General features: G+C 39.4%; 1 protein-coding gene across 1 annotated transcript; it reads left to right on the top strand.

The window, feature by feature from the left end:
* The first annotated feature begins 43061 nt into the window (after positions 1-43061).
* Positions 43062-43829, top strand: LOC110933574. The gene is made up of 2 exons (XM_022176789.1): positions 43062-43380; positions 43507-43829. The coding sequence occupies exons 1-2, from the start codon at positions 43062-43064 to the stop codon at positions 43827-43829; spliced, it is 642 nt and encodes a 213-aa protein (XP_022032481.1).
* Positions 43830-72089: the final 28260 nt, after the last annotated feature.

The following is a 72089-nucleotide window of genomic DNA, read 5'->3' as shown; positions in this document are numbered from 1 at the left end:
CCCACGCTGTGTTCTCATGCAAAGGAACAAAGTCATAGCTTACGCATCGAGACAATTGAAGATACACGAGAAGAACTACACCACTCATGATCTTGAGTTAGGTGCAGTTGTATTCGCTCTCAAAATCTGGAGACACTATCCGTATGGTACAAAATGTGTGGTTTTCACTAAACACAAAAGTCTTCAGCATAACTTTAATCAGAAAGAACTCAACATGAGGCAACGATGTTGGGTTTAACTTCTAAATGACTATGACTGCGAAATTCGCTACCATCCTGGTAAGGCAAATGTCGTGGCTGATGCATTAAGTCGTAATGAGCTTGTCAAGTGTTGGGATTGAACCCTATCAGAGGAACAAATAATTAAAGCCAAAACTGGATCAGAACAGTGGATTCTGAATAAGCAGATGCTGATATACAAATCTCTCCCCTTGAAAGTGATTACAACTACTGATGACCTCCTATCTGCTGATCTTACCAAACTGCTGACTCATAACTGCTGCTCAACTAAAGATCTGATGGAAGACTAAAGTCCTGCTGATTCAATCTACTGCCTTGAGTCAAGCACTGCTGATCCGGACAAGTGCTGCTGGGTTCACAGCAGTAGAAGGTTGCAGCAGCTGTTCTAAAGTCTGTTTTGTAATAGAATGTATTAGCAGTAATTAACACAAGCAGTGTCTGTATAGATCAGAGGTTAGAGTTTGTTAGGAGGTTAGATGTCACTTTCATGGTGACGTCAGCAAAGATGCTCAGTAGTTTGCAAGTGCCTATAAATAGTTCAGTACTTTGTTGTTAGGATCGGAGGCTATCTGTGATTGTGTTTGTTTGCATAAAACAAATAAGTGCAGTGGAAATGAGTAGCAAACTTTGTAAACACAAACAAGGAAAGTGTAGATTGATAAACAATTGCTTTTAATTGAGTCAAAAGATTTACATAAAAGCAAAAGATTACAGTTCAGGCTTACAATCTAAACTCCCCATCAGCCTAATACACCAGAGTTGGTTGCACAAGATGAAAGGATGAATTGAGGAGAAAAAATCACTCAAAACGATCAAGTGTAACAGTACAGAGTACTGTCATACTTATAGGCAAACCAAACTACTGATATGCTTCAGCTGACGTCACCATGATAGTGACATCTAACGACCTAACAAACTATAAATACTGTTCTATATAAACTACTGTTATGTAACGTCTGATAATCACTAAAGTACAAAACATAAGGAAACTACTGCTTCACGTTCCACTGTTGTAGCCTTAGCACAGATGTTGAGTCTTCAGTGCTTTCTTCAAAGGTGATCAGTCTTTGAGAGGGCAGTGCTTGAGTCTTCAGCAGTACTTAAGATACAGCAGTAGATAGAGCAACAGAGTTTGTCTTCAGCAGTTGTTAGATAATCATCAGAGTTTGGTTTATCAGTTGTTGTAGTTGAGCATCACTTAACATCCATCAGCTGTTAGATAACCACTGTCAAGGGGAGAGATTAGAGTAAACTGCTGCTTATTAAGTGTCCACTAATGGGATCCGGTTTTGGCTTTACATTATCTGTTCCTCTGTTAGGGTTCAATCCCAACAATCTCCCCCTGGAACAGATAATGCCAAAACCCTTCCTTATTCAGGACCTTTATTACTCATCAAGAGTGCCTTAGCTTGTTCTTTGAATTCAGCTTCAAATTCTTTGGCACTCTGGTCATCTTCATCCCTGCACAGTGAGAGCTCAAGGAGATCCTGCAAATCTTGAACACTAAGGCCTAGTGCTTCTTTCCTTGATATATGCTTCACCTCACCATTGGCTCTGACCAGGGTCAATACGTGGGTCTTTTGATCAGACATCCACTTTAGTATTTTAAAGCCTAATGGGTTTCTTGGGAGAGATTTATCTTCTGATGAGCTAAGGGATAATGGCCTTGAAAACACATGCAAACTCTCAGACATTCTTTTGAAAGCTTCTTCTATGACTTTGTTTGCTGCAGCTATGTCTTCTGCAGTTTCTTGTCCAGTAAGCTCTTGTTTTTCATTGTCTATCATGCCTGTTGCAGTGTTAGAGGATGCAGGGCTGTTTAATAACTTCACAAAAAGGCTTTGAAGCTTTGATGAGCTATCTTCTTTCAGACCCATTTTCATGATGGTGTCTTTGAAGAACTCTGCTTCTTTTTCTTTGACCTCTTCTTCAGTCAGCTGTTTGCCTTCATCTTGTTTTGACCCAAGTGTAGGACTGTCTGCTGATTTTAGCATTGTCTTGAGGTTTTCGATTTGTTGTTCCATTATCACCAATTGTTCTTTCTTCTTCCTTTTCTTCAGCCTCTCATAGGCTTCATCAGTTTGCTGCCTAGACCATTTTGATATGGCTTCAGCAGTGTCTACTTTAGCATCCACCAACTCCTTCTTCTTTCCTTTATATTCAGCAGTGAGATCAACAATGAGTCTTTTGTATTTACTCCAGTTTGGAGCAATTTTCTTCTTTGAAGGATCATTTTTGATTCTTTGGATCCTTTTAGCCTCATGCTTCAAAGCTACTAAAGGCCATTCTTTAAACTGGGATTCTTCAGCAGGGTAGAACTTTTCTTTCATGATGAAGGCTAGAAGTTGTATTCTTAGCTTCTTCTTTTGATCAGCCTTTTCTTTTTCTAGCTCTTGTGCAAATTCTTCCATCTGCTTAACCTTTGCAAGGTAGAACTCCAGTCTATTAGCAATGCCTACTTCGCTTAGTCTTTCCTTTTCACTGTCAACCTTAGCTTTATCTTTAGCTTGCCTAGCCTTTAACTTGAGATAATCAGTTATATCTTCTGGAGCTATCTAGCCAATGAGTGAGGAGAATTTTCTTTTTGAAGGATCTGTTTCTGTATAAAACTGCCTCATCTCATTTTTTATGGCTTCAAGCTCTAGTGGATATTTTTCAGCATTTGGATCATGTATCCCTTCATCGGCGGTAATAGGCTTTCTTTTTCTGCTAAAGAGCCTTGGTTGAGATATAGGAAAGGATAGAGCAGTGGTGGATGGTTGACTAACAACTGTTGAAACAACTGGTGTCTCAACTGCTGCTGTCATTACAACTGCTGATGTGTCAGCAGATGTCTTCTGCATTTGAGTAGGAAATGAAGGATGTGATGGTGGTGATGGTGGTGGTGACTCATCATCAGGAATGAAAACCCTTCTCCTTTTTAGTGGAGCAGAGGCTGATGATGTTTTGGGTGAATCAGTGGTTTGTGATTGTGACTGACGTACAGTAGTTGAAACAACTGGTGTTTCAACCACTGTTGTCATTACAACAGATGTTATAACATCTGCTGTCTTTTGCTTTATGGCAGGAGGCAGTGGTGGTGATGTGATTGTAGATGATGATAGTGGTGGTTTTTGTGTTATAGACACAGATGATGATGGAGGTGGAACAGTAGTTGTGGTGGTGTGTGTTGAAACAGTAGTTGTGTGTGTTGAAGGTGTGTGTGTTGATGAGATGGCAGCTGTTTGGGTACTGACAGCAGTTTTTGTAACTACTGTTGTATCAGCTGTTGAAGTTTTTGTGGTTTTGGGTTTTTCTGGTTCAAAGTATATCCCATCTTCTATACCTTTCTTTTTCAGCTTGGTTTTCTCCCCCTTTTTGGCACTATCTGCCAGAGGTGTATCCATGAAGAAAATGGTAGATGGAGCTTTTTCACTCTGAGCAGTCTTTTGGATACTCGCTTTTATAGCTTTGATGTCTGCTTGAGTGTCTTTGAACCTTGATTCCACCATGTTTGTCAGCATTTTTACTTGATTTGCGTGCTGTTTAGCAGCCATTTGTTGCTGATGTTCAAGCAATGGTTGGAGAGTATTCCATAGCTCATTTGCAGCAAATGCTTGTGGAGCAGGTGCTTGAGCAGGAGGAGTAGAAGATTGGGCTATTTGAGCTTCTAACAGCTGCTGCACCATATCTTTTATTTCTGCAACTGTAGATTCCAGATTTTCAACTCTGGCCGTCAATTCATTGTATTTTGAATCATCACCTGAATTAACAGGATCATCTGAATCCCCACCAGTAGTGGTTGTATCAATTTGTGACTTAGGAGTTGTAGCCCAAAAGTCATCCATTGATGCCCCTTTTTCTTGGTACTGGGGACTTCTTTCTTCAGCAATCGATGAACCTTTGATGTTACCAGCAGCTAAAGATAACTTGCTGGTGGTTACCGATGTTGCCATAGAAGAAATTGCCTTCAAGGGAGTCTTAGTTATGTAACAACTGTCCAACTGAAGATCTGTTGATCCATCAGTTGTAGTTGCTGCTCCACTTGAACTACCACCGAGAGTTACTTGTAACTCAGGGGGTGTAACCTCCTCAGCTGTTGCTTGGATAACAGAGGTATTAACATCAGACCCAGTCACTTGTGGAGGTATGCTCTCAGAAATGGGTGATAGAGAGGAACTGGTTTGTGTCTGTGCCATATCAACTGCATGCAACAGGGGTATTATTGATTGTGGTAATGTGATTGGTGAGGGTATGGGTGTTGAAAGAGACATGTCCTTGGGATCAGGACTGTGGAAGATGGATCCGAGTGGATACAGAGCTTCATAATTTGGTGTCCCTGTGCTTACAACCTGATCCTTTTGTGAGGATGCAGGAGGAGTTTTAGGCTGGGGTTGAGATCTTTCTTCCATCTGCTGTGAGGAAGTAGCAGCAGTGGTTTCTTGTGACTTTTGTGTTATCACTAGCAGTTGCTCTCGGATCTCATCTTCCAGAGTTGCCTTTGTTTTGGGTTTGGTGGGTTTTCTGGATGGTTTTCTTTTGGTCTTTTTGGTGGTGGCTGGTGTGGGTTTCAGAGCAGTGGGTGTGCTACTCTGATCACCTGGAGCAGTGGGCTCAGCAGTGGTTTCTTGAGGGTCAGTGGCAGTTTCTAAGACCTGCTCACCCCCTTTTGTTTTTAATTTTATTGGTGCCATCATTCTTGAAAAAGTTTCTATTGTTAAACTGTTTATTTTGAATGAGACACCTTGTTTGGGCACTTCTGCCTCTTTCTCGACAAATTTTTGTTCAAAATAGTAACTTAGAAACCTCGGAAAGAGCAGAAATGCCTTATTATCAACGTTCTTTACCAAATCATCAAATATTTCCTGGGAGTAGTTATAGTTTTCATTGTTCAAAATTGCATACCCCAGGCATTGGATTTTTGTTGGTATCTCATTGAAGGACGTTGTTTTATTTGAAACACACATGAGCAGTGTGTGGAATAACAATCTGGGTGCAGAAGGGAAGTAACCCTTTTGTAGGGTGTCCCTGTTTGGTTGTTCTGCATAGCCCCTTTTCATGAAATCCTTTACCAACTCGTCTTTTGTAAAAGAGGTTTTTCCATTTAAATCATCGAGTTTAAAGGTTTCAGAGATGGATTTTGGTGAGATATTTACCTTCTTACCCTGTATCGAGGAGTTGATTGCGGCGATGATATCTCCTTGTTTTTCAAGGGTGGCATTTTTCCAGAACTCTCTCTGGGTGTCAAGGTAAATAGGAGCATCTGCTGTTATCAAAGTTTTGTACTTTGATGCAGAAAGGATGTCAAGGATGGAGTCGAAGGTGTGGTTATCGGTAAGTTTTTTGAGTATACCTACATAGTTGTGTGGAGATTTGTAGCGAATCTCAGGTGTTTCAGCAGCCATTTGAGTGGCATCTGCTGTTGTGGAAGAAGATGCTGGTTTTGATTTTGACTTTGATTTTGGTTTCGTCATTTTGGATGAAGAAGATCGAAGAAGTTTTTGGAGTTATGAGAGGGAAACTGTTATGAGAAGAGAACTTTTGGAATTCAATTCGACAGTAAAACCCTGTTTGGATTTAATCAGGGTTTTATTTAGGGAAAAAGTGATTGCTGATGTGGCAGCGGTTATTTTTGATCTGATGGCTAAAAACTGACCACGTGTCAAACATCTGATGGAATGGTAAATAATGGAGGACAGTTGTTTTGACAACTACTGATGAATCAAGCACCAGTAGTTACAACGGTAATAAAATGAAACAGTGGATGTAACAAAGATTTTAAACATCAGTGTTTTAGAGAACAGAGGTTGACACTTTAGCAGTGGACAGACTTTAGAGAACAGATGTTAAGGGACAACAGCATTTTAGAAACAACAGTGGTAGAAGATTGGTTCAACGACTGATAGTGCAGCAGTATTTCAACTTTTGACAAACAATGTTAGCATCTGCTTGTTCAGATGTAGAACTTGATTTTGCTTTGTGAAGGTACAGTATCTTATCTGACATTTGTTGAGCATTTGAGATGCTATTCTTAACAAAATACATTTTAGATGTAAATTATCAAGATTAAATTGTCAACAGTTATCTACACGGAATTTTGTTCAAGGATTTGCCAAATGTCTATTATTTAGACAATGGTTCAGCATCCCAGATGATGAAGGCATTTCTACTAGAGCTGCTCATTTTGTGTCTAATTACTAGAATTAGAGCATGAGTATCTCAGTAGTCTAAGTCAATTTGCAATCAATTTATGATCAGTGAAAGCCTAACTTGAGCTTAACATGACCTTGGTATGTATGTCATTTCCTTTTGACCAGTTTTAGGGATAGTAATTACACATAAAAACAAGGTAATTACATCCAGACCAGAGATGAACTTTTACTATTAAAAATGAGTAAAAGAACAAAATATATTTCATAAAAGAATAAAATATATCTGGTTTTTATTTCAGAAAAAATTCCTTAACAAAAATTAAAGGAAATTTTGAAAATAATCAAAAGGATCTGACAGTTTTCCAGTGAATTCACGATCATATTATTCTCAAGTTATCTTGACCATTGTTTGGGTCATTTTCTTGTCAATTGGTTGAAATTCATTTTAAGTACAATCACTGGAGATGCCATTGTTACTAGAACAATTCCTGTATTTATGAATGCACATAGTTGTATAATGACCACTGATGATCTGATTTTAATCTCAAGAGTGTTTTATACTTATACTCTTTTCTTTTGATTTCAAAAGTTTTGAGATAGCTACACTTTGAGATTTGTTCATTTTCCCTTTTTACCCTGTTTATTTACATGTTCAGAAATACTCACTTGGAGATTATATTCTGAACATGCTTTGTCCATAATCACTTTGAAGTAATGTTTTGAGAGATCTAACCATATTTGATTACAGATCTCACATTACCTATGATTAGGACTGTTTTGACACCTTATTTTCACAATGTGTTTAGACAAAGTCGATTTGGTCCTTTTGAAGGTACTCAACTTGCCTTTGAGCACATGAGAGACTTTGACCAAAGTTTTATTCCCTCTTTTCCTTTTCAGCAGTATTCTAGTGTTTTAGATTGTAGGATCGTTTTCGGCCCAAATTGAGTCGATCAGAGAAGTTCCTATCCAAATCAAGAGGCGGAAACTAATGATTTGGTGCTATTCAAGCTGGATTCACTTTAAACTTGCTGTATTATTGATCAATTGCACAATTACACGGTCAGACAGCACTTCGGCAGCATACCGGAACAAATACACCGTAAACTATATATTTAGGTTCGCTCATAGGACCATTATTTATAGATAAGCAGGGTCCGCTTATACGTACATGCACATATAAGCGGATCTACATCAATGACATAAAAGCGGACCTGACCACTACATGACATAAAAGCGAACCTGATCACTACATGACACAAAGCGGACCTAGGTGTGTTTACATAAGCGGACCTATTCCTAACTAGTATTTCTAGGTTTCTGTGCGATGTCTGATCTCTTCATCTCTAAGACTCGATGTAAGATGTAGTCGACAGACGTAAGTGCACCAATAGACTCCCCCTCGGATGTTGACGGAGTCTTCATAGAGTCTTCGCACAAGTCAAACTACAATCTTCATCAGTCGTCAATCTGCCTCTGAAATATCTGTCATTCCAAGAATCCTCGTTCTCTTTCTTCAACATCAATAAACTCCTCTCTCTCAAATGTTGACACGGTGTCTTCAGACTCCCCCTCTCAAACAGCTGGGATCGTAGTCTGGAATTCACATCTTCATTCTTCAAATCAAGATCATTAACAGGCTCCCATCAGGTTCCAGATCGATACCTGGCTCCATTCTCTCTTAGGATCAATATCTGGCTCAAGTCCTGCACAATCTCTACCCAACTATAAGTTTCTATTAAAAGATTAAACTTTCAAACTTTTTAGAAACTAGTACCAGAAACTATATTAATGATTTTACATTCAAGATTTTTTACTGGCACTTTTCAAACAAAAATTTAACATCATCATATACACTCTTCCCAAACCAGTTCTTCAAGTCTAGCACTTTGAATTTCAAAAATCAGTATCTCAACACCAGTTGTCGAAAATCTTTTTGATTTTTCAAAATTTTATGCTAAAACACACCAAAAATCTTTTTGGATTTTCTGAATAAAAGTAAATGCAGACACGAAATATTTACAGATAATATTTTTGTGAGTTCATGCAAGAGGATCATATCAGTTATGAAACATATCACTAACACCGTTAAGCTTTAAACATTTTAAGTTCTAAACAATTTACCTAGATTGTCAGTATGTTTGTCCACTTAAATTTTCACATAGACTTCAATTGATTCGAGATACGGTATTAATGTTTTAAAGACTTGAACTTAATTGAGTATCACTCCACTTGAATATACTCCTGTATCCAGATACCAAGTATTCAGTCTTACAGGTGAGTATACCACAGCTGATATCTGTAAAGGGGTAATGTGCGAGGGCCGTGAGAGCTCAGGTCGATACTTCCGTATACGCAGAGAGATGATGGCTTCGACTTTAGGTGGGTCCCCTTTAGAGGATCTTTTATTACAACAACAAAGATTATCAATTTTATTGTTTAATCAGATTGCTGAGGGCGAGCTTGTATTTCAAAGCTTTTTGCAGAAAGTATTATTCGGGGACTAGGTCAGTATTTCCATACAGCAGAAGTCCCGGAATAATACCCCAGATATCACTGAGTATAAAGACCTAATATCTCAGAATATGGGACCTTTCAAACAAGATTTCGGGGGTTACCCATATATTCAAGAATAGTTACCCACGAATTAAGCAAGTTCGAATTTAGGTTTATATCTCGTTTCAATTTACTAAATGTGCGAAAACCTACTGACACATCCACAGTAAGATTGTTTATCACATTTAGCTTTACAATTCTTTAGCATGTTGTGATAGTTCACTGATGTACTATCATTTCCTCTTTTATGCAGCAAAACTCATTTTTCAGTTTTATCATGTTTTTGTCTTTTTCAAATTTTCTGATGTTTTTGGATTTTCTAAATTTCTTACTCCCCCTAAAATTCAAATACATCTAGTAAAAATTGAAAACAAACTGTACAGAACATGATAACTAATATCGAAATACTTCAATTCTCCATCCGTTTAGCTTAAACAATCAGAACTCCCCCTCACAACAAAACTATTTTCCCATAATGATTTCAAAACACTTAAGTTTGTTTTAATCAGAATGGTTTTTCCGGAAAATAAGTTTTATTGACTTTACCTCTTGTAAAATTAGGGATCCAATCATCATATTGTTTTACCAATCTTCTGAATAATAGTTAACTCAAGTTCAAATTAATGACCTTGATTTAACCACATGTAAAATCAACTGGTTCTCATTCTGAACCACTTATAACAACCACAATCATACACCCACTTGCAGATTTAGCAATTAAGCTTTTCAAACCTGTTTTTCAACCAATTACCATCTTTTGGTTGAATTCTCAAGGTGCCGATTCCTACTCCTCGCTTACAAACCTGGGAGTTCCGGCAAGTCCTGCAAAACCTCAAACACAGATTAAGAAGGATGCCGATTCATGATCCACGATACCAACTTGGGATCTCCGACAAGTCAGGTTTTTATTCTTTGAAAATATATCCACCCAAGCCTAACCTTCCTTGGGTGTAACAACATCTTCTTTATCTTTACTTTTAACAGGCTTGTAAACACGTCCTTTGGAAGCATAAAAATCTTTGATTCTTTTGGCCTTACCATTGACCATTTGTCCAAAGATACGTTTCACATTTCCGTTGAAAGTTTTTTCAACATCAAATTTCTTCTTGTCAGAATAAAATTGATTTGAAATTTCAACTTTTCCGATTTTGGATTTGTAATTTTTAGCATTCAGTGGCGGAAAATTCACATCGTCCACTATCGGAACTTTCTTTTCAACCTTTTTCTCAACATGTGGCTCCTCTGATTTTATGGAATCAGATTCATCACCAGAACTATTACCTGAACCTTTCACAACCCATTTTTGATTTGGCATATTATCTTTCCTTTTTGAAGCACTCTTTGAACATTCTCCTTTCTCAAAAGTTGAATTTTCAAAGCTAGTAAACTTCCGGGTTGACAGTTCAGTCTTTTCAACAACTTTTTCTTTCATTTTCCCAGAGACTTCCTGTTTTGGCTTGAATGTCTTCGTACAATCCTTTGCCACATGACCAGCAATTTTGCATTGAAAACATGTTCTCTTTTCAATTTTCTTCGGAACTTCATTATTCTTTAGTTCTTCTTGCTTCTTGGCAAGGAATTCCTGATTTGTCTGTCTTCTGAATGATTGTTCTTTTTTAGCTTCTGACGTTTTCCCTGAAACAAACATAGTTTTTGGTTTATACATTTTTTCATTTTTATAGTTTTTCGGTGGGACAAAACCAAGACCTTTCTTTTTGAAATTACGATTATGGTTTGGTTTCTGTCGGAAACTATAACCACAATTGTAACCCATTTTCTTGTTGATTCTCTGTTGATCTCTTGAAGTGTATTGTTTGGGTTTTCCATTAAGATTTAAATCTTTTATTTCAGAAATATTAATTTCTGTTATTTTGAAAACCTTTTGAATCATTTCAAGTCTGACACTTCTTATTGGAAAACTTTCATCTGAATATAATTTGTCAGAACCTTTCAAAGTATATGCCACTTTGATCGATTCATCATTCAAATTAGATTTCGAAAGTAAAAACTCTTTATCATAAACCCGTTTGTCCTTTTTATTTGTCGGCTTTGACATATTTGACCCAGACTTTGACTCGGGTTTGGACTCTGGTTTTGACTCCTCATTGTCATCTTTGTCTAACACCTGATCTACCACACTTTTTATCAACTTTGACTCATGATCAGTGTCTGATGACGTATACGTAACATCAATACTTTCTGGCAAATTATCCGACGGCCCAGACTACCATTGTAAATTGATTGCTTTATTGACTCTTTCAGAATTTGGATTTCGAGGTGAATATCCATTTTCGACCGGGGGCGGACATCTGTTATAGACCACACTTGATTTCTTACCAGAAGTTTTCATTTTTCCTTCATCTTTTGTCACAGATTTCTCTTCTTCAGATGTCTTCACTTCCTTAAACGTCTTCAAATCTTTCAAAACTGGATAAATCCTGTCAACAACAAAAGAAGAACACGAGTAGCTGTCTAATAATTTCTTAATTTTTTCAGTTTCTATCTTTTGTGTTGCTTGCTCCAACTCTAGATCTGCACACTTCTTTATGTGAAAATTCGCATCATCAAGCTGTCTAAGGTACGCAATCTTCAGTGTATTCATTGCCTCAGCTTGTTCACCACTCGAATCTGTATACTTGTTGATCTCTCTGTTCATCGTATCATATGATTCTTTCAACTTGTGAATATTTTGCAACAATTCATTGTTTTGTTTGATTAACGAATCACAGTTCATACACTTTTCTGAAACTTCAACTTGTTCTGCATCAATTTTCACTTCAAATTCAGGAACCTCGTTGACGGTCCTGTATGGTTGTAAGAATTCAGCTCCTGACTAACAACACATGCCTTTTTATCAACCACATCTCTCCCATGAGCAGTTTGTGCCTGTTGCTGTGCTGGTGGTGTGATTTGATGATAGATGGCCTTCTTGTGATAGTCGTTGTTTCCGAAAGGATTCTGGGCTCCGGTAGCTTCACGGTTTTTGCACTCCCTGTTGAAATGCCCCTTCTCCCTGCAACGAAAACACGTAACTTTAGATTTATCAAAACCCAAAGCTGAAACGTTTGCATCACGAAAATCATCACGGCCTGTAATTTGTTTAAACTTTTCAGCACGTCTCATCACACTCGCCATACACCATTTGATATCCATCAATTCCATTTCTTCAGCATCGATTTGATCGTAATCCTCTTTCGTGAGCATTGGATTTCCGATCTTTCCTGCAACAAAACAACTATAGGACTCTAAAATCATCCCTAACAAAGACATTTGATTTTTTGCAATTTCTTCAGTGTAGTCTTGATCATTTTCAAGGCTTAACACGATGTTACACTGAAGTTTTCTACCATTCTTAGTTACAGAGATGTTAGGATCGTATGATGAAAATCTTGTGCTGTTTGATCCTTGAGATGCCTTCTTCTCAGGAGAATCTTTAACACTGTAAGCAGTCTCGATCTTTGGAGAATACTTTGTAGAATCAGCAGCACCACTCTTGTAGTACAAGCTGATATCCTGTTCTCCATCATAGTTCTTCATCCTAGCGATCTTCCTCTGCTCCATCTCCTGAGCTTCTAGATGCTTGATAAAATCTCCCAGTGTCATTTTCTTATAATCTGTTTTGTTTGACCGCAGCATCATCAGAAATGTTCCCCATGTTTCATATGGTAGCGCATCTGCAAGTTTTTCAACCAATTCATCAGTATCTTTCTTAACACCAAGTTTCGTCATATTTCTCACCAAGTTACAATATCTATCAATTATTTGCTTGGTACTTTCATTTTTCAATCCTCGAAATAATTCAAATTCCTTTTTCATGAGAGACATCTTATTCCTGAGCATATCGTCACTTCCAGTAAACTTTGCCTCCAATTCTGTCCAAATTGAATAAGCGGTTCCATCGTGTTGAACCAGTATCAAAATATCTTCCTTTATCGCTTGCTGAAGCAGACTCACCATCAATTTCTCATCTCGATATTTCTTTTTATCTGCAGTACTCATCTCTCTAAGTGTTAATGGAGTACCATTCACAACATCGTTCTTTGTGGGCTTAACATATGGCTCTTCAGTGTGTTCCCATGCATCTAGATGATAAGCCTCGACCCAATTACCAAAACATTCAGACCACACGTTATAGTCATCAATATCCATGAGTTTGGGTGGTTTCTGAGATGCTCCGGTTTCATTTTCAATCATAGCACTCTGAGTAATCGATGTCGGGGTTGCAAACGCGTTATAGAATTCAGTATCCATTGTTCACAACTTTCAAATTTAGGCACACTGTTCAAATAGGCAAACTGTCACAAAAGCGAATGTGTACTTTTTCCAAAAGCGAACCAAACAAGCTGACACTATAAGCGGACCAATAAGGTGTCTTAAAAGCGAACCACACTATCGTTACTTGGAGCGAACCAGACAAGTGTCGTAAAAGCGAACCAGACAAGTGTCATAAAAGCGAACCAGACAAGTGTCGTAAAAGCGAACCAGACAAGTGTCTTAAAAGCGAACCAGACAAGTGTCTTAAAAGCGAACCAGACAAGTAAATCTATATACTGTCCGTAAAAGCGGACCTATTTCGGACACAATTTTGACCCACTTTTAACTCGAATATTGACACCAAACTTTCCAGGGTTTGTCACTGTACTATCGTGCACAATCCTTGAAACTTTGAGACGTTTTTGACCGTTGAAAGTGTCTGTAATGAAGAATGAACGTGTAGATGAAAGAAAACTAGATGAAATTCAGCTCTATCCTGCAGAACTCCTCCTCCTGAAGCTCTGATACCAATTGTAGGATCGTTTTCGGCCCTAATTGAGTGGATCAGAGAAGTTCCTATCCAAATCAAGAGGCGGAAACTAATGATTTCGTGCTATTCAAGCTGGATTCACTTTAAACTTGCTGTAATATTGATCAATTGCACAATTACACGGTCAGACAGCACTTCGGCAGCATACCGGAACAAATACACCGTAAACTATATATTTAGGTTCGCTCATAGGACCACTATTTATAGATAAGCAGGGTCCGCTTATATGTACATGCACATATAAGCGGATCTACATCAATGACATAAAAGCGGACCTGACCACTACATGACATAAAAGCGAACCTGATCACTACATGACACAAAAGCGGACCTAGGCGTGTTTACATAAGCGGACCTATTCCTAACTAGTATTTCTAGGTTTCCGTGCTATGTCTGATCTCTTCATCTCTAAGACTCGATGTAAGACGTAGTCGACAGACGTAAGTGCACCAACATAGATGAACACAAGTTTTGCTGAACTGAGGTACATACTTTAGTTGTTTACTGAAAACATCACACATATCAAAACAACAATTGAAATCAATTTTGAAAGCATCGAACGATCCCATAATTCATCAGATATTTTACAGATCTGAAAACTATGAGTGACATATGCATGAAAACACTTGTTGTGTGAGATTTGTGTGTCGTATGACATCTTGGTTGATTTACAGAGTTTTTGAATAACCATTTTGACCATGATTCACTCGTTACTCTGTTTTTCAACTGGATACAACCAACCCTTTAGTATCAATAACTTTTGAGCTGAACTGTTATGTCAAATTGATTGTAAGATCGAATTTGACTGTCCAGGCTCTGATACCAATTGTTAGGATCGGAGGTTGTCTGTGATTGTGTTTGTTTGCATAAAACAAATAAGTGCAGTGGAAATGAGTAGCAAACTTTGTAAACACAAACAAAGGAAAGTGTAGATTGATAAACAATTGCTTTTCATTGAGTCAAAAGATTTACATAAAAGCAAAAGATTACAGTTCAGGCTTACAATCTAAACTCCCCATCAGCCTAATACACCAGAGTTGGTTGCACAAGATGAAAGGATGAATTGAGGAGAAAAACTCACTCAAAACGATCAAGTGTAACAGTACAGAGTACTGTCATACTTATAGGCAAACCAAACTACTAATATGCTTCAGCTGACGTCACCATGATAGTGACATCTAACGACCTAACAAACTATAAATACTGTTCTATACAAACTACTGTTATGTAACATCTGATAATCACTAAAGTACAAAACATAAGAAACTACTGCTTCACGTTCCACTGTTGTAGCCTAAGCACAGATGTTGAGTCTTCAGTGCTTTCTTCAAAGGTGATCAGTCTTTGAGAGGGCAGTGCTTGAGTCTTCAGCAGTACTTAAGATACAGCAGTAGATAGAGCAACAGAGTTTGTCTTCAGCAGTTGTTAGATAATCATCAGAGTTTGGTTTATCAGTTGTTGTAGTTGAGCAGCACTTAACATCCATCAGCTGTTAGATAACCACTGTCAAGGGGAGAGATTAGAGTAAACTGCTGCTTATTAAGTGTCCACTGATGGGATCCAGTTTTGGCTTTACATCATCTGTTCCTCTGTTAGGGTTCAATCCCAACATTTGTACTATTCTATTAGCTCTTTACATCATTCGTCTTCTTTGCACGAACAAACTACTGAGCTCGGGCTGAGGGGGAGTTTGCATTCATACATCTATCTTTGTAATCGTTGTTGAAATTAAATTCAATCATTCGGTTCATTGTGTAAAAGATGTTTGATTAAAGTATTACTCTCATTTGCTTGTATGCAAAGTTTGTTTTCATTTTAATTCCGCTGCACAACTCATCCATTTTCATCTTAACTTCAAACACAAAATACAATCAAAAAGAAACTCAGATCCAACAATTGGTATCAGAGCTTGGACAGTCAAATTTGATTTAACAATCATTTTGACGTAAATAGTTCAGCTCAAAACAGTTGATACTGATCGTTTGTTCGTCGTTGAAAAACAAAGTAAGGATTAATCACCACTAAAGTTGATTTCTCAGTACCTGTAAAACAACAAGAATGACGTCACAATCTCAGGACGATAAAAACAACATTGGTTCTCTCTTTAAACCACCTATGCTAAAAAGAAATGAGTACAACATCTGGCAGAGGAGGATGGGTCACATCCTCGCTCAACAAAGCACGGGTTGTTGGAAGTCTGTCAGCTTTGGTCCTCATGTTCCTACAGTGCCAAGCGCTGAAGATGCTAAAAAACAAGTTCCAAAACCTGTTGAAAATTATACTGAAACGGATTATCAAAAGTTTGAACTAGATGCTAAAGCATTTAGTATCATAGCATCAGCGCCGCCCAATGAAATATATGATGGATTGTTACATTGTGACAATGCCAAAGAGTTGTGGGACGCGCTTAAGGAACAGTTTGGAGGTACCGAAGAGGTCATAGAAAACAATAGGGAAATCCTGAACCAACAGTATGAAACATTTTGTCATGTTAAAGGTGAATCACTGACGCAACAATTTGAGCGGTTCAGTTGTCTCATCAGTGAACTGAGGCTTGTTAAAACCACTTTTACAAACTCAACTCAAAACAGCAGGTTCCTCAGGTCACTGCCAGATAAATGGGACACAATAGCGTTTGTCACCCGAAATTCACCTGAGTTCAAGGATCTGACCTTGACCCAACTCCATGGTCGACTCCTGACCTACGAAAGGGAGTTGAACCAGAAAAGGAAGTTACAAGAGTCAGGGAAAACCATTGATGATTATTCATTCGGTAACACTGCTCTTCTGGGTCAAGAATAATCTGGTGGTAGTGGTAAGGATCAGGGTTATGATCACTTCATTGACATAACTGCTGGTGCAAATTTTAACAACCCTGATCCTCGCTCTACAGGTTATGCATTCACTGCAAATGAAAACCAGATGTCAAACAATTTAAGCTTTGAACTAAATGATCTACTGCATTTGGACCCCACTAATCTAGAGGAAATGGACATCCTGCACCAACTGGCCTTGCTAAGTGTTAGAACTAGCAAGTTTTATAAAAGAACAGGGCGAAAATTCCCAGGGTTGCATGGGAGTCTAAGGGTTGGGTTGGATAAATCAAAAATCAAGTGTTATAAGTGTAACAGGTTAGGACATTTTGCTAGAGAGTGTAGGAGTCAAACAACTGGTCCCATAATCACTCAGCCTAGTTCAAATCCTAGACCTCAAAATCAAAACACTGTGCACTATGCCCAATATGCCCCAACAGCTCATGTGAACATGCTCACTATGCTGTTGCTCCTGTGCAAGTGCATTATGTCCAAACAGCTGCTCCATATATTCAATATGTTCAAACCCCTGCTCCCCAGGCACAAGTGCAACCTGCACCACAAACCACTGCTCCAGTAGCAACACAACCAGATCAACAAAGTTTCTTTACTCAAGAGTTTGTTGACTGGAGCAGTATGCCTGAAGACCTCAGTGATGAAAACTTAGCACTCTATGCTTCTAATGTTTCTTCTCATGATGAATTTTTTTTTATGGCATTAGAGTTAATACAGGAGGGTGTTGAATCTAAAGAGAAACAGCTGGTCTCTGAAACAGTGGATGAGGTGATTGAAGCAGTGGTTACTGTTGTGGCTAAGGAAGTACTGTTGGAAGAAAGTTCAGGTACCCTGATTGAACCACTGACAGATCTATGGTCTGAAGAAGATAAGAAAGAAGAAAAGGCAGGTGAAAAAGAAGAGAGAGCTGGTGATGAAGAGAATACTCAGTGTTATTGTGCAATGATGGCTGCTGCCAAGGTATCACCTCAAGTTCTAGAAAAACTATGTTCTGACTATTGCATTATTGCTTTTGCTAACATCAAAGAGGTGAATGAAAACCTTAGGAACAAAATCTTAACTGATGAAGTCAAATTTGAAAGATCTTTAAAAGAACTTAAAAGCAAATTGGCTGAAAAAGAGAAAGAGATTAGCAGCATGAAAGAAAAGCAAAGCATAACCAAAACCCAACTCCAAACTATTGTAGAAAAATACCAAGTTTGCAAAAAGGAGTTAGAATCCACCCAGATCACATGTGAGAAATGGGTGGAATCATGCAAAGGGTATGAGGTTATGCTTGAGAAACAGATAAAAAGCAATGTGAAATTTGGGGTTGGTTATAGAAAACATGATGATGAAAACACTGCTTTTGAAAAATCTGTTTCTACCACTGATGTAACTACTGAGTTCATCCCCACAAACAAGAATGGCCAAGAGGTGAAAATCACTGACAAACTTGGTAACAAAATCACACTTGACAGACCAATGGGCCCCTCTGCTTTTGAGGAGATTGAAAATCACCAATTTAAACCAAAATGGTCTGATGAGTGTGATATTCTTGAAAATTTCAAGCCAATGGACTTTACATCAACTGATGGTGTTAAAGCTCCAAAAGCTAAAGTCATTCCTCTTAAGGACATCCTAGCAGTGGTTAAAACCTCTGCCGCAAAGGAGTCTGAAAAAAGGAAGAAGAAAGAAAAAATTGATAACTTGTTTTGTGAATTTTGTGAGAAAAGGAACCATCTAACAAAAGACTGTTTCCACTTAAAAGCTTATGATATAAACAAAACAAGTGTCATAGTTTCAGCTGAAAGCTGCATTGTTTGTGGGAAAACAAACCACAAAACTCAAGCATGTTTGTATCTCAAAAACTTTGACATCAAAAAGAATGAGTACCTTGCTAAAACATCCATGAGTCCATCAGCATCACCATCTGTCAAATTCACAAAGAAACAACCACTGTTTGTGCCAGTTCAAACAGCTGTCACAAAACAGCTGAACCAAACATCTGTTAAAAGAGATGTTCAGGTTACTGATGCACCTCCTGCCAATCAGTTCAGAAAAGGCAAGGAAAAACAGTCTTACCAAAGGATTCCACACGTTTATGAGGTCTACAAAAAGCCCTCTAAACCCAGAGTGAATAGGCATCCTTTCGGTTACCAGCAGGTGATTGGGCAAGACCCTCAACAGTGGTTAGCAAGGAACAGTACTAAAACTGTCCAAACCCCTGACTTAACCACTGTCCATCACACTGCATCCATGCCAGACACTGTTGAGACTCCATCCAAAGCCCTGCTGGCTTTGGAGTCCTTAATGAACTAATCCTTTTACTTCATGTGTAGGGAGCTTCTGGATGCTTTGATAGTCTTTGGTATGTAGATAGTGGAGGCTCCAGGCACATGACAGGATGTAAAGCCTCCTCAAAGACTTTAAAATCCATGGTGGGGGTGATATATCCTTTGGAAATAATAGTAAAGGGAAGGTTTTGGGGTCTGGAACAGTGCAATCTGGCAATGTAAAATTTGAAAATGTCAATCTAATAGACAATCTAAAATTCAACCTTTAGAGTGTATCTCAAATGAGTGACAAAGGGTTTGGGTCATTCTTCACAAACGATTGTTGTAGGATTGTTGGACCAGAAATGGTCAAAAAGATTGAAGCAATAATCAAAAATGGTCAAACTAAACTTGTTGCTCAAAGAAGTGGCAATGTTTATGTTGTTGACATGTCAAAAGAGTGTCCCAGAGCTGATGCCTGTCTGTTCTCAGCTGCCTCTAACAAAGAGACAGAACTTTGGCACAAAAGACTGGGGCACACAAATCTTAAGACAATAACAGAAATTTCAAAAAATGGTTTGGTGAGAGGCCTACCACAAAAATTATTTTCATGTCCTGAACATTGCATTTCCTGTTTAAAAGGAAAACAGCATAAAAGTTCTTACAAGTCCATTGAAGAGTCCAAAACAACCCAGTGTTTGCAAATGCTACACATGGATTTGTTTGACCCAGTTCAAGTCATGAGCCTTAAAAAGAAAAGATATTGTTTGGTTATAGTTGATGACTTTTCTAGGTTTACATGGACTTTCTTTTTGCACTCTAAAGATGAAACTGCATGCATTTTGCAAGACTTTGTGACACAGGTTGAAAAGCAATTTGACCTTCTAGTGAAAAGCTTTAGGAGTGACAATGGCACATAATTTAAAAATAGGGAGTTGGATGCCTTCTGTGTGAAGAAAGGGATTGTAAGGCAGTACAGCCTCCCTAGAACACCAGAGCAAAATGGGGTTGTTGAAAGAAAGAACATAACTTTGATTGAGGTTGCCAGAACCATGCTTGCAGATTCAGGTTTGCCATTAACTTTCTGGGCAGAGGCAGTAAACACTGCTTGCTATGTCCAGAACAGAGTTTTAATAAACCCCAGGCACAAAAAGACTGCCTATGAAATTCTGTATAAAATCAAACCACTAATCTCATACTTTAAGGTATTTGGCTGCCCATGCTTTATTTTGAATTTAAAAGATTCCATCTCAAAATTTGCAGCCAAAATTGATTGTGGTTATTTTTTGGGATACTCAACCACTGCCAAGGCCTACAAAGTGTTCAATGCACGGACCAAGGTAGTGGAGGAGACTTTGGATGTAAAGTTCAATGAACTTTCATCAATGAAAATCCCAGCAAATCCTGCTGAACTGTTTGATCTTGAAAAATTCACTTTTGAAAATACTGCTGTCAAGACTAACAGTGCAGGTCCATCAGAGGATACAACACCAGACTATGGGTATGAAGTCATCATCCCTCAAAGGTCTGCCACAAAGGGAAAAGCATCAGTTGTTCAAAACATCTGTCAAAGCTCAACCACTGCTACATCAACAGTTGTTGACCAAAGTAGCCCATTCACCACTGCTTCCACATCCTCAAACACTGCTGACAAAAGTCCTCAAACAGTGGATAAAAGTCAGCAGTGGTCCACTCCATTACCACCCATTCCACCACCTTTTGAAGCCACTGCTGGGTCATCAAAGTCATCAGCAGTGGTTAGCTCAGATGATACACATTTGCAGCCTTCACCAACAAATGCCATCATACCATACCAAGGAGATTTAATCTTCTTGAGATCTCATCCACCTGATCAAATCATTGGCAACATCAATGAAGGGGTGCTCACAAGAAGCCAAACCCAAAACATTTGTCTTTTTGCTGGTTTTCTATCACTTCATCAGCCAGTCAAGTACCAAGAGGCACTAAAAGACAACAGCTGGGTAGAAGCCATGCAAGAGGAGCTCCAACAGTTTAAGAGACAACAAGTATGGGAGCTTGTACCATTGCCAAAAGAGGTTAGTCCCATTGGCACAAAGTGGGTCTTCAAGAACAAAACAGATGAAAGGGGCATTGTTGTCAAGAACAAAGCCAGGCTTGTGGTTCAAGGTTACAGACAGGAAAAGGGGATTGATTATGATGAAACATTCGCCCCTGTTGCAAGATTGGAAGCTATCAGACTGTTCCTGGCCTTTGCTGTCAATCACAACATGAAGGTGTTTCAGATGGATATCAAAAGTGCTTTCCTCTATGGTACATTGCAAGAAGAGGTATATGTATGTCAACCTCCAGGCTTTGAGGATCCATTTTATCCTGATCATGTCTACAGGCTAAACAAAGCCTTGTATGGCCTGAAACAAGCACCTAGAGCCTGGTATGAAACTCTTTCCAACTTTCTACTCTCAAATGGTTTCAAAAGAGGTACCATTGATAAAAAACTGTTTCTTAAATGGAGAGGGAAAGATTTAATGATTGTCCGAATTTATGTGGATGACATTATTTTTGGAAGCACATGTTGTCACGCCCCCAAAATCCCACCTGCGGAGTACTACCGCTTGTAGGCGTGACTGACCAGGATCCAGCCACCAATCATACTGAACAAGCATATGAATAATCATAAAAGTTTAACTAATACGATTGGTGTTCCAACAAAACCAAGTTTAAGTTGTAGGCGGAAGCATAAGTTTAAAGTTATAACATAAGTTCAAATGTTTTCAAATAAAACATGACACGCAGCAATCCGTGTCCCACAACGACTCTCCTCCATGCAAGCTCCAGTTGAGTACCTATGGTCCTGCAAAGCATGTAGTAACGAGTCAACAACTAGTTGAGTGAGTTCACAGTTGGGTGTTCGTTTTAATTGTTTCGAAAACAGTTTCCTTTAGCTGGCATCCTGCCGTGGGGGTTACCCCATAGTTTAAAAACGTGACATGTTCATTCCCAATTACTCCGGCACTCCAGCCGTGGGGGCTATCCCATGTAGTTATCAGGCATTTCGGCCGTGGGGGCTACCCCATGCGTACTCTAGACTCGTTACCATATCGACTGCTGACTGTAGTCATGTTTATGTGCCCTGAAAACATCAATGTCTATCATCATTGACGTGCCCCAGATCCATTAGTTCACGCCCGTCCTCTGCGGCACGGTGTGAGGTTTGTCAGACCTAAATAGCGCTATCTAACTAATGACCCGCTCGCCATTGGCCCGGCGATTAAGTCGATACAAAAAGGAGGGACTTCGTGATAGAGTTTTAGTCTAGTACGTGTTATCCGTCCATCCGGACGAGGAATCACATTCCTGAACCACTGCCGTCCTACCCAAGGAGGACGAGGAACCCACGTTCCTTAACCCCGTTCCCAACCCAGGGAATCCCATGCTTTGTAAGGGTGTGAACTCACCTTGGTTTGCTCGGCAGTTAATCACGGAAAGTCAATTAAGTTGCAGGTAATCAATTAGGTCCTATCACAGGTGTTATTCGTATCAGATTCAAGCCAAGCAGTGCACGTATGTTCAACACGTATTGTACACAGGTAATAATCATGGCAACACGTTTAACATAAACAGTTCACAGGTAACAGTCAAATACAAACCCAAAGTCCAAGTGTGAGGCCCAAACAGTTGGGCTCGTAGTAACAGGCCCAAAACAACACGTCAACAGTAATACAGAAGTCCTTAAGTCCGGCCCACTATCCAAGGCCCATAACTAAGCAAGCCCATTAGTGCGGTTTCGAGTCGCAACCGGACTCGCAAACATGGTTGCGGGTCATGCTGTTTATGTTGCCCGTTGGTGGTTGCGAGTCGCAACCTGTGTCGCAACCACGGTTTTGGCTTGTGCTGTTTTGGTCTCGAGTCGTAACCGGGCTCGAAACCATGATCTCGGCTTGTCATGTTATGGTTGCGAGTCGTAACCAGGGTTTCGACTCCCCAACATCTTCTGATTTCTGCACAGTTTGTACTATCCAATAGCATTTGAATATCATGCAACACAAACATTGTACTATCCACTAAAACATGTTTTATTGTCTAACCATTCATGAAATCAGATCAAACAAGCAGAATTCAAACATTTAACCCACATTCAAAGCATATTCAACAAGTTCTTCATGTTCTTCAAACATTCAAGCATATTCATAACACATTCAACCTTTGTTCAAGCATATTATGCATTCTTCCTAATTATACACGAACAACTATCAAACACTTGAACCAAAGACCACAATTCGGTCCTTTATTTACCCGATTTCATGACAAATGCAAACCGATTTCATGTTCCTTAAAACTAGTGGTTCAACCTCCTTTAAACACTAAAACATCATCAATCCGAAATCAAGCATGTTAACCGGTTCATTATTATCATACATGTAATATCATCATTTTGTCAACAATTACAATTTTCTATCAAACCAACACTTATCATAACAATTAGCAAGCAAACAAAATGTCAAGATCATCAATTCAAGCACAAAACATAACAAAGATCACTAACCGGTTAAGAGGTGTGAAAGGTGAACTTCGATTTCCAAGCTTTGACCGAGAATCCTAGTGTTGGCCGAGAATGGAGTGTGTGCTTGTGTTTCTTAGGGTTTTAGTGTGAGGGAATATAGGAGAGTGTGTGTGTTGTTCAAGAAAATGGCAAAGTTGCATAACCCCCAAGATTATATACTAGTTCTAAGGTGGTGTACCCTAATGGGCTTACAAGCCGGTTAAGGGGGTCACGGCCCAAAGGCCTAAGTCGGTTACTATACACTCGAGACCTCATGGTCTCGAGTCGGGTCCTTTGTTCTTGGGTTGGGTTCTCGGTTCACTTATAACACGTATATATATATATATATATATATATATGCACACAAACAAGACACATTTCACATAAAAGGTTCACGTTTATCATTAAGTTAATCGGTTGACCAGTCACATAACGTACAAGCATGTTACATCAAACGTAATGAAAGGTTCTAAATTTCGAGTTGTCACATCATCCCCAAGTTGAAAGAAATTTCGTCCCGAAATTTGATGGCACTCACTGAGGGAGCTAGTTAAGTTGCATGGTTTTCCCGGTTATCCTGGGGTGTCACACATGTACCAAAATGTGTGAAGAGTTTAGAGAACTCATGACAGCTGAGTTTGAAATGATTGCAATGGGTGAGCTGCAATGCTTTCTTAGTCTCCAAGTACAGCAATTGCAAAATGGAACTTTCATTCATCAAAGCAAATATGCTAAAGAACTTTTAACCAAATTTGATATAAATGATTGTAAACCATGCAGCACACCCATGGCCACAAATAAGCTGGTCATGTCTGATGAAAAGGATGAGCTGATTGACCAAACACTCTATAGAAGCATGATTGGGTCCTTATTGTACCTAACTGCATCTAGACCAGACATCATGTTTGCAATATGTGTCTATGCGAGAAGTCAATCAGCTCCCAGAAAATCAAATCTCATTGCTGTAAAAAGGATTCTCAGATACATAAAAGGTGCTCCCACACTTGGTATCTGGTATCCAGCTAATGGGAATATCAAGCTTTCAGGTTTTTCAGACAGTGACTTTGCTGGATGTCACACCACAAGGAAGTCCACTTCAGGAGGGTGCCAGTTTCTAGGTGATTGCTTAGTCTCTTGGCAAAGCAAAAAGCAAGCAGCAGTTTCAACATCCACTGCTGAGGCTGAATACATTGCTGCTGCAAGCTGTACAGCCCAACTCCTGTGGCTTCAAAATCAGTTACTGGATTTTGGTATCACTGCCTTAAAGACACCACTCATGTTGGACAGCCAGGCAGCAGAAAATATCATCAAAAAATCCAGTTTCCCATTCTACCACAAAGCACATCGACATCAGACATCACTTTGTGAGGGATTGCTATGAAAAAGGTTTGATTTATCTGCATCATGTCCCAACTAAAGACCAGCTGGCATATGTGCTCTCAAAAGCACTTGATACAACCACTTTTGAAAGCTTGGTCTCTAGGATTGGGATGCTAAACATGGAATAACAAGCAACATCTTGTTTTTCTATGAATAAAAGCAACAAAATGTTTTTAGAAAATCAAAAATCCATCCTTAAAAATAGCTTAAAAATGAAAATTTCATTAAAATCCTTAAAAGTCTGCCATAACCACTGATTGTTCAAAAGTCTGATCTACTTCAAAAAGTCTGCCCACTGCTGAAAGGCAACCTCTGTTCTCTCATTCCTTGATATCCACTGTTGTTCAAAAGCAGTGTCTTATCCACTGATATGCTATCCACTGATAGTGAAAATCATCCACTGTCCCCTTTCCACTGCTTTCATCAGTTGCTTTCACCAAAAGTACTATCCTTCATTTTCACCAGTGGTTGTCACGTGGGCAGTACATAGCAGTCAGACCTTTTGTAACGGCTGCCACGTCAGCATTCATTCTCTTTCCTATAACATCCCCACTCACCATCAAAACAGGGTTTTACTGTCGAATTGAATTCTTAAAAATTCTCTTCTCAAAGCAGTTTTTCTTCTCATTTCTCACAAATTTCTTCGATCGTTTCGTTTCAAAAATGACAAAATCGAAGCTCTCTGCAAAACCCACATCAAAATCATCGAAAACAGCCTCTCAAAAGGCAACTACCACTGAAATTCCATTCAAAAAATCTCACAATCTCCTGGGTCTTCTCACAAAACCAGGAACCACAGATGTTTTCGATTCCATTATCACCATCATGGCAAAATCAAAGTACAAAACTTTGCTCACCGCCGACGCACCCATCTACGTGGCGACCCAAAGGTAATTTTGGAAGAATGCAACCCTTGAAAAACAAGGAGACATTGCAACTGCAATCCAATCTTCCATAAAAGGTAAAGCTGTCCACATTACACCACAATCCATCTCCGAAGTCTTTCAACTCGATGACCAGGCAGGTAAAACTTCCTTCACTAAAAACGAGTTGCACATTGACCTCATTGAAAGAGGGTATGAAGCCACAATGATGAAGAAACTAACCTTAGAAAAAGGTTATTTTCCTCCTGCACCAAGATTTCTATTTCATACCCTCCTCCTATGTGTTTCAAACAAAACCACTTCTTTTAATGAGATCCCTATAAAGATTCAAAATCTGGGATATGCAATTCTTCAAGAAGAAAATTATAATTATTCTCGGGAAATCTTTAAAGATTTGGTTAATAATGTTGAAAGCAAATCATTCTTACTATTCCCAAGGTTTTTAAGCTACTATTTTGAAAAGAAATTCAGTAAGGATGATTTAGCTTTAATAAACCAAGGTGAAATAACTGCAATAAACTGCCTAACATCTGAAACTTTTTCACGAATGTTAGCACCTTGCAAAACACAAGAAGGGGTACCTGAGCAGAATTTAGCAGCAACCACTGCTCCTCAGGTATCTGCTGCTGAGCCTACTGCTCTAGGTGATCAAAGCAGCAAACCAACTATTTTGAAACCCACACCTACAAAACCCAAAAAGCTTTTCAAAAAGAAAAATCAAAAACCCCCCAAACCAATCAAAATGGCAACTCTGGAGGATGAGATACCAGAGTTAATGCCTGTGACAACACAAATGTCACAAGAAACCACTGCTGCTTCTTCCTCACAGCAGTTGGTACAGATATCTCAACCCATAACCATAACTCCTCCTGCTTCTTCACAAAAAGAACAGGTTGTACACAAAGGGCCACCACATCATGATGCTCTGGATACACTCGTCTCCATCATCCACAGCTCAATGCCCGGAGCAAATCTGATTTCTACACCTACCATCACATCCTCAATTCCACAAAAAACACAACTACTGTTGGATGCAATTGATTTGAACCAGGCATTACTCAGTCCTTCTCAATCACCTGTCAATGAGAATATACCTCAACAAATGACTGAGCCTGCTGTATCATTCATTGCTAACCCACCAACACAACCTGAGGAGGCTACACCCATTGAGTTACAAGTAACTCTTTGTGGTAATCCAAGTGAAGCAGCCACTACAACTGTTGAACCTACAGGTTTACAGTTGGACAGTGGTTACATCAATAAGACTTCCTTGGAGGCAATTCCTTTTATAGCACCTCTGCCAACCACCAGTGGATTTATTTATCCTACTGGTAACATCAAAAGGTTGTCAAGTGTTGAAGGAAGAAGACCCCAGTACCAAGAAAAAGGGGCATCAGTGGTTAAGGTTTGGAGTAAACTCCCTACTTCTACCACTGATAAAACCACTGTTAGTGGGAAATCAGATGATCCCATTAAATTGGGTGATGGTTTAAAGTACCAAAAATTGACGGCTCGTGTTGAAAAACTTGATAACTCTGTTGCAAAACTCAAAGATGCTACAACAGTTGTTACAAGTACAAAAGGTACAATCCACTGCTGTTCCACCTCAAGCACCTGCTCTCCAACAGGCACCTGCTACAAATGAGCTCTGGAATCTATTTCAACCTTTTCTCCATCATCAAGCACAAATAGCAGATCAGCAACATGAAAAAACATGTTCAACAATTGAGAAATGCTATGGAGTCTAGGTACAAAGACACTCAGGCTGATCTAAAGGCTCTCAAAACTCAGATCTTGCACTCCACTGGCACTGCTCCTCCACCAGTGTTCTTCATTGATCAACTCCCCGAAGATAATGCCAAAAAGGGGGAGAAAATTCAGGAATGGAGAAGGAAAGGAATAACAGATGGTCTCTACCTCGCACCAGAAAATTCCAATATGACCAAACAGATTCCTTTGCCAGATGGGAGTAAGAAAATTGATGTGACCACAAATGCACTTGCAGAAGCACTTGCATGTGTAAAAAGGGATAGAGAGGCCAAAAAGAAAGCCAGGGTGGATTATCCGGATCAGGGTACTTCAGGGTCAAGAGATGATGAAAATCTCATTGATGAAAAGAAGAAGCCTACTAGAAAAGTAAGGCTACCCAAATCCATTCCGGTCAGACGTTCAAAGTCTGCTCAAAAACCACCACCTAAAACAGCAGTTGTAACTCCTGGTGTATCAGCTGCTGTTAGTACTTCAGTAGTTTCAACATCTGTTCCCACTTCAACACACACTACATCCAATTCTTTACCTCCATCACCACCAAAATCACAATCACCTCCTGTCAAAAGGCAGAAGACAGCAGTTGTTATAACTTCTCCTGTAAAGACAACAGTAGTTGGAACACCAGTTGTTTCAACAACTGTTAGTCTATCACAAACCACTGCCACTACAACCACCTTTCCATCCAAAACATCATCAGTCCCTCCTCAGATAAAGAGGAGAAGGCTAATTCCTAAAGATGATGTCACTTCACCATCCCCAACATCTTCAAAACCTTTAGCTCTTGTCAATATACCAAAACCAGTTCCACTCTCTTCTATTCCAATGCACAAGCTTTTACCTCCTGCAGGTGTTCAATTTCCTCTTGAACTGGAAGCTGTTAGAGAAGAAATAAAATCCTTTTATACTGAGGATGACCCTGCCAAAAGGAGTTTGCCTTCAATCAAAGGATATCCCTGGCCCAAAAACATTGAAGAATATTTGAGGATAAAGACCAAGCAAGCAGAGGATATCTCGAAAAGAAACACACAAGGGAAATCTGACAAAGAAGTATCAAGATACTACCAATATCTGCTCACACAAGTCAGTTCCCTAGAACGTTTTGCAAAGAATGTCAGTCAACAAATTTCAGAAAGAGCAGCTGAAACTTTGAAGAAAGACTACATTGAAAGCACTATGTTTTACAAGAAATACAAAGGAGAGAGACACATGTACAAAGAGTGGACTGTTCCAGAGCTTGAAGCTGAAGCAGCCAGAATTCAAGATATGATAAAAAGGAAAGTCACTCACACTCCTCCGGATTGGGCAAAGTTCAAAAGGAATGTACCTGAAAAGCAGTTGGAACTAAAGAGAATGAAAGAAGAACTGGTTGTTGCTGAATTTGGCACTAAAAGACAAGTTGCTAGATGGAAAGAAGATTTGGTCAGGTCAACATACAAAAGGTTGGAGGAATTAAGAAAGAAAGATCCAAAAATTCCTCAAAAACCTGACTACCCTGAAGCAGCGGTTTCAAAAGGACCATCAAAGCTGCAAATCAGGAGAGCCACTGCTCCAGCTGGTAATGCCATCTACAAAAGAAGGACACAAAGCCAGTTAGGAGCTGAAACTGTTCAAGAAATTCTTGCTGGAAATGCTGTTTTAAAAGAAGGCTTGTTAAGAACGTTAAAAGAAGAACTTGAACAGGAAAACTCTGCTACCACTGCTCAGCCAGTGATGAACAGGCCAGCCTCACCAAATACTTCTGCAAATAAACATCTCCTAAGAAACTCACCAGGCTCAAAAATACAAAAGTGGGCAACTGACAAACAGACCTGCGTATTGACTTTGCTCAGGTCTGGTGGAGAAGTGGAGAAAATATCAAGGGAACAAGCTCTTGGCCTGAGTCTTGAAGATTTGCAGGATCTCCTTGATCTTCCACTTAGCAGGGATGATGAAGATACAGATGCCCTTGACCTTGAATTACAATTTAAAGGTCAGATAAGGGAGCTGTTAATGAGGCAATAAAATATCCACAAATAATGAAGGGTTTTGGCATTATCTGTTCCAGGGGGAGATTGTTGGGATTGAACCCTATCAGAGGAACAGATAATTAAAGCCAAAACTGGATCAGAACAGTGGATTCTGAATAAGCAGATGCTGATATACAAATCTCTCCCCTTGAAAGTGATTACAACTACTGATGACCTCCTATCTGCTGATCTTACCAAACTGCTGACTCATAACTGCTGCTCAACTAAAGATCTGATGGAAGACTAAAGTCCTGCTGATTCAATCTACTGCCTTGAGTCAAGCACTACTGATCCGAACAAGTGCTGCTGGGTTCACAGCAGTAGAAGGTTGCAGCAGCTGTTCTAAAGTCTGTTTTGTAATAGAATGTATTAGCAGTAGTTAACACAAGCAGTGTCTGTATAGATCAGAGGTTAGAGTTTGTTAGGAGGTTAGATGTCACTTTCATGGTGACGTCAGCAAAGATGCTCAGTAGTTTGCAAGTGCCTATAAATAGTTCAGTACTTTGTACTGTTCTATTAGCTCTTTACATCATTCGTCTTCTTTGCACGAACAAACTACTGAGCTCGGGCTGAGGGGGAGTTTGCATTCATACATCTATCTTTGTAATCGTTGTTGAAATTAAATTCAATCATTCGGTACATTGTGTAAAAGATGTTTGATTAAAGTATTACTCTCATTTGATTGTATGCAAAGTTTGTTTTCATTTTAATTCCGCTGCACAACTCGTCCATTTTCATCTTAACTTCAAACACAAAATACAATAAAAAAGAAACTCAGATCCAACATCAAGCTTCATTGTGTTCAAGTTGGATCTGATATTCAAACCCTCATTTCTTAGGCTCAACATACTTGTGTCTCACAAGACTTGATGGGTAAGGAATTACCATGGCACATTAAGCCTAATCTTGAACTGAAGGATAATGGATCGTATTATTTCATGGACCGTTTGTGGGTCCCAAGTCAAGACAATCTCCACACCTTGCTAATGGATGAAGCTCATAAGTCTCGATATTCTATTCATCCTGGAGCAGACAAAATGTATAAGGATCTTCGAACCCAGTATTGGTGGCCTGGTATGAAGAAAGACATTACCTTGTACGTATCCAAATGCCTTACTTGTCTTAAGATTAAGGTTGAACATCAACATCCCTCTGGATTATTGGAGCAACCAGAGATACCAGTTTGGAAATGGGAAAACATTGCTATGGATCTTATTACCAAACTTACACGCACTAAGAAAGGTCATGACGCCATTTGGGTAGTTGTTGATCGTCTTACCAAATCAACGCATTTCTTACCAATCCGTGAGGATCTATCTGTTGACAAGCTTTCCAAAATCTATGTGGATGAGATTGTATCTCGTCATGGCGTTCCCTTGAACATTATATCTGATAGAGATGCTCGATTCTCGTGTCGTTTTTGGAGAACCATGCAATCTGCAATGGGAACCCAATTTAATTTGAGCACAGCATATCATTGTGACAATCCGAGATTTCAAGGTCTTTTTCCTTTGAATCACTTGTTTTGCAATCTTGTTTGACTATTTGTTTTATGTTATATCATGTGTGATTTAAATGATTAGAATATTCTGATGTTTGATTGTTAGATGTGTAATGTTTAGACATAATATGGCACCACACTTGATTCACGAGAAACCTATGTCAGCGAAGAACTAGGGTTCTTTACCCAAGCATGTCGACGAAAAACTAGAGTTCTTCGTCTCTATCACCTCACGACGAAGAAGGTTCTTCGCAAGGAGGTCTTTCGCCGAAAAAGGGCCTCGGCCCATAACCATTTGTGGCCCATGATGGGCCGACAGTTGTTTTGTTTGTATAATCTCTAGGGATCGTCAATCAAAAACTCAAAAACCCTTAAACTCTCTCTCGTTCTCTTCTTCCTGTGCGACGACGGCTTCGGGTTCTCGAAGCCCTTCATCTCGAATAACCTAATCACTTTGGTATCACGGTTAGTACGTACCATCGTTAATTTCTAAAATATGGATGATATGACCATATGTGTGATTAGGGTTCATTGATAAGGTTGTAAATCTAGCACTTGCATGTTGAGGATTCGATGATCTGTATACGTTCATATTCATGTTAAGATTGATAAGTCTGCTTGATGAAATTATCTCATGATAAAATAATAACCTGATTGTGTGTGGGGTCATTGGGTGATTAAGGTAATGATTGTTCGATCGGTTAGAATTATTGATATTGTTCAATGGTTAAATGAATTGTATGATGGGTGCGAACTGTTACGTTTTGAATCAGTGATTGTTCATAACTAGGCTGCATGATCATCGTTTAAAAAGTGTTGTTTGATCTGTTTGGGAAACTGATGAACTTATTAGCATATGTTACGACTGAAATAAAGGATGTGTAACTGTCTGTGAAGATAGCGACGAAGGACTGCCCGACGAAGTACATGACTCAACGAAAACTTGGTTCTTCGTTGGATGGTTTTGACGAACCATCAGGGTCTTTCGTTACAATCGTTCTCGATGAAGGATAAGTCCTTCGCCAGAGGGTACTTCGTCACATCCATGGTCGACGAATAATTGTTCTTTGCCATAGGGTTCTTCGTCAAGGAGGCACTCTATGACATCTATGTCACTTCAACCAACAAACAAATACCAAACCAATGAAATATTGTATTTCATACTTGGGATTTGTATAAACATGTGTATCAGTTGCACATATCAACTCTTGTTCGATTTCGGGCTCTAAATCGCTTTTCTGGAAGGTTATACGCGCACTGATGCGTAAATATAACCAGTTTAACGCAACAAACACTCCGGAATAGTGACATAGGCTTAACATACCTTAAATAACCTTTACATAACTTAGAAATAAGTTTTGGAAGGTTTGGTGTGCCGAAATCAAGTTTATTCGTTTACAGGGACTAAATATGACAAACTACAAAAGTATGCCAATTTGAACTGTAACGAACATTCCGGAACATGATGATAAGTTAAACACACCCTAAATATCCTTTACATAGATTAGAAATAGGCTTTGAGGTGTTCGGTGTGCTAAAATAAACTTTATGCTCATTCAGGGACTAAAAGCGTCAAAAAGTGCATAAGTTTGCATTTTCGCGCATAACTTATGTTCTGAATACATCTGAACATTCAAAAATTTATGTAAGCATTAAAATATTTTATTTTAGTGTTTGGCATAAGAAAAATCCATTCGTCGCGCAATTTGGATCGTTTTTCGCGCTTATGCGCATTCCGTCGTAATTAAGCAAGCATCGCGATCGTACGACCAAACGAACCGACATCCGACATATTTTTGAGCATGTTTCATGTCCCCTATACTTAGGCAACGTTGTAGAGCCTTGAAAATGGCCTAACGGGCCTTGAACGCATCAAAAAATGGCCTTAAAAACATGCAGGGACCAAAACTGCAATTTCTGAAACTTATGTGCAGATCAGAAGGCTCAGGCGGCCCGCGTAAGCACCCATAAAACCTTACGCGGCCCGCGAGAGCATGTCAGATATGCAACAATCAGTTTTTCCAGCTGTTAACAGCTATTATACTCTTGTAACCCACTTGCAAATGGCTTTGGGGCATTTCTATGGGCTCTAATGGTTTAGTAAAACTATGGGCACATGTGTAAGGTTGAGATCAAAGCTCGGGTATCGACAAACGATCTTAACGGCTCTCCGAAAACAATAAATACCCCATCCCATTCACTTGCAAAACCCACTTGATTTCTGAGATTTCTCTAAGTTGGGGTGTTTCATCACCTCATACCTGAGAATACTTGGAAGATCAATCTTGCGGGGACCCTTTATAAGTATTCTTTCGCGTTTTTCATTCGTTTTTGTGTTAAAGTCAAACTGCGTTTGACTTTTTGCATTGACCAGTTTATGGTCAACGCGAAGTTCGTTTGAACTTCATAACGTGAGCGTAATCACGATGGTTATAGTCCCTAGTGACTATACCTACTTATTACCACGTTATCTAGGCTCAGTGACCAGTCGTAGTTTCGGCCAAAATGCGTTTTCTCACGTATTTTGTAACCAAACTACTCTAGGGTATTAAAACCGTTTGTTTTAATACCAAACCTATTTTCTAACTTTACTAAACATGTTCTAGCATGTTTAGCTCGTCACTTTTAGATTTGTGCTTGTTTAGGGTCGTAAAGGTAAGCGATCTAAACAATCGCTTATGCTTTCGAACCCGACCCATTTGGTCGATCATTAGGATCCGACCAAATAGTTTAGGTGACCATAGTTATATAGGGAATAACCTTCCGAGGTTATACCTTATGGTCACGTCGTTTAAGTAGTTATTTGATAAGTAGTTTATATGCCTTAGGTAAATTACCAAAATACCCTTTTTATGCATAAATTCATTTTAAGCATATGTAACCTAAATTTTGACATCTAAACTGATTAGGCAATTATACTAGACATGTTGAGGCATATTTTACTTATCATAGGACTAGTTAAGCGGTCCGAACGCGTTTTACGCAATTGACGCGTTAAAGTAGCATAAGCTACCTAAACGGGTCGTAATGGGTCGTAAGCACTTAGGTTAGGTTTCATTTTAGTATGTAGGCTTTATTAAACCATATCATATGAGTTCCAATACTCATTTGGTTTACGAAACCTCATACTATCCAATCCCCAGATTTAGGTCCGGTTATTTATGTAGTTATCTATACAGGGTGCCGTTTGATTCCGTGATCCCTCTAGCTTTGCTTGGTTGTTGTTCAAGACTTCTAAGCACCCTCAAGTGAGTACATAGTACCCCTCTTTTACTGTTTTTCAAACATTTTGGGGTGAAACACATGTGCCCACTTGTTACTTTCATGCTTTCCATGTTTTCATAACTTATACTTGCTATGTTCATTAGTACACTATTAGTACATGATTTCATTATGTTTTGCTATGTATGTTTACTTAACATTCTAGCACATTGTTTTACATTACATTTCTTTTGCTATGTATGTTTACTTAACATGCTAGCACATTGTTTTACATTAAATTTCTCTTGCTATGTATGTTTACTTAACATGCTAGCACATTGTTTTACATTACATTTCATTTGCTATGTATGTTTACTTAACATGCTAGCACATTGTTTTACATGACTTTTCTGCTTTGTATGTTAACTTAGCATACTTAGTACATTTGATTTACATTTACCTTTTCATGCTATGTATGTTCATTTAGTCCATACTTAGTACATTCACATCACATCACATGCTTACATTCGGTATAACATTTGGTTTGTTTAACGGTTCTTTATTACATTCATTAACATTAGCTACGCCGCTCGGTAGTAAGTAATGGTACCATAGGACTTGACAAATCCCGTTCCTGACATCTTAGGTTTGTTTGGGTGTAAGGAATGACTGAATCCGAAAACATTTCACTTTGATAACCTTTACTCTAAGGTTATCCTGCTGTCTCAAGGCTTGAATGTATGCGTTTAACACACCGCATAAATGTTTGTATCAGTATAGCATGCATTTCCACAAAACGTAACTTTGATCTAAACCAAGTTTTAATTCAATACTTTGTTTTGTGCATTTTCACCTATGGTTTAGTTGATACATTTCACTAGCCATACCTATCACTTTGGTTATACATTACATGATTTACATTTTGACATAAACATTTGACATATTATTCAATACATTTGGCAATTGGTTTAAACATAGGCATTTTACTTTGGTAGTTTGTTTGGGTAAAGTGATTAAGTAACGAGGCGTGTGTAATATGATACAAGCATGGTGGATACGCCGCTGGTACTTCCTATATATAAGTGTTTGTATGATATTACATATCGCAGCATTGTTTAAATCATTTCAGTTTAGACATATAACATATTTTTCACCAGACATTGTTTTACAAACAACTTATTTTATACAAACTCATTTTTACTTTGTTATTCATTTAACCTTACATTACTCTTTTACATATCATCTACCTTATTATCGTTTTTCAAACGTTTTATAAAAGCAAACACTTAAACTGGATTCATGACAAGTTTTCATTAAACATTTTTTTTAAACCTAAGTCATGAATCCTATTTTCACAAAACCTATGTACCCGCCGGCATTTTTATGCTGATATATTTTCACATGTGTTTCAGGTACAATAGTTGACGATATTTGATGATGATATTGATGCATGTTCACATAGGATTGGACGAGGCCTTAGTGACAATAAAAGATGCAAGACTAGTTAAATTTTGTTTTACTCCTTTGTTTGTTAAGACATTGTAACACTTTTAATCAATAAAACAACATTTCAATTTTCCATGTGTCTGTTACAACACCCCCCGACGTTTTCGCCACGTTTTGTTGTTTTACGTGGTTGGGGTGTGACAGAAAAGTTGGTATCAGAGCTCATGGTTATAGGGAATTAGGTTATTAGTAATGCTTTGACCTAGTCTATAACCTTCCTAGGACCCTAACACAAGATCCTCGTGTTTAGATCATAAAACAATACCGTCGCCTATCCTTAGGCGACAACCACAACAAGAACATAAATTTCAAAACCGCTTTGAAAACTAATCATCTGTTTTAGGATGATTGATTACTAGGTTTTGAACCCCTTAAGTTTTCAAATCTCGTCAAAGTTTGGGTCTTATAATGTGAACACGTGCAAACTGGAAGGGTGAATGCCTGTACTCTGAGTTTTCTGTCTAAGGCTAGAGTGTTCGTACAAATCCGCAGTATCGGACCAGTCACTCTTACCTGGGAACTCTTGGGGTGAGTGTTCACTTATAGGCAAGCATGTCTTCAGCGATACATTATTATGACCCGCTTACTTTGATTTGTCACCGTCTCATTTGTTTGCCTTAGGTAACAAACAAATGATCGCAATTTTTATGCATTACCGTTCTATCCGATAACATTTCACTTGTTTCTTCCTATGTCTTTCATTTCTTCTAGAATGTCTCTTCATCACATCAACACCCAGATGTCCGAGCAAACAGCCAAATTTGCCCAGTAAATAGGCGAAGTGATTCTGAAGTCTGTGGATCTAGGCATTGCCATGTCTCGTCTCAAAAAATAGAGCTACTCAAGAGTCACCGAAGGAAGCAGAAGTTGAGCCTGCACCAAAATCAAGGAAGCGTAAGGCTTCAAGGAAACCCGCAGCAAGTGCACTAAATCAAGCAGGACCTAGCCAAGTGGTAACGCCACTAGCTAAGAAGCCCTACAACGGAACCGCACCCTTGTGCAACCGATGTACCCTTCATCATCATACCAGTGTAAAGTGCCGCAAATGCCTAACTTGTGGACTTATTGGCCATACAGCAAGAGTCTGCCTAGCTGCAGCAGCACCAAATCAAGCTGGAAACAATCCTACACAAGCTCTTTCTTGCTACAACTGTGGCAAGATGGGCCATTTCCGAAGGGATTACCCAAAGCATGCTAATGCAAATCCAATCCACGATGAGCATTTGGCTGAATAAAAGATGCTGCTATTTTAAATAATTTGTATCTGTTGCTTTTGTTTCTTTTGTTGAACTCGGAAACAATGTGTTCAGTTTATGAATAAATTGTTGTTCAAAATTCTGATATACAAATGTAGTTACATGTGTGTATGGCATTTCCCTATGATACCTACATCAAGGAGCTATGCTCTTTACAAACTACTCTTGTGATTCTCCCTTTCAAGTGATCGCTCATGATTTCCTTGAAAGTTTTAAATACCCATTTCATTCTAAGAAATGAAGTGCATGAAAAAAAGTGACATTATGAGTAATCGTGCTTTTGCACATCTGTGCCTTGAAATCCCTGGTTAGATAACTAAGGGTATTTTCAAATCTCATACCCATTACGTTCTGATTTTTCAACATGCATAACATAAGTTTTCAAAACAACCTTTATGACTTCAAAAACATTTTATATATAGTTCAAAAACGTTTTTAATATAGTGTATTTACTTAACATATCATATGCATGATTTCAAAAACATTGTCTATGGTTTCCAAAACGACCTTCATGATTTCAAAATGTTATTAATACAGTATAACTACTTATATCAAATGCATGATTTCCAAAGCACCATTCATGTTTAAAAACCTTATACATAATTTCAAAATTCATCTTACATGATTTTAAAACATTTTTTTTAAATATACCTACCTAATACACCTACTTTATGATTTCAAAAATATTATATATAAGGGTTCCAAAATCATTGAACACATTTTAAAACCCCATGCATAGTTTTCAAAATATTTTCCTCATACATTGACTTAACCTTCAAATTCCGCTTCATGTGTCGCCTTGGCATATCTAGCATCTCAATTTCATAAGCATTTTTTTTACTTCATGTTTTGACTTAGGCACACCCAGTGCAAGAATTCAAAACATCTTCAACTTCTAAAATCCATATGGGATCTTCTTATCATTACAATTAGATCCTTGTGGATGATTATCATTCAAATCAGAGTCTTTAATTGGATTCTTTGTGTAATTTTCTCTTTAAAATCTTTCTACCTTCATAGTTAGATTCTTGATAATGTTTAAAGCACCAATCCAAATCCACTGGTTGGATACCTGGTGTGCTTTAAATACATGTGCACGGTTAGCAGAGCAAATTAACAAAATGATGACAAATTTAAAACCAAGTTAAACAATTATGTGATTATGTGTTTATGCACTTTGTGTTTTCTTTTATACATTTTGTGTTTTTGAATACTCTGGATATTCGTTATCAAAATCATCATAGAATCTTCCATATCTTCATATGAGTGATTCGTAGTAGGATATTCAAAATGGTACTACCTTAAATCCTAAATTTGGGCTTCTACGTGATAGTTAAGACCCATGGATTTTTTTGTGCCATTCCATCATTCAAAGAGACCCCTTTGAGTGGTCTAGGTCATAATCTGGCTAAGAATGACATGTGAAGATATAAGCTGAAAGGACTCCCTGGTTGTCTATTTAAATCATTTATTGATTTAATTAAAAAGGACCCTATGGTGGTCTAGTCACAATCATCACAAGTTCGTTCGTTATTTTCTTCCCCTACACATTATAAGATGCACTACGTGACTATGCAAGGAATTACGTAATTATGGATGCATACATAATTATGAAGTTCACTGCACGGGAACCACAGTAAGACTTATTAGGTGTAAGAACCAATAGTGGAAACCGTAACAAAGTGTGAACAATGTAATAAAGGTACGGTGGACGCACCAATAATGCTTTATATACTTGTATATAAGTGACCCTCTCACATTGCAAGCAAGATGTTATTTAAAGTTACTAGAAGTTTAGGACTCTAGCCAGTGTTGTTCGATCTTTTCAACTTCATGTTTCAAGCTCTCACAAGTTTCCTCTAAATAAATTTCGGGACGAAATTTCCGGAAGTAGGGGAGACTGTGACATCTGTAATGAAATATTGTATTTCATACTTGGGATTTGTATAAAAATGTGTATCAGTTGCACATATCAACTCTTGTTCGATTTCGGGCTCTAAATCGCTTTTCTGGAAGGTTATACGCACACTGATGCGTAAATATAACCAGTTTAACGCAACAAACACTCTGGAATAGTGACATAGGCTTAACATACCTTAAATAACCTTTACCTAACTTAGAAATAAGTTTTGGAAGGTTTGGTGTGCCGAAATCAAGTTTATTGGCTTACAGGGACTAAATATGACAAACTGCGAAAGTATGCCAATTTGAACTGTAACGAACATTCCGGAACATGATCATAAGTTAAACACACCCTAAATATCCTTTACATAGCTTAGAAATAGGCTTTGAGGTGTTCGGTGGGCTTAAATAAACTTCATGCTCATTCAGGGACTAAAAGCGTCAAAACTTAAGTTCGGAATACATCCGAATATTCAAAAATTTATGTAAGCATTAAAATATTTTATTTTAGTGTTTGGCATAAGAAAAATCCATTCGTCGCGCAATTTGGATCGTTTTTCGTGCTTATGCGCATTCCGTCGTATTTAAGCAAACATCGCGATCGTACGACCAAACGAACCGACATCCGACATATTTTTGAGCATGTTTCATGTCCCCTATACTTTAGCAACATTGTAGAGCCTTGAAAATGGCCTAACGGGCCTTGAATGCATAAAAAAATGGCCTTAAAAGCATGCAGGGACCAAAACTGCAATTTCTGAAACTTATGTGCAGATCAGAAGGCTCAGGCGGCCCGCGTAAGCCCCCATAAAACCATACGCGCCCCGCGAGAGCATGTCAGATATGCAAAAATCAGTTTTTCCAGCTGTTAACAGCTGTTATACTCTTGTAACCCATTTGCAAATGGTTTTGGGGCATTTCTATGGGCTCTAATGGTTTAGTAAAACTATGGGCACAAATGTAAGGTTGAGATCAGAGCTCGGATATCGACAAACATTCTTAACGGCTCTCCAAAAACTATAAATACCCCATCCCATTCACTTGCAAAACCCACTTGATTTCTGAGATTTCTCTAAGTTGGGGTGTTTCATCACCTCATACCTGAGAATACTTGGAAAATCAATCTTGCGGGGACCCTTCGTAAGTATTCTTTCGCGTTTTTCATTCGTTTTTGCGTTAAAGTCAAACTGTGTTTGACTTTCTGCATTGACCAGTTTATGGTCAACACGAAGTTCATTTGAACTTCATAACGTGGGCGTAATCACGATGGTTATAGTCCCTGGTGACTATACCTACTGATTACCACGTTATCTAGGCTCAGTGACGAGTCGTAGTTTCGGCTAAAATGCGTTATCTCCTGTATTTTGTAACCAAACTACTCTAGGGTATTAAAACCATTTGTTTTAATACCAAACCTGTTTTGTAACTTTACTAAACATGTTCTAGCATGTTTAGCTCGTCACTTTTAGATTTGTGCTTGTTTAGGGTCGTAAAGGCAAGCGATCTAAACAATCGCTTATGCTTTCGAACCCGACCCATTTGGTCGATCATTAGGATCCGACCAAATACTTTAGGTGACCATAGTTATATAGGGAATAACCTTCCGAGGTTATACCTTATGGTTACGTCGTTTAAGTAGTTATATGATAAGTAGTTTATATGCCTTAGGTAAATTACCAAAATACCCTTTTTACGCATAAATTCATTTTAAGCATATGTAACCTAAATTTTGACATCTAAACTGATTAGGCAACTATATTAGACATGTTGAGGCATATTTTACTTATCATAGGACTAGTTAAGCGGTCCGAACGCGTTTTACGCAATTGACGCGTTAAAGTAGCATAAGCTACCTAAACGGGTCGTAATGGGTCGTAAGCACTTAGGTTAGGTTTCATTTTAATATGTAGGCTTTATTAAACCATATCATATGAGTTCCAATACTCATTTGGTTTACGAAACCTCATAATATCCAATCCCCCGATTTAGGTCCGGTTATTTATGTAGTTATCTATATAGGGTGCCGTTTGATTCCGTGATCCCTCTAGCTTTGCTTGGTTGTTGTTCAAGACTTCTAAGCACCCTCAGGTGAGTACATAGTACCCCTCTTTTACTGTTTTTCAAACATTTTGGGGTGAAACACATGTGCCTACTTGTTACTTTCATGCTTTCCATGTTTTCACAACTTATACTTGCTATGTTCATTAGTACACTATTCGTACATGATTTCATTATGTTTTGCTATGTATGTTTACTTAACATGCTAGCACATTGTTTTACATTACATTTCTTTTGCTATGTATGTTCACTTAACATGCTAGCACATTGTTTTACATTACATTTCTTTTGCTATGTATGTTTACTTAACATGCTAGCACATTGTTTTACATTACATTTCTTTTGCTATGTATGTTTACTTAACATGCTAGCACATTGTTTTACATGACTTTTCTGCTTTGTATGTTAACTTAGCATATCTTTCAACTACAAGTCATGAATCCTTAATCAATAAACCTATGTATCTCACAGGCATTTTTATGCTGACGTACTTATTTTCACATGTGTTTTCAGGAGCTGATGCATAGGGTTGATCAAGATACACTTAGGCGGACTGGGGCCTTAGTGACATAAAAGGAAGAAAGAATACTTTAATTATGTTATGTACTCTTTGTTTCCTTAGTTTTAAGACAATGTAATCCTTTTTATTTCAAATAAACCTAAACTTTAAATACCATGGTTGTGAAACAATAATTCTGTTGCTCCCCTCCCCGACGTTTCTGTCGCGGTTTTTTGTTTTACGCGATCGGGGTGTGACACCAGGAACATCGTCGTGTCACGCGACGTTGGTCGCAGCCCGCGTAAGCCGAGGCGGGATCTGTCGCGGGGCGCCACAGACCCAATTCGCTGCATTTTTGTTTTGTTTTCATTGTTTGGTAATAGATTCGGTATGATTTTGATGTTAGGTGATATTCCGGATGGTGATCAAGCATATGACAAGAACCGGACAGAACATTTTGAAGCTTCCGCAAGCATGACTTTTGTTTTAACTTAACATGGATTCTGTAATACTTTAAATTATAATATGTTTGTTTTAACTAGTAACGATTTTAAAAATCCTAGACACCTTATTTAGTAGGAACTTGAAACTTAACGGAAAGTTTTTGTAAACCCGTGTTTTCCATAAACGAAAATGTGAATGTGATAGATTTCTTGTGTTAAAATGAGATGGGTCTTAAAAGTTGGTAATCAGAGCTCAAGGTTGTTATCAAGGTGTGTTCAGTTCAAGCTTGATCAAACATCAGGTAAGAATTAGTTACTTTAGTAGATTTTATTAAATATAGAAAAGAAATATGAATTGATGTGCACGGGAAGAGTGTATTAACACACTCGAACCTGGAAAGTGCACTAAAGGAAAATGGCTAAAGAAAGTTATGAACTTGGCTAAACCAAAGTAAATAAAGTATGTGTTATAAAAATGAAATGTTTAACGATTGGTATAAACATTTCAGTTTCAAGATGACGGAAAAAGGTAACAATGATGCGGTGCCGATAGTCACCGAGCAAATGAAAGAAGTGATTGCCGAGGAGGTAGGAAAGGCAATCGAGAATAGCCTTTCCGGTTTTATAGACAAAATCCAAAATACGGTGCTTTCGGTTGTCGAAGAGCGGATCAAGAAGTTGGAAGATAATACCAACCTAGCAAAGAAAAAATCCGGAGAGTGGAAAGGTTGCTCATATAAAGAATTCATGGCGTGTAAACCGCCAATTTACAATGGAGAGGTGGATCCGATAATATGCCAACGATGGCTAAGTGATATCGAGGTGGTGTTTGAGAGAACCCACTGCGACGCAAGTGACTTCGTAGCTTATGGTACGGGTCAGTTAAGAGGCCAAGCGAAAGATTGGTGGGATAATAAGAAAAACGAGATTGGGAATGAAGCGGCGAGGGCGATGACATGGGATGAGTTTAAGGTACCATTCCTTAAACACCACAGTCCCAAGGCGGTCATCAACATAATCAAGGAGGAGTTTATTTAGCTAAGGCAAAAGGGTGAATCTATTGAAAAGATCACGGGTATCTTTCTCCACAAATTGAGATTTTGTGACGAATTGGTGACGTCCTAAGAGCAGAAAGTATATTACTACTACAATACGCTGAGTGCTGAATATCGGGAGTTCATGACTCCCTCGAAATACGAAACTCTCACCGAGATCATAAACACTACTCGGGAAAGAGAGATAGAGCTGAAAAATCAAATAGAGTGAGGTAAACTGAGGGCACAGATTGTTAATCCAAACCCTACAAAGAAGGCACGAACCATGGAGTCGTCAAAGAAACAGGAAGCAAAAGGCGGGTTGCCGAGTTTTAAGGTCTGCTGTAAAGGGCACAAGGGCGAGTGTCGGTTCAAAGATAAGCCGTGTCCTATATGCGGGAAGACAGGACATACAGCTACATTATGCCCGAGAAAAGTTTTAGTTTGTTATAAATGCTACCAGCCGGGTCATAAGAAATCAGAATGCCCAGAATTAGTTGGACAGAAGGATAGCAAGGGTTCGCAAGCAGAAACTCCAAAGGCAAAGGCTAGATCCTTCCAGTTAACCGCGGCCGAGGCAAAGATGGAACCCGATGTGGTCTCAGGTATATTCGCCATAAATTCAATTCCTGCACATGTGTTATTTGATACGGGTGTAAATGAATCCTTTATTTCACATGGATTTATTCGACATCCTTCATTTGTATTGACAAAATTACCTATGCCTCTAGAAGTAGAAATAGGTGACAACAAAAGTTTTATCGTGTGTGACATGTGTCAAGATTGTAAGATGAGTGTCGATGATGAGGAATACTCAATAGGAGAATTCCAAGTAGTGGTTGGGATGGAGTGGTTATCCCGACATCACGCGAAGGTCGTGTGTTTCCGCAAGGAGATAAAACTAACATCTCCAAGTGGAAAACACGTTACCATCTATGGCGAGAAAGGGGGTAATCCCGTAATATGCTCAATGTTAAAGGCTCACAAACTTATGAGGCGCGGATGTAGAGCGTTCATGATTTACGTAAACAAACCCGAGAAGGGACTGCCATAGATGGCGGAAACAACAAAAGGTGGCGGAAACGTCGGGGAGTATTGTAACAGAATCATTGTTTCACAACCATGGATTAAACAGTTTCATATTATTGAATTATGTGTATTGTATTACATTGGAATTTGAAACAAAACATGTACAAATAGTCTTGTATCTTTTAATGTTACTAAGGCCTCGTCCAATCCTATGTGAGAGTACATAAATATCATCATCAAGCATCATCAACTATTGTACCTGAAACACATGTGAAAATAGGTACGTCAGCATAAAAATGCCGGCGAGTACATAGGTTTTGTTTGAGTGTCGGATTCATGGCTAGTTTGCATGTTGCAATACATATTTAAAAACCTTGTTTTGAAAAGTGTAGTATTGCGACATAATTAACCAACTCAAATAAAGTTAGTTATAATTTATAAAATCTCGTAACCATGATTCTTAACTCCAAAACATTTGTTTAGTTAAATCCAGATTGTAAATCGTTTTAGAAATAAAATTCGAATAGTATATATATGTCGTTAGAAAAAACTTGTAATATAACATGGTTTCGATAATCTTACCCAGGTGATCTAGATAACGCAACGACATATAATGTATTAAAAGCACTTATATATAGTAAGTACCAGCGGCGTATCCACCATGCTTTTAACACATTACATCCGCCCCGTTACCTAATCACTTCCCTAACCTAACGGTTCAAACAGATTTCAAACGGTTCATGTCAATCAACGGTTACAAACGGTTCACATAGTCAAGTAGTCACAAACGGTTCACATAGTTAAGTAGTCGGTAACTGTTCACATAACCAAACGGTTACAAATGGTTCACATAATCCAACGGATCACATAATCAAGTGGTCACAAACGGTTCATATGATCCAACGGTTACAACGGTTCAAAATGTAAAACAATATGTCCATATGCTGGATGAGCATATGCGACAAAATGTAATATACGAAAATCAATGTGCTAGCTTGTTAAGAGCACATACATAGCAAAACATAATGAAATCATGTACTAATAGTGTACTATTGAACATAGTAAGTATATGATATAAAAACACGAGAAACATGAAAGTAACAAGTAGGCACATGTGTTCCACCCCAAAACAGTTTGAAAATAGTAAAAGAGGGGACTATGTACTCATTTGAGGCTGCTTAGAAGTCTTGAACAACAACCATGCAAAGCTAGAGGGGTCACAGAAATCAAACGGCACCTAATATAGGTAACTATGTTTATAACCGGACCTAAATCGGGAGATCGGATAGGATGAGGTTTTGTACACCAAATGAGTGTTGGAACTCATATGATATGGTTTAACAAAGCCTACATACTAAAGTGAAACCTAACCTAAGTGCTTTCGACCCGTTACGACCCATTAAGGTAGCTTATGCTACATTAACGCGTCGTTCGCGCAAATGCGCGTTCGAGACGTCTAACTAGTCCTATGACAAGTATTGTATGCCTAAACATGTTTAAATAGGTTGCATAATCAGTTTAGGTGACAAAAGTTAGGTTACATATGCTTAAAATCCAATTATGCATGAAAAGGGCATTTTGGTCGTTTACCTAAGGCATATAATCTACCTATCATACAACTACTTAAACTAGGTGACCATAAGGTATAACCTCGGAAGGTTATTCCCTATACAACTATGGTCACTAAACATGCTTGGTCGGATCCTAAAGATCGACCAAACGGGTCGAGTTCGAAAGTCTAAGCGGTGGTTTAGACTGCTTGACTTACGACTCTAGACAAGCACTAAACTAGAAGTGACGAGCTAAGCATGTTAGAACATTTCTTAACTAATTTAGAAAACAGGTTTTTGATATCAAAACAAATTGTTTTGATATTAAGAGTAGTTTGGTTGCAAAATACGCTTAAATACGCATTTTGACCGAAACTACGACTCGTCATTATGCCTAGTCAACGTAGTAATTAGTAGGTATAGTCACAAAGGACTATAACCATCGTGATTACGCTCACATTGCGAAGTTCAAACGAACTTCTCGTTGACCTTCTCGTGGTCAAAGTTGAAATTCAAACAAAGTTTGACTTACACGCTCGAAAAGCGATAAAAGAACGAAAGAGGACTTACAAAGGGTCCAAATAGATTTGGTTCCAAGTATTCTCAGGTAGGTAGTGAATAATCACAACCACTTAGATAAATCTCAGACCAAATGTGCAGAAAATGGAATGAGGGCCATGCTATATATAGTTTTCGCAAAACCGTTAAGATCATTTCTTGGAGAAGAGGGAATGATCTAGGCCTTACAAGTGTTAGAGAATGATTGGGGGACTTATTCTCCACCAAACCAGCCCATAGCATGAAAAACCATGGATCAAAACCATTGGAACAAGAGGGAATGACCAGATTCAATGTTTCTGCAATTATGATGTGCTGTGCACTGCTTACGGACCATAAGCAAAGGTCCATACGGACTGTAAGGGACCTGCTGTGACAACTCGTACTTCGAACTTATCTTGTGTAACGTTATATGCTTACGTGAATTATATTATTTATATGAATGCATGATATATTATATGAATGCTATGTGTTATATGCGTATGTGAATGTTACACGAAATGAACTGCACAACATATATCAAACGCACAAGGCCATTGGGCCGTATTGTTTGTACTCGGACCATAGGGCAACCGAGTGGGCTCGGCCCACTCCCCTTATACGCAAACAAAAACTCCTTAGGGACTTGTTTTCTCATTTTTGCAAAACATAACACACACACAAGTCACAAAACCCTAGTCGCTACTTCTCTCTCCCTCTCGTTTCTCTTGGAACCCGACGGCAACAACCCTTTGGCGAATTCGGATCACTCTCTCTCTCCTTGTTTGATCTAACCGGTTAGTGATTACCGAATTATATTTGTTGATTAGTTTTGGTTGACATGATGTTATGAATAATTGAATGGTTCTTGATGTGGTAACAATCATATGATTCGGGTTGCATGTTGTTAATTTGGAACCGTAGATGTTAATCGGATTTGATGTAGATATGTTTCTCTGCTATGTTGTTATGATTTGGTTGGTTAACTTATTGTTGTTCTAGTTAATCGGATCATGTTACTATTGCATAGGTATTAGTATTGTTGATTATTGCTTGTTCATGTTTAAACCGGTTAGGGTTCATATGAAAGGCATGATAAATTTCCTGTTTGATCGATAATATGTTAGAAGAATGATTGGAAACTTGTTAATTGATTGTTATGATAAGTTTGGAAACTTGGATAAGTGTAACCGATCTGCATGAAATCAGGAAAATTGTTACAAATTGCTAGTCTCGACACGGTTGCGAGTCGAGAACTCCCTGTCTCGACTCGAGACCGCACACTTCCGGCACAAACCGCACAAGCCGAGACCGAGGTTGCGAGTCCCGTTGCGACTCGAGACCGGACCATGACAAGCCGAGACCGAGGTTGCGAGTCCCGTTGCGACTCGAGACTGGACCATGACAAACCGAGACCGCCCCTGTTGCGACTCGAGTTCTCATTCGTTGCGACTCGAGATCTCGACACCAGCCCAACTCGAGACCGCTTGGTCTCGACTCGAGACTGTGAGCACGGGCACCTTATTGGACTGTTTAAATCTTATTGGGCCGATGTGTTATTGGGTTGCTATGTTATTTGGGCCGGGAACTATTGAATTTCATCGGGTGAACCACACAAGGATGTTGGGCTTGTGCGAGTCCAAATCTTGCATACGTTGTTAACTGTTAAAGTGTATTCGACTGATTACGTGTTGCCATGATAAATACGTGTTAACTTATGTGATACATACGTGCATTACTTGAAGTCAAAACCTGACTTGTATGGTAACCCTGTTAGGACGAGGTTGACCACTTTAGTTCAAGAACCTTTTGTGTATCTGCCGAGCAAACCAAGGTGAGTTCACACAGCCAAGGCATGGGATTCCCGGGTTGGGAATTGGGTTGGAATGTTAACATGGAATGATTACTCGTACTTACGCAATCACTAGACTATAGACCATCGTCCTCAGGATAGTCAGGACACTTACGTAAAACCTGCGTAAACTAGTATCTACCATTGTCTCCCGGGTCGGGAGGACACTTACGTAAATCCTGCGTAACCTAATACCCACTACTGTCTTCCGGGTCGGAAGGACACTTACGTAAATCCTACGTAAACCCCACGCGTACCACTGTCCTCGGGGAAGGACTCTCACGTAAATCCTACGTGACCTTGTACGTATTCCTGTTCTCGGATTAAGAAGAACACATGGTTGCAAATAGTCTAGTAAGTACCATAATGGGAAGCCCCCGTTAGCAAAGATAAACGTGGGAATCCCCCACTAGTAATATATATATAAGCATGGGAAACCCCCACCATTAGTACATACATGCATGGGAAGCCCCCAACTAGATGAACATACTCATTACTATTACGAACTTATTTTCTGTGAACTCGCTCAACTAGTTGTTGATTATCTACTGCATGCCTTGCAGGACCTTAGGTACACTATGGAGCTTGCACAGGGAGGAGCAGGTCGTTGTGGGATACGGATCGTGAACGATATTTGAACTTATAACTTATTATGGGTTTTCATTATTATGTTTCCGCCACTTAAACAAAGTTTGGTTTGAACATCAATCGTATTGATTTGGGTTTTTGAACTACTTTAACTATTATATGCTTGTTCAATATGATTGGTGGCTTGATCCTGGTCATGTCACGCCTCCAAGCGGTGGTACTCCGCGTGTGGATTTTGGGGGTGTGACAGATTGGTATCAGAGCCATTGGTTATAGAGAACTTGGTTTTAATATGGGAAAACGTTTTATTAAAACCAGACTATAACCAGAACAGTGCTCTCAACGATCCACAACGACGCTTCGCTCCACGTGCAAGACTCGACATCCTAGGTAATAAGGTTTATGTTTATTGCCTGCATGCTAGAACTATATAGAACTTTGCTCGCATTACGCTTAGATACACATGACACGATTGCCTGAGAATACCTACGTGCTTACACTTTTCTGTCATCGCCCTACTCGCGAACCATTCTCACTTACGCTACTTTTACTATGAAGATCATGTCTGGACGAATTAACATGACTCAAGCCCAGCTAGAGGCTCTCGTTCAAGCTCAAGTTGCTGCGGCACTTGCAGCTGCTCAAGCAGGTAGTATACCCTGCAGTATAGATTCACACTAGGATCCTTAGATCCTGCATTTACTCTCGTATTTAATCTCGTCCTATTCATACACAATAGGTCAACACGCGCAGCAACCTGTCTGCACTTTCAAGAACTTTATGGACTGTCGTCCAAGTACTTTCAGCGGCACAGAGGGGGCAGTGGGACTCCTCCATTGGTTTGAAAAGCTCGAATCTGTGTTCGAGATGTGTGAATTCCCTGAGGTTCGCAGGGTGAAATACGCCACTGGCACGCTAGAAGGAATAGCACTAACTTGGTGGAACGCCCAAGTTCAGATCTTAGGGTTGGCAGCTGCTAACGCCACACCCTGGAACGAATTCAAGGAACTTATCAAGCGTGAGTACTGCACAAGGGATGATATCCACAAGTTGGAGAATGAGTTTTATCACTTGAAGATGACGGGATCAGAGATAGAAGCTTACACGAAGCGATCGAACGAACTGGCTATTTTGTGTCCTACCATGGTAGACCCTCCCATCAAACGCATCGAGTTGTACCTCAAGGGTCTAGCCTCAGAAATTCAGAGCCATGTTACATTGGCTAACCTCGACAACATTCAGGATATCCAGCGTCTTGCTCATCGCCTCACGGATCAGGCGGTGGAACAGAACAAGTTGCCCAAACGCATCAGTGCTACCACTTCGGCCGCTACTCCCACTACACCCAGTGACAACAAAAGAAAGTGGGATGGGGATTCTAGCAAAGGTTCAGCAACAGTTCAATCTCAAGCTCAGCAGCAAAAGACTGACCACTACCAGAGTCCTAGTCAGCAATCCTCTGGTGGTCATAGACAGAGAAGGTATCAAGGGTTTCACCCCAAGTGTCACAACTGCAACAGACATCACAGCGGCCAGTGCAACAAGGGTCGTTGTCAAAGATGTCTCAAGATGGGTCACGAGGCCAAAGACTGTAGGAGCCCACGGCCTGCAAATCCGAACCAGCAACCGCAACAACCAGCTCCACAGAACCCACAGCCGCAGCAGCCACAGCGTGGAAACCGGGGATGTTTCCAGTGTGGGGCTGAAGGTCATTTCAAACGCGACTGTCCTCAACTGAACCAGAACCAGAATCGCAACAACAATAACCAGGGCAACGGGAACAACAACAACGGGGGAAACAACAACAACAATGGCAACGAGGCAAGGGGTCGAGCTTTCGTGTTAGGACGAGGAGATGCAATGAACGATCCCAATGTGGTTATGAGTAAGTTTCTCCTTGACGATATCTATGTTACTGTTTTATTTGATTCGGGTGCGGATACAAGTTATATTTCTATGAAAGCCAGTAAACTGTTAAAACGTACATCAACACCCCTAAACACCAAACACATCGTAGAACTAGCTAATGGTAAGAGTTTAGAAGCCACACAAATTGTCAAGGGTTGTAGTATTGTCTTAGCCGGTCAAGCTTTCTCCATCGACCTTATTCCCATAGTCTTGGGAAGTTTTGATATCGTTATTGGGATGGATTGGTTATCCCAACATCAAGCAGAAATCTTATGCAGCGAGAAGATCATACGCATTCCCCGTTCTGGTCAAGAACCTCTCGAAGTTCAAGGTGACAAGAGTGGTGCTGTGGTTGGCATCATCTCTTTCTTGAAGGCTCAGAAGTGTGTGCGGAAGGGTCACACCGCAATCTTGGCACTCGTTTCAGACGCATCAGCAAAGGAAAAGAAATTGGAAGATATTCCAATTGTACGCAACTACCCTCAAGTGTTTCCTGAAGATCTACCTGGATTACCGCCTCACCGTCAGGTCGAATTTCAAATTGAGCTCGCTCCAGGAGCAGCACCCATAGCTCGCGCACCATACCGTCTAGCTCCATCAGAATTGGAGGAACTGTCAAAGAAGCTACAAGAGCTCTTGGAAAAGGGCTTCATTCGTCCAAGCTCTTCGCCATGGGGAGCTCCAGTACTATTTGTGAAAAAGAAAGACGGTACGTTCAGAATGTGCATCGACTACCGTGAACTCAACAAGGTGACGGTGAAGAACCGTTATCCTCTTCCACGCATAGATGATTTATTCGACCAATTGCAAGGGTCGTGCTACTATTTGAAGATAGACCTGAGGTCAGGCTATCATCAGCTGAGAGTCCGGGAGGAGGACGTCTCCAAAACAGCATTCAGAACTCGTTACGGCCACTACGAGTTTCTTGTCATGCCGTTCGGGTTAACAAACGCGCCTGCCGTATTTATGGATCTCATGAACAGGGTGTGCAAACCCTATCTTGACAAGTTCGTCATAGTATTCATCGACGACATTCTGATTTACTCCAAGAGTCAAGAGGAGCACGAGCAGCATCTACGCCTTATTCTGGAACTCCTACGGAAGGAACAGCTGTACGCTAAGTTTTCGAAATGCGACTTCTGGCTTCGTGAAGTCCACTTTCTAGGCCACGTAGTGAACAAGGATGGGATTCATGTCGATCTATCCAAGGTAGACTCGATCAGGAACTGGCCTGCACCACGCACTCCAACGGAAATACGCTAATTCTTGGGTCTGGCGGGTTATTACAGACGGTTTATCAAGGATTTCTCAAAGATTGCTCAGCCGCTTACACTACTGACACAGAAGGGTGTCACCTACCGTTGGGGCGATACGCAGGAAACTGCTTTTCAGCACCTAAAGGATAGACTTTGCAGTGCACCTATCCTCTCTTTGCCAGAGGGCACATACGACTTCGTGGTTTATTGTGATGCATCCATTCAGGGTCTTGGATGTGTGTTAATGCAGCGCGACAAGGTTATTGCTTATGCTTCGCGCCAACTTAAGATTCATGAACGGAACTACACGACGCACGATTTAGAGCTGGGAGCTGTTGTTTTCGCGCTCAAGATATGGCGACACTACCTGTACGGTACCAGGTGCACGATTTACACCGATCACAGGAGTCTCGAGCATATTCTTAAGCAGAAGGATTTGAACATGCGTCAACGACGATGGGTCGAGTTACTGAACGATTACGAATGCGCTATCAAGTACCATCCAGGCAAGGCCAATGTTGTGGCTGACGCCCTCAGTCGGAAAGACACTTTACCTCGGCGCGTGCGAGCGCTACAGCTTACGATTCAGTCTAGCCTTCCTGCACAGATATGAGATGCACAGGCAGAGGCATTGAAACCAGAAAACGTAAGGGCAGAAGCCCTACGCGGCTCACGACAGCGGTTAGAACAGAAGGCAGACGGCGCCTACTATGTAACGGGGCGTATTTGGGTCCCACTTTACGGCGGTCTACGAGAGCTTGTGATGGACGAAGCACACAAGTCTCGCTACTCGGTACATCCAGGATCGGACAAAATGTACCATGACATCAGAACTACTTATTGGTGGCCTAGCATGAAGGCCCACATCGCTACGTACATTGGAAAGTGCTTGACCTGTGCGAGGGTCAAGGTCGAATACCAGAAACCAGCGGGCCTACTTCAGCAACCCACGATACCGCAACGGAAATGGGAAGAAATTTCCATGGATTTCGTTACAGGCCTACCTAGATCCCAGCGGGGAAATGATACCATATGGGTGATCGTGGATCGACTCACCAAGTCTGCACACTTCTTAGCTATAAAGGAAACGGATAAGTTCTCCACTCTCACAGACATCTATCTCAAAGAAGTTGTTTCGAGGCACGGGGTGCCCACTTCAATCATTTCGGATCGGGATGCACGATTCACATCAGAACTATGGCAAGCGATGCACAAATCTTTCGGCTCACGGTTAGACATGAGCACAGCATATCATCCTCAGACGGATGGGCAGTCTGAGCGAACGATCCAAACTCTTGAAAACATGCTTCGGGCATGCGTTATTGATTTTGGCAACGGCTGGGAAAAGCACCTCCCTTTGGTGGAGTTCTCATACAATAACAGTTATCACACCAGCATACAAGCCGCTCCATTCGAGGCATTGTACGGACGTAAATGCCGGTCACCTCTCTGTTGGGCAGAAGTGGGGGATAGTCAGATCACGGGTCCAGAGATCGTAGTGGACGCCACAGAAAAGATTGCACAAATACGACAACGCATGGCGGCAGCACGCGACCGTCAGAAAGCCTACGCGGACAAGCGTAGAAAGCCATTGGAATTTCAGGTCGGGGACCAGGTTTTACTTAAAGTCTCACCCTGGAAGGGTGTGGTACGTTTTGGCAAACGGGGCAAACTAAATCCGCGGTACGTCGGACCGTTCGAAATCATTGAGAAAATCGGCAAAGTAGCCTACAAGCTAAACCTACCAGCTGAACTCGGGGCAGTTCACAATGTATTTCACGTGTCGAATCTGAAGAAGTGCCTATCAGATGAGACCCTTATCATTCCTTTCAAAGAACTCACTATCGACGAGCGGTTGCAGTTCGTCGAGGAACCAATAGAAATCACGGACCGGGATGTGAAGGTCCTCAAACACAAGAGAATCCCTCTTGTTCGAGTTCGTTGGAACTCCAGGCGTGGCCCAGAGTACACCTGGGAACGCGAAGACAGGATGACAGAAAAGTACCCTCAGTTATTCGGAACCAATGCAACCACTACTGAGGCTGAAGCTACTACTTCGGAATTTCGGGACGAAATTCCAGATCAACGGGGGGAGGATGTGACACCCCAGGAAAACCAGTGAATGATATAACTTACCTAGCTTCCTCAGCGAGTGCATACCAAATTTCGGGACGAAATTTCTTTAGAGTTGGGGATAATGTGACAACTCGTACTTCGAACTTATCTTGTGTAACGTTATATGCTTACGTGAATTATATTATTTATATGAATGCATGATATATTATATGAATGCTATGTGTTATATGCGTATGTGAATGTTACACGAACCGAACCGCACAACATATATCAAACGCACAAGGCCATTGGGCCATATTGTTTGTACTCGGACCATAGGGCAACCGAGTGGGCTCGGCCCACTCCCCTTATACGCAAACAAACACTCCTTAGGGACTTGTTTTCTCATTTTTGCAAAACATAACACACACAAGTCACAAAACCCTAGTCGCTACTTCTCTCTCCCTCTCGTTTCTCTTGGAACCCGACGGCAACAACCCTTTGGCGAATTCGGATCACTCTCTCTCTCCTTGTTTGATCTAACCGGTTAGTGATTACCGAATTATATTTGTTGATTAGTTTTGGTTGACATGATGTTATGAATAATTGAATGGTTCTTGATGTGGTAACAATCATATGATTCGGGTTGCATGTTGTTAATTTGGAACCGTAGATGTTAATCGGATTTGATGTAGATATGTTTCTCTGCTATGTTCTTATGATTTGGTTGGTTAACTTATTGTTGTTCTAGTTAATCGGATCATGTTACTATTGGATAGGTATTAGTATTGTTGATTATTGCTTGTTCATGTTTAAACCGGTTAGGGTTCATATGAAAGGCATGATAAATTTCCTGTTTGATCGATAATATGTTAGAAGAATGATTGGAAACTTGTTAATTGATTGTTATGATAAGTTTGGAAACTTGGATAAGTGTAACCGATCTGCATGAAATCAGGAAAATTGTTACAAATTGCTAGTCTCGACACGGTTGCGAGTCGAGAACTCCCTGTCTCGACTCGAGACCGCACACTTCCGGCACAAACCGCACAAGCCGAGACCGAGGTTGCGAGTCCCGTTGCGACTGGAGACCGGACCATGACAAGCCGAGACCGAGGTTGCGAGTCCCGTTGCGACTCGAGACCGGACCATGACAAACCGAGACCGCCCCTATTGCGACTCGAGATCTCATTCGTTGCGACTCGAGATCTCGACACCAGCCCAACTCGAGACCGCTTGGTCTCGACTCGAGACTGTGAGCACGGGCACCTTATTGGACTGTTTAAATCTTATTGGGCCGATGTGTTATTGGGTTGCTATGTTATTTGGGCCGGGAACTATTGAATTTCATCGGGTGAACCGCACAAGGATGTTGGGCTTGTGCGAGTCCAAATCTTGCATACGTTGTTAACTGTTAAAGTGTATTCGACTGATTACGTGTTGCCATGATAAATACGTGTTAACTTATGTGATACATACGTGCATTACTTGAAGTCAAAACCTGACTTGTATGGTAACCCTGTTAGGACGAGGTTGACCACTTTAGTTCAAGAACCTTTTGTGTATCTGCCGAGCAAACCAAGGTGAGTTCACACAGCCAAGGCATCGGATTCCCGGGTTGGGAATTGGGTTGGAATGTTGACATGGAATGATTACTCGTACTTACGCAATCACTAGACTATAGACCATTGTCCTCAGGATAGTCAGGACACTTACGTAAAACCTGCGTAAACTAGTATCTACCATTGTCTCTCGGGTCGGGAGGACACTTACGTAAATCCTGCGTAACCTAATACCCACTACTGTCTTCCGGGTCGGAAGGACACTTACGTAAATCCTACGTAAACCCCACGCGTACCACTGTCCTCGGGGAAGGACTCTCACGTAAATCCTACGTGACCTTGTACGTATTCCTGTTCTCGGATTAAGAAGAACACATGGTTGCAAATAGTCTAGTAAGTACCATAATGGGAAGCCCCCGTTAGCAAAGATAAACGTGGGAATCCCCCACTAGTAATATATATATAAGCATGGGAAACCCCCACCATTAGTACATACATGCATGGGAAACCCCCACCATTAGTACATACATGCATGGGAAGCCCCCAACTAGATGAACATACTCATTACTATTACGAACTTATTTTCTGTGAACTCGCTCAACTAGTTGTTGATTATCTGCTGCATGCCTTGCAGGACCTTAGGTACACTATGGAGCTTGCACAGGGAGGAGCAGGTCGTTGTGGGATACGAATCGTGAACGATATTTGAACTTATAACTTATTATGGGTTTTCATTATTATGTTTCCGCTACTTAAACAAAGTTTGGTTTGAACATCAATCGTATTGATTTGGGTCTTTGAACTACTTTAACTATTATATGCTTGTTCAATATGATTGGTGGCTTGATCCTGGTCATGTCACGCCTCCAAGCGGTGGTACTCCGCGTGTGGATTTTGGGGGTGTGACACCTGCAGACCAGCAACTTTCAAAAATGACAGATTTAGCCCTTGAAGCCCCAAACTTGGTTTTCAATGCATTTTTGACACGTTTAAGCCCCGTTAACCCCATTCCAAAGCTCTAAAATGAAGTTAAAGTATAGAGAACTTAAAATGTACTCAAAAATATCTCGGATGTCGGCTCGTTTGGTCGTACGGTTGCGTTGTTTGGTTAATTACGACGGAAGTCGTAACGAACGCAAAAACGATCCAAATTAAGCAACGAATGAAATTTTATCATGAAAAACACTAAAATAAAATATTTTAATGCTTACATAAATTTTTGGATGTCCGGATGTATTCAGAACGTAAGATATGCGCGAAAATGCAAACTTATGCACTTTTTGACGCTTTTAGTCCCAGAATGAGCATAAAGTTTATTTTAGCACACTGAACCCCTCAAAGCCTATTTCTAAGCTATGTAAAGGATATTTAGAGTGTGTTTAACTTATGATCAAGTTCTAGACTGTTCGTTACACTACAAATCGGCATACTTTCGCAGTTTATCGAATTTAGTCCTTGTAAGCGAATAAACTTGATTTCGGCATACCAAACCATCCAAAACTTATTTCTAAGTTCTGTAAAGGTTATTTAAGGTATGTTAAGCCTATGTCACTATTCCGGAGTGTTTTTTGCATTAAACTGGTTATATTTACGCATCAGATCGCGTATAACCTTCCAGAAAGCGATTTAAAGCCCGAAATCGAACAAGAATTGATATGTGCAAATGATACACATATTTTCACAAATCCCAAGTATGAAACACAATATTTCATTGGTTTGGTATTTGTTTGACGGTCACAGTGACACAGGTGTCACAGTCTCCCCTACTTTAGGAAATCCCGAAATTTATTCGTAGGAGTTTGTCTGTGACTTTGTGTCAAATAACCACCAGAGATATGCAAGGTATAATCCTGTCATTTCCTTAACGGACATTCTTCAGAAACAAAAATGAACAGACGGAGTCATTTTCCTCAACAAGTATTCTTCAAAAGCGGAAATGAAGGAATAAACAAACGGAGATTCATTTCCACAACGGACAATCTTTAGAAACGAAAATGAATAGACGGAGTCATTTTCAACGGGTGCTTCATCAGAAATGGAAATGAAAAGGATAAACAAACGGATATTCATTTCCTCAATGGACAATCTTCAGAAACAAAAATGAACAGACAAAGTCATTTTCAACGGTTGCTTCCTTAGAAACGGAAATGAAAAGGATAATCAAACTGATATTCAATTCCTCAACGGACAATCTTCAGAAACGAAAATAAACAGACGGAGTCATTTTCAACGGTTGCTTCCTAAAAAATGGAAATGAAAAGGATAATCAAACGGATATTCATTTCCTTAATGGACAATCTTCAGAAACGAAAATGAACAGACGGAGTCATTTTAAACGGTTGTGTTGGTGCATCCGTCTGTCGCCTACGTCTTGTATCGAGTCTTGATTAGGATTAGTCAGTTTAGAGCACGGAATCCAAGAATCATGTAATTGTAGGTGATTCCGCTCGAAATGACATCTTGTCATTTCAAGCAAAATCACATAATAGCTTGATTCCGCTCGAACTAGGTTAGCTGCTGATTTCGCTCGATCGGTAACTTTGTGATTCTGCTCGTATTGAATGTGTAATATTCAAGCGGAATTAGCACACTATATATAGTGTCACTTGGAGCGAAATCAAGTAGCAGTAGTGTGTGTAGTCTTCCGGTGAGCCACGAAGTGCTGCCGAAGTGTTGTCAGGCGTGTAATCGGATTATTGTTCAATAAAACAACAAGATTAAAGTGAATACGGCTGATATTGCACCAAAACATTAGTTTCCGCCTCTTGTTTTGGATAAAACTCTTCTGATCAACTCGTTCGGGTCGGAACACGATCCTTCAAGTGGTATCAGAGCTCATGAGGAAGAGTTCTTACCATTTCAGCTGTGTTTTCTGATTTTCTACTCCTTCTTCTTTAAAATCGAAATTTTTTTACGGTAAAACAGGCTCAAATTTTCACATGTCACTCGTAATCATGTTTTGATAAACCCTTGAAAGTTTCACAAGTAAAATCGACCTAAAACTTGAAATTTTTGAGGTTTCGCTCGAAAATTTTCGATTAAATGATGACGTCAGCAACACTTTGAATCTGATTTCGCTCAGAACTATGATTCCGCTCCAAAGTTTCTTGCTAATTCCGCTTGAAAATCTTTGATTCCGCTTGAGGTTCGACCTGATTCCGCTCAAAGGTTGATTCCGCTTGGAAAAGTTAGAAGTTAATTCCGCTCGGAAAAGGGTTCCGCTTGAAACCTTGACTGATTCCGCTTGAATCAACTTGATTGTCGATTCCGCTTGAAATATTTTTGGTGATTCTGCTTCAGGGGTTATTTGTTGATTCCGCCTGAAATAGTGTGTTTGTTTATTCCGCTTTAAAACAGTTTCTTTGTTATTTCGCTTGAACTTGGGAATTTGTGAACTTGTGAAAATTGATTCATGGACAACGAGTTTTACAATGCCTTTGCTAGCCCTATCTCAATTACTCAGAATGCCTTGCTTGAAAATGAAACTGGAACAACTCAAAAACCGCCTAAGCTTATGGACAATGATGATTATAACAGTTGGTCCGAACGCTTTGGTAACTCGGTTGAGGCATATCATTTGAATGCTTGGGATCATACTGTTGAACCATATTTCAGACCTCTTGGTAGTGATCGAAAGATGATACCAGTTAAAGAATTAAGTGCTGATGAGAAAAAGAAATACAAAGATGAGAAGCTGATGGTTAGTTTGTTACAACAGGCAATTAAAGAAGACATCTTGATCTTACTTCAACATGATGGTAGTGCATATTCGATCTGGAAAGAATTAGAAGCAAAGTCTCTTGGTAATGAAGATTTGGTCAGGAACAAAGTGTCTCTAATGAAGAAAGAATTTGATTTATTTCGTGGTTTAAAGTCAGAAAACACCAAGCAGATTATAGAAAGATATTGTAACTTGGTGAGAAATATGATAAAATTAGGCATCAAAAAGGATACAGATGAGCTGATTGAGAAACTAGCAGATGCGTTACCACATGATGTTTGGGGAACGTATCTGATGATGCTGAGAAGCAACAGAAAAGAATATAAAAATCTAACACTGAGTGAATTTATCAAACATTTAGAAGCTCAAGAGATGGAGCAGAGAAAGATTGCTAGGATGAAGAACTATGATGGAGAACAAGACATCGGCTTGTACTTTAAAAGTGGTGTTAATGAAAAGACAAATCTCTCTCCAAAGGTTGACATTGCTTTTAATGCAAAAAGTTCTTCTGAAAATTCATCTAAAGGATCTAGCAGCACAACAGGATTTTCTTCATTTCCAAAATATGATCCACAGTTTTCTAAAACAAAGAGTGGCAAAGTACTTCAATGCAACATTGCTTTAAAGCTTGAAAATGATCAGAATTATACTGAGGAAGTTGCTAAGAGTCACATGTCTTTGTTGGTAACAGTGCTTGAATCCTATGGAGGCTTAGTTTCAGGGAGGATCGGGAATCCAATGCTCAGGAAAGAGGATTACGATCAAATTGATGCCGAGGAAATGGAATTGATGGATATTAAATGGTGCATGGCTAGTGTGTTAAGACGAGCTGAAAAATTCAAACAAATTACAGGCAGAGATGATTTTCGCGAGGCACATGTTTCAACTTTAGGTTTTGATAAGTCTAAAGTTACTTGTTTTCGTTGCAGGGAAAAGGGGCATTTCAAGAGGGAGTGCACAAATCGTGAAGCAAGTGGAGCTCAAAACCCTTTTGGAAGCAACAACTACCACAAGAAAGCGATTTATCATCAAGTCACACCACCGCCATATCAACAACTACAGGCATCACATCAGGCACAAACTACACATGGCAGATATGTGATTGAAGATTCAAAGAGAGCTTGTCTGGGTAATCAAAGAAAAGATAGTGGTTTCAGTTGGGATAAATACATTCCAACGGATAGTAAAGTGTGTTTGGCAGATCAAGACGATGAAAGGTTGGCTGAAGGTTTCAGTTGGAACAATTATTGTCCAGACCAAGAATTCATGACCAAAGAGATGTCCAAAGAGATGTCAAATGTTAAAGCTTTTGTTGCAAATGCTTATGATGAGTATTGGGCAGAAAAATATAGAAGAATTAGGCAAGCTGAAGAGGAGAAATGGAGAAAAATTGAAGAAGAGGAGGAAGAAGAAGAAAGAAGAAAAGCTGAAGTTGAAGCTGAGAAAAGAAAGAAAGCTGAGATATTTCAAGTGTGAAGAACAGTCAAAGAAGTTCCAGAGTTTGAGATCAAAACAGATGTTGAAGAAATCAAAGTTTCAGAATAGTGTATGAATTGTGATTCTTTGATCAAGCAAAACAATGAGTTGTTACACAACATTAAAAGGTTGAAAGAATCATATGATACATTGAACAGAGAAACGAACAAGTACACCGAGTCGAATAGTGAACAAGCTGTAGCAATGAATACACTCAAGGGAGCCTACATGAGACAGCTTGATGATGTCAACTATTACACAGAAAAGTGTGTTGAGCTGGAATTGAAGCTGGCAACACAAAGAATAGAAACTGAGAGAGTTAACAATTTATTAAAAAGTTACTCATGTTCTACTTTTGTTGTTGACAGGATTTATCCGATTGTGGAAAAATTGGTGACGTTCAATGAAGAAAAGACTTCGGAAGAAAAGACTTCGGAAGAAAAGAAGTCTGATATAGAAAAAGAGGATGAAGTGGAAATTTCTGGTAAGAAATCAAGTATTGTTTACAATAGATGTCCACCCCCAGTCGAAAATGGATATTCACCTCGAAATCCAAATTCTGAAAGAGTAGAAAAGGCAATCAACTTACAGTGGGAGTCTGTGTCTTCAGATAACTTACCAGAAAATATTGATATCACGTTCACATCGTCCGATACTGATCATGAGTCAAAGTTGATAAAAAGTGTGGTCGATCAAGTGTTAGACAAAGATGAAATAGTAGAGTCAAAACCGGAGTTCAAATCCGAGTCAGAGTCTGGGTCATATAGCCAACAATCAAAAAGGACAAACGGGTTTATGATAAGGAATTTTTGCTATCAAAATCTAATTTGAATGACGAACCGGTCAAAGTTGCATATACTTTTCCAATAAGAAGTGTTAAAATTGATATGATTAAAAAAGTTTTAAAAATCATAGAAATTAATATTTCTGAAATAAAAGATTTGAATCTTTCTGGAAAACCTAAACAATACACTTCAAGAGATCAACAAAGAATTAACAAGAAAATGGGTTACAATTGTGGTTATAGTTTCCAAAAGAAACCAAACCATAATCGTAATTTCAAAAAGAAAGGTCTTGGATTTAACCAAACGAAAAATTATAAAAATGAAAGGGTATATAAACCAATAACTGTGTTTGTTTCAGGAAAAACGACAGAGGCTGAGTGTGACATCTGGGTCACTGAGACCATCAAACAAATACCAATCCAATGAAATATTCTATTTCATACTTGGGATCTGTATAAAAAATTGTATCTTTTGCACATATCAACTCTTGTTCGATTTCAAGCTCTTAATCGCTTTCTAGAAGGTTATACACGCGCTGATGCGTAAATATAACCAGTTTAATGCAACAAACACTCTGGAATAGTGAAATAGGCTTAACATACCTTAAATAACCTTTACATAGCTTAGAAATAAGTTTTGAAGGCTTTGGTATGGCAAAATCAAGTTAAATCGCTTACAGGGACTAGACTTGACAAACTGCAAAAGTATGCCAATTTGAACTGTAACGAACATTCCGGAACATGACCATAAGTTAAACACACCCTAATTATCCTTTACATAGCTTAGAAATAGGCTTTGAGGGGTTCGGTGTGCTAAAATAAACTTTTGGGTCATTCAGGGACTAAAAGCGTCAAAAAGTGCATAAGTTTGCTCTTTCGCGCATAACTTACTTTCTGAATACATCCGGACATCCAAAAATTTATGTAAGCATCATAATATTATGCCTTAGTGTTTGGCATGAGAAAAATCCATTCGTCTCGCATTTTGGATCGTTTTTCGCGCTTATGCGCATTCCATCGTAATTAACCGAACATCGCGATCGTACGGCCAAACGAACCGACATCCGGCATATTTTTGAGCATGTTTCATGTCCACAATGTTTAAGCATCATTTTAGGGCCTTAAAGATGGCTTAACAGGCCTTAAACATGTCAGAAATGGCCTTAAACCACAACAGGGACCTAAACTGTCATTTCTGAAACTTGTTTTCTGATCAGAACATCCAGGCGGCCCGCGTAAGCCCAGGGTGTTCCTTTACACGGCCCGCGTCAGCCTCCCAGACCAGATTCAATGTTTTTAATCAACTTGCAACACCCTTTCGATCACCCAAAGGGCAACGCCACTTGTCAAATCCCTATGGTGGGGGCAAAATAAGCTACCACAACATTGCGACAAGTGTACGGGTAAGATCAAGGCACGATATTCAAGAAACGATCCTAACGGTCTTGCATATCCTATAAATACCCCCCCTTTCTTGCAAAAACCCACAAATCTGATCAAAGAGCTCTAAGTTGATGCCATTGCTTCATACCTGAGCTCCTGGATCAAGATTAGCTTTCGGGACCCTTCGTAAGTGTTCTTTCGTTCTTTTATACGCTTTTCGAGTCCGAAAGTCAAGCTTTGTTTGACTTTCTACGTTGACCAGTTTATGGTCAACACGAAGTTCGTTTGAACTTCATAACGTGAGCGTGATCACGATGGTTATAGTCCATAGTGACTACACCTACTGATTACCACGTTATCTAGGCTCAGTGACGAGTCGTAGTTTTGGCCAAAATGCACATTCTTGCATATTTTGTAACCAAACTACTCATAGGTATCAAAATCGTTTGTTTTGATACCAAACCTGTTTTCTAAACTTAGTTAAGCATGTTCTAACATGCTTAGCTCGTCACTTTTAGTATAGGTGGTTATATAGGGTCGTAAGGTAAGCGATCTAAATAATCGCTTATACTTTCGAACCCGACCCATTTAGTCGATCTTTAGGATCCGACCAAACACATTAGGTGACCATAGTTGTATAGGGAATAACCTTCCGAGGTTATACCTTATGGTCACGACGTTAGGCGCTCCAAGCGCGTTTTACGCGAACGACGCGTTAAGGTAGCATAAGCTACCAAAACGGGTCGTAATGGGTCGTAAGCACTTAGGTTAAGTTTCATTTTAGTATGTGGGCTTTGTTAAACCATATTACACAAGTCTCCATACTCGTTTGGTTTACGAACCCGCATCCTATCCAATCCTCCGATTTAGGTCCGGTATATTAACATAGTTACCTATATTAGGTGTCGTTTGATATCTGTGATCTCTAGCATTATTTGGTTGTTATACAAGGACTTCAAAGCAATCTCAAGTGAGTACATATACCCCTCTTTTACTGTTTTCCAAACTGTTTTGGGGTGAAACACATGTGCCTACTTGCTACTTTCATGCTTTTCATGCTTTCATATCATATGCTAGTTATGTTTATTAGTACATTTATAGTACATGATTTCAATAAATTTCATGCTATGTACACCCATTGTGTGCATACTTAGTACATTGTTTTACATTACATTTATGCTATGTACGCCCATTATGTGCATACTTAGTACATTGTTTTACCTTGCATTTCTGTTGCATATGCTCATCCAGCATATGAACACATTATACTACATTTTGAACCGTTGTAACCATTTGACTATGTGAACTGTCTTAACCCTTTGATTATATGAACCGTTTGTAACTATTGAATCGTGTGAACCAGTTGTATCTGTTGACATGATTTACATTTGACAATAGACATTTGACTATACATAAACATTTCAACAATTGTTAAACATTTCACCTTGATGTATTGGTTTGAGTAAGTGATTTAAGTAACGAGGCGTATGCAATATGATACAAGCACGGTGGATACGCCGCTGGTACTTCCTATATATAATTGTTTGTATGGTGTTACATATTGTAGCGTTATTTGAATCATTTCAATTTGAGACATATAACATTTTATACAAATAACATACTTTTCACAAGACATTGATTTACAAACAACTTATCTTATACAAACTCATTTTACATGGTTATTCATTTAACCATACATTATTCTCTTATTTATACATATCATCTGATCTTATCATTTTTCAAATGATTTACAAGACAAAGCAAATTACAAGGTTCATGACTAAACATTTTCTCAAACATAAGTCATGAATTCTGTTTTTCACAAAACCTATGTATCTCACATGCATTTTTTGACGTACATATTTTCACATGTGTTTTCAGGAGATGATGCATAGGACTTATCAAGACATACTTAGCGGACCTGTGCCTTAGTGACTTAAAACGGGAGAAGAACTAGTTAATTTATGTTATGTACTCTTTGGTTCTTGTTTAAAACAATGTAAAATTTCATGTTTGATTAATAAAACGAAACTTCAATTGCCATGGATTTTGTGACACCTGTGTCACCGCGACCATCAAACAAATACCAAGCCGATGAAATATTGTATTTCAAACTTGGGATCTTGTATAAATATGTGTATGTTTTGCACATATCAATTATTGTTCAAATTCAAACTCTACATCGCTTTCTGGAGCATTAACTAGTGCGTAAACGTACTCAGTTTATTGCGACAAATACTCCGGAACATCAACATACACTCAACGTACCTTAAATAACCTGTACATAACTTAGAAATAAGTTTTGAAGGCTTTGGTATAGCAAAAACAAGTTAATTCGCTTACAGGGACTAAACTTGACAAACTGCGAAAGTATGCCAATCTGAACTATAACGAACATTCTGGAACATGTCCATAAGTTAAACATACCATAAATATCCTTTACATGGCTTAGAAATAGGCTTTGAGGGGTTTGGTATGCTAAAATAAACTTCTGGGTCATTCAGGGACTAAAAGTGTCAAAAAGTGCACAAGTTTGCACTTTCGCGCATAACTTACGTTCTGAGTACATCCGGACATCCAAAAATTTATGTAAGCATCCTTATATTATGCCTTAGTGTTTGGCATGAGAAAAATCCATTCGTCGCGTCATTTGGATCGTCTTTCACACTTATGCGCATTCCGTCGTAATTAAGCGATCATCGCGATCGTACGGCCAAACGAACCGACATCCGACATATTTTTGGGCATGTTTCATGTCCACAATGTTTAGGCATCATTTTAGGGCCTTAAAGATGGCTTTACAGGTCTTAGAAGGGCTGGAAATAGCTTAAACACGCAACAGGGACCAAATGTGTAAATTCTGCAAGTGGTGCAGATCAGAGAGGGCCAGGCGGCCCGCGTGAGTTTTGCCCAAATGTGAGGCGGGCCGCGTGGGGATGTCTGACAGAAAGATTTTGCATTTAATGCAGAATCTGGCCTTTCGTTCGATCAAGGAGCAATGCCTTTTCACCCAATGAAGAGCCAAGAGTCAAGTTCACTGAACTTATCCACTGGACACATGTACGCACGTGATCAAGGCTCGATATTCGATAAAACGATCCTAACGGTTCCACTTTTCCTATAAATACCCCCCCCCCCCCTTTAGTGTAAAAATCACAAAATCAGATCCTAAAGCTCTAAGTTGAAACCATTGTTTCATACCTGAGTTGTTTGATCTTGATTTGCACTCGGGGACCCTCCGTAAGTCTTCTTTCGCTCTTTTATTCGCTTTTCGAGTCCGAAAGTCAACGTTTTGTTGACTTTCTGCATTGACCAGCTTATGGTCGATGCGAAGTTCATGGAACTTCATAACGTGAGCGTGATCACGATGGTTATGGTCCATAGTGACCATACCTACTGATCACCACGTTATCTAGGCTCAGTGACGAGTCGTAGTTTCGGCCAAAATGTGCATTCTTGCATATTTTGTAACCAAACTACTCGTGAGCATCAAAGCCGTTTGTTTTGATGTCAAACCTGTTTTCAAACTTAGTTAAGCATGTTCTAACATGCTTAGCTCGTCACTTTTAGTTTAGTGCTTATATAGGGTCGTAAGGTAAGCGATCTAAACCATCGCTTATGCTTTCGAACCCGACCCATTTTGTCGGTCATTAGGACCTGACCAAACACATTAGGTGACCATAGCTATAATCTTCCGAGGTTATACCTTGTGGTCACGATGTTAGGCGTTCCAGACGCGTTCTACGCGAACGACGCGTAAGGTGGCATAAGCTACCTAAACGGGTCGTGATGGACCGTAAGCACTTAGGTTAAGTTTCATTTTAGTATGTAGGCTTTGTTAAACCATATTACACGAGTCTCCATACTCGTTTGGTTTTCGAACCCGCATACTGTCCGATCCTTCCGATTTGGTCCGGTATATTAACATAAGCTATCTATTAGGGGCCGTTGATATTCCGTGATCTTTAGCATTATCTGGTTATTATACAAGGAACTCAAAGCAATCTCAGGTGAGTACATTGAACCCCTCTTTTACTGTTTTCTAAACTGTTTTGGGGTGAAACACATGTGCCTATCTGTTACTTTCATGCTTTCCTGTTTTCACATCATATACTTGCTATGTTCAATAGTACATATATAGTACATGATTTCATTGTGTTCATGCTATGTATGTTCATCGTGTGCATACTTAGCACAACACTTTACATCACATGCTATGTATGCCTATTGTGTGCGTACTTAGTACATTGTTTTACATTACATGCTATGTATGCCCATTGTGTGCATACTTAGTACATTGTTGCACATTGCATTACTGTTGCATATGCTCATCCAGCATATGAACACATCACACTACATTTTGAACTGTTGTACTCTACAATACATTTCATGCTACGTACGCCCATTGTGTGCATACGTAGTACATTGTTTCACATTGCATTACTGTTGCATATGCTCATCCAGCATATGAACACATTACACTACATTTTGAACCGTTGTAACCATTTGACTATGTGAACCGTCTTAACCCTTCAATTTCATGAACCGTCTGTAACCATTGAACCGTGTAAACCAGTTGTATCCGTTGACATGGATTACATTTGACAATAGACATTTGACTATACATGAACATTTCTGCCGTTGTTAAACATTTCATCTTGATGGTTTGGTTTGAGTAAGTGATTTAAGTAACGAGGCATGTGTAATATGATACAAGCATGGTGGATACGCCGCTGGTACTTCCTATATATAAGTGTTTGTATGGTATTACATATCGTAGCGTTATTTGAATCATTTCAATTTGAAACATAGAACATTTTATACAAATAACACGCTTTTCACAAGACATTGATTTACAAACAACAAATCTTATACAAACTCTTTTTACATGGTTATTCAGTTAACCATGCATTGTTCTCTTATTTATACATATCATTTGATCTTACCGTTTTTCAAATGATTTACAAGACAAAGCAAAATACGAGGTTCATGACTAAACATTTTCTCAAACTCAAGTCATGAATTCCGTTTTCACAAAACCAATGTATCTCACAGGCATTTTTATGCTGACGTACCTATTTTCACATGTGTTTTCAGGAGATGATGCATAGGACTTATCAAGACATACTTAGGCGGACCTGTGCCTTAGTGACTTAAAACGAGACAAGAACTAGTTAATTTATGTTATGTACACTTTGATTCTTGTTTAGACAATGTAAACCTTCATGTTTGATTTATAAAACGAAACTTCATTCGCCATGGATTTGAAACAATTGATTCTGTTACAACACTCCCCGACGATTCCGCCAAGTTTTGTATGTTCTACGTGGTCGGGGTGTGACAGAAAAGATGGTATCAGAGCCAATGGTTATAGGGAATTAGGTTATTAGTAATGCTTTGACCTAGTCTATAACCTTCCTAGGAACCTAACGCGAGTTTACTTGCGTTTAGTCACAAAACAATACCGTCACCTACCCTTAGGCGACGACCACAACAAGAACATAAATTTCAAAACCGCCTTGAAAGCTAATCATCTGTTCTAGGATGATTGATTACTAGGTTTTGAACCCTCTATTGTAAGGTTTTGAACCCTTTGTTATAAGGTTTTGAACCCCTTTGAATTTCCAAAACTCCCGTCAAAGTTTTGGGTCCTAAATAGTGTGAACACGTGCAAACTGGAAGGGTGAATGCCTGTACCCTGGGTTTTCTGTCTAAGGTTAGAGTGTTCGTACAAATCCGCATAATCGGACCAGTCACTCTTACCTGGGAACTCTTGGGGTGAGTGTCCACTTATAGGCGAGCATGTCTTCGCGATACACTATGAGGATCTATTTGCTTTGATTCAGCCCTGGTGTTGTTTGTTTGCTTCATGATTCAAACAAGTGACAATCAACCGTGATTATGGTCAGTGATTGTAACATCCTATTCTTACCCAATACCATTTTATTTGTTTCCTTTCATGTTTTCCTCTTTTAGAATGCCTCCTCGACGCGAACACCAGATAGCAACTGCCGAGCTGGCATAAATTATTGCGCAGCAGATGGCTGCTCAATTCCCAAATCTCTTTGCTCAATGGAACCAAGCCAACAACAACAACAATGGTACATGCAATTTCAAGAACTTTAACTCGGCTAAACCACTCAAGTTTAGTGGTTCTGAGGGAGCAACTGGGCTTCTCCAATGGTTCGAGAGCATCGAGAATACCTTTCGCCACGTGCAGTGTCCGGAAAATCGCAAGGTCGAGTTTTCTTCGAGTGTGTTTCAGAAGAGGGCTCTTACATGGTGGAACGGGGTAATGAGAGACCGTGGTGCAGATGTTGCTCTAGCACAAACATGGGCTGAACTGAGAGCACTTATGATGAGAGAGTTTTGTCCTCGTCATGAACAATGAGCGTTGGAGAAGGAGTTTGATGATTTGAAACAAGATAGTGGCGAACACAGGGCATATACTGATAGGTTTGAGGAGTTGAGTCTACTTTGCCCGACTATGGTCGCCCCACTCGACAAGGCTATCGAAAGGTACATCGACGGCCTGCCGGACTCGGTACAAGACATTGTCACTGGTAGCAACCCTACCACACTCCGTCAGGCCATTGAGCTATCTGCAACCTTGACTGAATCGCAGATCAGAAAGCATAAACTTTTTCGAAAAGGTGACAAGAAATCGGCCGGGGAATCGAACCCAATCGAGGAATCAAAGACCATGGATGAACATACTGAATCTCCTAAGAAGTCAAGGAAGCGAAAGGCTTCTCAGAACTTCGCCGTGGTCGCTCACAATGGTCAAGCCGTCCCCAACCAACCAGCTCAACCCCCTGCTAGAAAACCATACAATGGAACTGCACCCTTGTGCCACCAATGTAGCCTCCATCATCACGCTAATGTACAGTGCCGCAAATGCCAAACTTGTGGACTCATAGGCCATACAACAAGAATCTGCCCAGCTGCAGCTGCACCAAACCAAGCTGGCAACAATCCCGCTCAAGGTCGTTTCCTACCAGGTTCTTGTTTCAACTATGGCGAGATGGGTCATTTCCGAAGAAATTGCCCAAAGCTTGCTAATGCAAATCCAGCACAAGGATGATCACCCGACTGACTAGAAGACAACATCGTTTAGAAATAATCATGTCTTATGTATTAAGTTTCTTTTGTTGTCAAGATCCAAGGAACAGTTGATATCGTTGTTTATAAATAAAATCTTTCATTTACATTGCAATGTATTTCTATGGTTGCATGTATAAACGACATATCCCTTGCAATACCGACAATCAAGGAATCGTATTCCTTGAAGAACAAACTACCCCCAAAATTCTCCCATTCTATAATCGCTTGCGTCTTCCACGGAATTCCTAAGTACCCGTTTATTCTAAGGAAACGAAGTACAAGGCGCAGGTTACAACACAAGACGAATACCCAAGGTACCACTATAAATCCTTAATAGGGTACCTAGGAATTTCCCGTAAGTCTTTAATTGTTGTATACCTTCATTCGAATGTGGTGATTCCTTGTAATCAAAAATCAAATTTTGGGAGATCTTTCTATCTTCTCAGATAGATTCCAGTGAACCTTGAGATCCGTCGACAGGTTTCCATATCCGTATTCAATCGATAACAAGTTAATAACAAATTATGATCAAATTAAACAATTATGTGACCATGTGCTTATGTGTTTCCTTATGTATTGTTGTGTGATCCAAATTATGTTATCCAAATCTTCATAGAAACTTACATATCCGTGTACAAGAGATTCATAGTAGGATGCCCAAAGGTATTACTTAAAATCCTCAATGGACTTCTATGTTATATTTAAGTCCCTCGGATTATAAAGTACTACTTCATAATTAGACCCCTTGAGTGGTCTAGCTAAACAGATTCATCCAAAAATCTGGTTAGGGATATCATGTGATGATATAGCTGAAAGGACTCCTTGGTGGCCTAACCAAGAGGATCCCCTGTCGATCTAATTAAAAGGAACCGATGGAAGTCTAGTCACCCTCGTCACAAGTTTGATATCCTTCCCCAAAACATTACAAAACAAACTGTGCGGACTGTGCAAGGGATTACGTAATTATGGATGCATACATAATTATGGAAATTTAGTGCACAGAAATCACAGCAAGTTCTGTCATGTGTCTAGAGATAACCCTATTCATTTCCAATTCTGATGAAGCATCCGTTGAGGAAAAATGAACTAGCTATTCATTTTTCGCTTCTGAAGAATATCCGTTGAGGAAATGAATATCCGTTTATCCTTCATTTCCAAATCTGAAGAATACCCGTCGAGGAAAATGACCCCGTTTGTTCATTTTCGTTCTGAAGATTTATCCGTTGAGGAAATGAATAACCGTTTATCCTTCATTTCCAAATCTGAAGAATACCCGTTGAAGATGACCCCGTTTGTTCATTTTCGTTTCTGAAGATTATCCGTTGAGGAAATGAATATCCGTTGTGTAATCCTTCATTTCCAACTCTGAGGAAGCAACCGTTGAAGATGACTCCGTTAGCTCATTTTCGTTTCTGAAGATTTATCCGTTGAGGAAATGGATATCCGTTGTGTAATCCTTCATTTCCAACTCTGAGGAAGCAACCGTTGAAGATGACTCCGTTAGTTCATTTTCGTTTCTGAAGATTATCCGTTGAGGAAATGAATATCCGTTGTGTAATACTTCATTTCCAACTCTGAGGAAGCAACCGTTGAAGATGACCCCGTTTGTTCATTTTCGTTTCTGAAGATTATCCGTTGAGGAAATGAATATCCGTTGTGTAATACTTCATTTCCAACTCTGAGGAAGCAACCGTTGAAGATGACCCCGTTTGTTCATTTTCGTTTCTGAAGATTATCCGTTGAGGAAATGAATATCCGTTGTGTAATACTTCATTTCCAACTCTGAGGAAGCAACCGTTGAAGATGACCCCGTTTGTTCATTTTCGTTTCTGAAGATTTTCCGTTGAGGAAATGAATATCCGTTGTGTAATCCTTCATTTCCAATTCTGATGAAGCAACCATTGAAAATGACCCGTCTGTTCATTTTCGTTTCGGAAGAATGACCGTTAAGGAAATGACAAGATATTGCCTTACATATCATTGGTGGTTATTTGGCAAATTCACAAATAGACTCCTACGAATAAATTTCGGGACGAAATTTCCTAAAGTAGGGGAAACTGTGACACCTGTGTCACCGCGACCATCAAACAAATACCAAGCCGATGAAATATTGTATTTCATACTTGGGATCTTGTATAAATATGTGTATGTTTTGCACATATCAATTATTGTTCAAATTCAGACTCTACATCGCTTTCTAGAGCATTATACGCAAACTGGTGCGTAAACGTACTCAGTTTATTGCGACAAATACTCCGGAACATCAACATACACTCAATGTACCTTAAATAACCTTTACATAACTTAGAAATAAGTTTTGAAGGCTTTGGTATAGCAAAAACAAGTTAATTCGCTTACAGGGACTAAACTTGACAAACTGCGAAAGTATGCCAATCTGAACTATAACGAACATTCCGGAACATGTCCATAAGTTAAACATACCATAAATATCCTTTACATGGCTTAGAAATAGGCTTTGAGGGGTTTGGTATGCTAAAATAAACTTCTG

Source organism: Helianthus annuus, chromosome 4 (genome assembly GCF_002127325.2).
Source record: "Helianthus annuus cultivar XRQ/B chromosome 4, HanXRQr2.0-SUNRISE, whole genome shotgun sequence".
NCBI classification, from domain to species: domain Eukaryota; kingdom Viridiplantae; phylum Streptophyta; class Magnoliopsida; order Asterales; family Asteraceae; genus Helianthus; species Helianthus annuus.
Note: the sequence above shows the minus strand (reverse complement) of the source record. Positions and strands in the feature narration are given on the sequence as shown.

What these genes read in the sequence shown, in the direction of transcription:
- LOC110933574 (XM_022176789.1), top strand. Translation starts at nt 43,062, where the DNA reads ATGGAGTCGTCAAAGAAACAGGAAGCAAAAGGCGGGTTGCCGAGTTTT. An exon ending in GGAACCCGATGTGGTCTCAG is followed by an intron (nt 43,381 to 43,506) that starts GTATATTCGCCA and finishes CTATGCCTCTAG; the next exon opens with AAGTAGAAATAGGTGACAAC.